General features: G+C 45.2%; 1 pseudogene; it reads left to right on the top strand.

Annotated features, from left to right (window-relative positions):
• The first annotated feature begins 24,250 nt into the window (after positions 1 to 24,250).
• Positions 24,251 to 61,418, top strand: LOC121005761 (annotated as a pseudogene).
• Positions 61,419 to 72,089: the final 10,671 nt, after the last annotated feature.

Genomic DNA, 72,089 nt, shown 5'->3' with positions numbered 1-72,089 from the left:
ACCTTAAACCTTTTGAGAAAGACGCCCTAAAGAAACTGCATATAGTGAATATAGAAATCCGCAGCGCGGATAAAGGAGGTGGAGTTGTCATCCAGGACAGGGGACTATATCAGAGGCCATGAGGATTTTATCCGATATAGAATATTATATATCATTGGAAAATGATCCCTTGCCACAGGACCGAGAAGAATTCACAACATTAAATCAAGACTGCCAATCATTGGCTGGATAAGAAGGAAAAGGAGTATACTCTAGTGTCACGAGTTGGAGGTCCCAGGAGAGACCACCGCGTCGTCAAGCAATAAACGGAAATCGGGTACAGACACACAAGAGTTTTTTGCACAAACAAAAACCAGGGAAGGCAGCACAGACAAAACATGAGCTCTATGTACCGTCAGCACAGTGGGAGAAAACCCCCACTGCGCCACTGTCTAGTAATACTCCAGAGGGGCATGACTAAGCAACTCCTGGTATTCACTAGGGCCCCAGATGGTAGGGTTAGGCTTTGCAGCAGGAAGTTGCCAGGGTCCACTCTGGAGCGTGAACTAGACAGTGACAGCAGGAACGAATGGACAACAGGTACCAGAAGGTACCGACGGCACATAGGAATACATAGCATAGACAGGCAAATACAAACAGGGCAACTAATAACACAAGCAGTAGAACATAGCAAGGAAACAGGAGTGACAATGAGCAGAGAAGGACTTGCTCCACCAGTAGTAAACTGCATGGCCTTGCGCATTGCACTCTGCTTCAAAGAAAGGTGCAGCAAGGGCTTGCTGAACAGAGACATATAACAAACATAACTGGCAGAACAGATAACAGAAACATAGGAAAGAGGACATCAAAGAGGATGGGAATGAACAAGTAGGAAACCCACAGAGCACAGACAGACAGACACGGATCCCATGGGTCAGCAGCATGGGAGAGTGAGTACAAACAGGAGCAGGACAAGACAACACACCCCAGGAGAGCTGACACAGAACTGAGGAAACCTCAGCCTTATATACAGGTTCCATGGGTGCAGCAGAGAAGCCACACCCATGGAGCAGACAGAGGATTAACTCCAAATAGGCACACAGGGGAGTTAACCCATAAAGAACCACAAATGACACACAGGAACGGAGCTGCAGCGAGAGCATAGACAGAAGGTCACAGCCAGAGGTAACGATTGTGACATCTAGTAAAAGATTTCACTCTATCCACATTCTACCACCTTCCGCAGATGCATAAAGATCTCAAAAATCCCCCAGGCAGACCCATCATCTCAGGGGTATCCTCTCTGACCCGTAATTTATCCCATATTCTTACAGAAATACGGAACCAACATAAGATCCTACTTGAAAGACTCCACAACTCTAATCAAACAACTGAAAGAAATCAGATGGGATGAAGGCTACCAGTGGCTCACCCTAGATGTGTCTGCCCTATATTCAAATATTTTGCATAAACTTGGGATGGAATGCACATAAAAATTTCTCACAGAGGACCCCACAATACCCGGAGAACAAAACAAATTCATTGTAAGAAGGATCAATTTCATACTCGCACACAAGGTGTTTCAGTTCGAGGACAAAATCTATAAGCAAATACAGGGGACAGCCATGGGGACTCGTTTTGCAAACCTTTTTATGGGTATTTTTGAGGAATCCTACATATACAAGTAACATTATTGGGAAGAAAACATTGAAGCAGAATATACCCTTCAGTCAATTTTAAAAGAATAAGAAGAAATTGAACACTGGAGTAAGACTTTAAACAACAAAGTAAAATACTATCGACAAGATTCCAGGAAAAGGGCTATCCGAAGAATATAATCACTGCGGCACAGGAGAAGGCAACTGGACTAACATAGTTGGAATGTCTAGAACCTAAACAAGAACAAACTAATGCTCTGGAGAACTCTGTGTAATTTTCTCACTACATACAACTAAAGATCTAAGTCACAACAATAGACAGTCTGCTTAAACTAATAACACACAAAGAATTAAATGTTACCATGTTTTTATTGAACACACCGTTTAAACATTCACAGTGCAGGTGGTAAAAGTATGTTAACCACTAGACTGACATCTCCAAGAGCTAATTGGAGTGAGGTGTCAGCCAACTGGAGTCCAATCAATGAGATGAGATTGGAGGTGTTGGTTACAGCTGCCCTGCCCTATAAAAAACACACACCAGTTCTGGGTTTGCTTTTCACAAGAAGCATTGCCTGATGTGAATGATGCCTAACACAAAAGAGCTCTCAGAAGACCTACGATTTAAAAATTGTTGACTTGCATAAAGCTGGAAAGGGTTATAAAAGGATCATCAAAAGCCTTATAGAAACATAGAATGTGTCGGCAGATAAGAACCATTTGGCCCATCTAGTCTGCCCAATATACTAAATACTATGGATAACCCCTGGCCCTATCTTATATGAAGGATGGCCTTATGCCTATCCCATGCATGCTTAAACTCCTTCACTGTATTTGCAGCTACCACTTCTGCATGAAGGCTATTCCATGCATCCACTACTCTCTCAGTAAAGTAATACTTCCTGATATTACTTTTAATCCTTTGCCCCTCTAATTTAAAACTATGTCCTCTTGTAGCAGTTTTTCTTCTTTTAAATATTCTCTCCTCTTTTACCTTGTTGATTCCCTTTTATGTATTTAAAAGTTTCTATCATATCCCCTCTGTCTCATCTTTCTTCCAAGCTATACATGTTAAGGTCCTTTGAATCTTTCCTGGTAAGTTTTATCTTGCAATCCATGTACCAGTTTAGTAGCTCTTCTCTGAACTCTCTCCAAAGTATCAATATCCTTCTGGAGATATGGTCTACAGTACTGAGCACAATACTCCAAATGAGGTCTCACAAGTGCTCTGTCAAGCGGCATGAGCACCTCCCTCTTTCTACTGGTAATTCCTCTTCCTATACACCCAAGCATTCTGCTAGCATTTCCTGCTGCTCTATGACATGGCCTTGCTGTCCATCAGTCCACGGTAAGACAAATTGTCTATATATGGAGAAAGTTCAGCACTGCTGCTATTCTCACTAGAAGTGGCTTTAATGTAAAGATATCTGCAAGAGCACAGTGCAAACTGCTCAATGAGGTGAAGAAGAATCCTAGAGTGTCAGCTAAAGACTTACAAAAGTCTCTGGCATATGCTAACATCCCTGTTAGCGAATCTACGATACGTAAAACACTAAACAAGAATGGATTTCATGGGCGGATACCACAGAGGAAGCCACTGCTGTCCAAAATAAAATATTGCTGCACGTTTACAGTTTGCACAAGAGCACCTGGATGTTCCACAGCAGTACTGTCAAAATATTCTGTGGACAGATGAAACCAAAATTGAGTTGTTTGGAAGAAACGCACAACACTATGTGTGGAGAAAAAGAGGCACAGCACACCAACATCAAAACCTCATCCCAACTGTGAAGTATGGTGGTGGGGGCATCATGGTTTGGGGCTGCTTTGCTGCATCAGGGCCTGGACGGATTGCTATCATCGAAGGAAAAATGAATTCCCAAGTTTATCAAGACATTTTGCAGGAGAACTTAAGGCCATCTGTCCACCAGCTGAAGCTCAACAGAAGATGGGTGTTGCAACAGGACAACAACCCAAAGCATAGAAGTAAATCAAAAACAGAATGGCTTAAAACAGAAGAAAATACGCCTTCTGGAGTCGCCCGGTCAGAGTCCTGACCTCAACCCGATTGAGATGCTGTGGCATGACCTCAAGAAAGCAATTCACACCAGACATCCCAAGAATATTGCTGAACTGAAACAGTTCTGTAAAGAGGAATGGTCAAGAATTACTCCTGACCGTTGTGCACGTCTGATCTGCAACTACAGGAAACGTTTGGTTGAAGTTATTGCTGCCAAAAGGAGGTTCAACCAGTCATTAAATCCAAGGGTTCACATACTTTTTCCACCTGCACTGTGAATCTTTACATGGTGTGTTCAATAAAAACATGGTAACATTTGTGTGTTATTAGTTTAAGCAGACTGTGATTTTCTATTGTTGTGACTTAGATGAAGATCAGATCACATTTTATGACCAATTTGTGCAGAAATCCATATCATTCCAAAGGGTTCACATATTTTTTCTTGCAACTGTACGTTGGGAGAAGAATACAAACGCTAAGAAATAGATTGAATAAACACTGATCCAATATCAAAAAACAATATTTGAAACGTCTCAAGCCACGCTGCAGATTTACGTGGAGGGAGCTCAATAGGTTTCAGAATCACCCCAATCGAGCAAATACCCATATGCCAGCGGGAAGATATCCAATGTATAAGAAAACGAGAAGTGAAAAGGATCTTTAAATTGAACAGTCTAAATCCACACGGACTTAATGAGGCGTTTGAAATAAAATCATCAATACCAGCATTCTCATCCTTCAGCTCTTTTTTTATTTTTATATTTACTAACCAATTTATGTATTTATATCCAGTTCTTATCCTTTTATAGTTATTTATACTTTTCTTTCCACCCACATTATACATATATAGGCTTCCAGCTTATACCCATGTCCCCCTCTCTCTACCACCTCTCTCTCTATATATACACATATGTATTTAATATTTATTCTTTCTAACAATAAATTAGGAAGCTCCTATGCACTCCCTTTCACCCTACAACACTTCATATAGGTTATGACACCAAATACTCATGCAAGTCTAGACAGTATCATTATACAATATTCAATAGTAATATATCGCATGTTTTTACCTTTTTTTAAAATTTTTTTTTATTTTTTACATATAAAAGTTATTATGTATTTTATCTTATGTATTATATATTTAATTGTACTGTTCACATTGCTCATTTTAGTCCCTCATTTTTTATGTATTTATATTGTATTACCTATACATTTATTCTTTTTTTTCTCTTATGTATCGTGCATTTAATTGGATTGTCTATATAACTTATTTATTTCAGTTCCCCATTTTTATGTATTTATTGTATTGCCTACACATTCTATTGGTCGCCCCTCTCCTAAGTTGTAGTATATCCGCACCCTTTTCCCCCTAAGTAATGTAAGTTACATTGACTGCGGTGCCTGAAGATAGGTTGAGCGTTGTTCTCTCCATGACAACTCATCACGTGACTCCAAGCACTTCGGGCACCACCCACAGCCTTTTCTACATACTGAATATTCTCCGTCTAAGTCCCAGAGTCACATGATCGGAACATACCATGTGACTTGCACATGTCTAATTTCTATTGGCCCGAGCAGCAGGTCCTTTGACTCCTTACCTTCTCCTCTCCGGTCACATGACCACCTTAAGACACGTGACCCCACGCGATAGGCCAGACTGCTTTCAAGCATTGCTGGTTACTATGGTGATGGCCATGTGACCCAACCCAGTATTACATCGTCCTTTACAGTTTAATCCAAACTAAACTAATATTAAATAATATGAAAACACTGCCATCATCTGTAGTATAATTATACTACCACCCTCCTCCTCCAGACGTGTGCTGTTTTTAATATATATAAACCATTAACTATATACCTGTCACATATGCTAATTAGACAGCACCTGTGGGAGGTCCCATGAGTTGGTAGCCACCCACTGGTGCAGTTTTTTTGGCGTTTTTTATGTGTGTATATATAGCCCACACTGTATCAGCTATTAATGTCCACCTGATAAAGGGGATCTGAACCCCCCCGAAACGCGTTTTTTACTTCTGCGCATTTTTTATGGAATAAAGAAACCTTTCTACATCCAAGACCGTCTGAATTGGGTTTGAAGCGCAGAAACAGGATTTCCTTTTCAACTATTTTTGGAGCAGTCCTCGGCTAGGACCATATGGTTCTACAACTGGTGAACAAGTGTCGAGTTGTGCCCAAATTGTCAGCTTTTCTAGGAGACTTCTCCCTGCCATAGCCTGCCCCGCCTAGGAATTTCACATAGCAGCATCCTTTCTCAGTGAATGGTGCAATTCTATGTGCACTCATGGTTCTTGTGGTTGATGCGACGCATCCTTTCATGGCTTACCTAACTACTTATGACTGTAAACATGCAGTGTGCATATCACACAACCGTGTATATTATGTATGGTCCCAAGACACCAGGTGGCAGCCAACTTAGTTCCAGTCCAGGTCCTTCATAGAACGTACAGTGTCTCCGAGGAGCCACTACGGCAAATGTAGTCTGGTACTTCTGATAATTATTCAAATGCTGTAGAGAGCAAGATTTTAAAGAAGAGAGATTATTGAGTATAACCCTTCTACAAGGATCGTTAAAGGGGTATTCCAGTTACAAAAAGATATTCCCTATCGACAGTGATCATGAGAATGGGGGCCTCTACCTCCACTATCTCTGGTGCTTTTATAGAAATGATCAACTAATATTAACCGGACAGAATGATATCAAAACATCGGACCCCCAAGGAGTCATAATAATCACCAAAAAAATTAAACTAACTTTTTTGTATGTATGAAAATCCAAAAAACTTTATTGTAAATATATATAAACAGTACATACATGTATTATAAAACAGGCAGTACAAGGCGGGACACACAGATGAGGAGCAGGACCCAAGGAGAGGCCGGGAGATAAGTGCAAAAAAATATAGGGAAAAAGAATACTAGCTGAAAGAGCATACCTCAGAGTCTCATAGCAGCAACGCCCCAAACACAATGCAACAGAGGCGATTGTGGAGACTGAGGTTTAAGATGGAAGTAACACAAAGGAACACAATTAAACATACCCTGAATGGTGCAAAGATCTCTCGGCCAACTCCTGACCCAACGCCGTTTCGCCAGTAGATCTGGCTTCTTCCGGGGATACGGAAACACATAAAAACATCTCGCCTATATAGTGCCCACACAGGTGTGTGGAAGATAATTAAGATTGCAGGACCTGAATGACGTCAGCACCAATGGAATTGGAGCCCCAGTACTTAAGAGCCAATTAATAGAACCAAAAGCACCTAATGGGGGCAGGACTAAGCTGACAGAGCGAGCATGTGAGCAAGCACATGACCGCAGTGTCAGAGGTGCATCATAAGACTGGCTTTCCTGGCATGGTCAGGGCGTGTCTTATGATGCACCTCTGACACTGCGGTCACTGTAAATAACTATCTTTTCCCCGACACCTCCACAACGGCACTTACAGGAGGGTTTCCCCGCCCCCAGGACAGGAAACAACGCAGAAGCACATGATTCAAAAGTCAGTCGTTGTTTCCTGTCCTCAGGTTCCTTTGTCTCTGATGTAGCGTTTGATCTAGATGAAGGGGAACTAATATCTGATCCTGATCCGGACTCTGACTCATCAGATGACGGCTCAGGAAAACCTTTTTCTCCCTGAGGAAACTGACGGTCTTCTAAAGACCATAAGGGCCACTATGAACATTGAGGAGGAAAAAGAAATGCACTCTGTTCAAGATCAAATGTTCCAGGGGCTGGGGGAGAGAAAGAGAAGTCTTCCCCATTCATAACATAAAATCCCTGATATCCAAACAATGGAGGGATCCTGAAAGAAGAAAAGCTGGGACAAATTCCTTTAAAAGGAAACATCCTTTTGCTGAGACGGAGTCAGATCTCTGGGACAAAACTGTGAAAATCAATGCCCTAGATGCCCGCATTTCAAAGAAGACCTCTTTGCCAATCAAGGACACAGGTTTCTTTTGAGATCCTATGGACAAGATATCTGAAAGTTTATTAAAAAAGGCCTGGGAAACAAATGCAGTCATGCTACGTCCCAGCATCTCTGTCCATCTGGTTAAATCAATTGGAACAGCACTTAGCAGCTGGTACCCCAAGGGAGGAGATACTTGCCTCCCTACCTATTTTAAAAAAGGCGTAAAAATTTTTGGCAGACGCACCTGCAGTAGTGTTGGATGAGCATGCTCGGCCGAACACTAGTTCGGATCGAGCATCGCGAAGCTCGGCACATCGTGGTGTTCGGCAGAATACCGCTTGTGCTCGAGCGTGATGCTCGAGTCTCCTCCCTGCACATCTGTTGGCTGCTAAACAGCCAATAAACGTGCAGGTAGGTACTGCAATTCACTGTAATGCCATGTTGGCTGCTGGCATTACAGTGATTAGCTGGCCGGAACACGTCATTGGGTGCTATATAGCACCCGATGACACGTGTTCGGCTCAGTATTAGTCAGGGAGAGCTGGAGAGCAGAAGGGAGAGATAGTGTAGGGATTGAAAGCAATATTTTAGCTTTTATTCTTGTTATAGACCCAAAAGTCCTTTTAAGGACTATTGTGTGTGGCACACATGAGCGATTTACATGCTGCAGTGTCTCCGCAACGACCGCCGAATTGGCCACATTCTAACTTGTGCTGATTGCTGGGTGGCCAGGCTGCTGGATCTCCGTTATAAGGACAACGTACCGTCCTTAATTCCGTCACTGGAGCGTGAACGTAAGATGCACAAGTGCACGCTGGTAGACGCGCTTCTGATGGCATTTCCACCTGACAGTGGGGGCACAGTGGAAGCACAAGGCGAAGGCAGAGGAGGAGGAAGAGGCCGCAAACGCAGCTGGGTCACCGCCAGCACCTCAGAAGGCAGGGTTGGCATGGCCAAAATGTGGAAAAGCTTTGTCAGCACGGCACAACAACCAACACCACCAGCTGATATGGAACATCTCAGCAGGAGGCAGCATTTCAGCAACATGGTGGAGCAGTATGTGTGCACACACCTACACGTACTGACTGATGATTCTGCCCCCTTCAACTTCTAGGTCTCCAAATTGGGCACATAGCCTGAGCTTGCCCTTTATGCCTTGGAGGTGCTGGTCTGCTATCACAGACACGCGCACCCATCTGTCCACAGCCAATGTGGACAAGCTCACGTTAATTAAAATGAACCAGGCATGGATCCCACAGGACTTGTCCGTAACTTGTGCAGAATAGACATGTAAACTGGCCTTACCCAGCCATTGTTATACTCTAGCGCACTTTCTCATTGTTTTATTTTTTTATATTTCCCAATGTTTTGGGGTGCACCCTAATTTAACCATAAAAAAAATATGTAAACCAAAAACCATTGTTGGCCACCTCCTACTCCTCCACCGCCGCTTCCACCTACACCGCTACGTCCACCGCCTCCTCAACCTCCTACTCCATATGGACCTCCACCTCCTAAATCAAGATTATGAATTTTTATTTTTACGCTTTTTATGTTATTTTAAGTCATTTCACTAATTTGTCTGATACATTGTTGGGTGACATATCCCAAATTTTTGGCTGTGATATACCCCTGCTCTACCTAGTGGACAGGAAAATACATTTAGGACAGTACGAATGGTGAGGCCAGAAGAAGTACAGGCGATAGTAGATTGGGTGGCTGACAGTGCCTCCAGTTCCTTCACATTGTCTACCACCCAGTCCCCTGCTGAAAGATAAGAGTTGGCACCTACAGTCCATGGCCATCTGTCTTTTAACTCACCCCATTGCAAATTAGGCAAACTGTCTGAGCCCCAAGTCACGCAGCAGTCTCTTATGCTTTTTGATGACTTTGCTGGCAGGGTTTCCGTGGGCCATCCACATGGCCTTGCATCAGAAGTGGAAGAGATTGAGTGCACTGATGCCCAGCCACTTATGTTTCAGGATGAGGGCATGGGAAGATCACCGCAGCACGTCTCTGATGATGACGAAACACAGGTGCCAACTGCTGAGGCTTTCTGCAGTCTGCAGACCGACAAGGAGGGCAGGGGTAAAGAGTGGGTGGAAGATGATGTGGAGGATGATGAGGTACTAGACCCCACATAGAATCAAGGTCATGCGAGTGACGTGTGCAGTTTGGAGGAAGAGGCGGTGGTCGCACAGATGCACCAGCACAGCAAAAGAGGGTGCAAAAGCATCTGTTACATTCTTGGGTGACATTTTACCATTTTTGCCGTGAATAAACCCCAGCTCTGCATAGGTGACAGGGACCTAATTTTTGTAAAATCGTCTGTTCAATTGGTCGTTGACATGAACCCATTTTTGCTGATGAAAACCCCTGCTCTGCATAGGTGACAGGGCCTTTCATTCGATCCTTCCGCTTTAACAACATTTCCGCTCGATCAAATTTCAGCCATTGAACTCCCTTGGATGTGGTATCCCTTTCTCATGCTCCCTCTCCGGCATGGAACCCTGATTCCCCGTTACCCGTGATCACCATGGTAGGCGCATAAAAACATCGAAAGTTGATATGGAAGATATCCAATTGGATCATGGACATCACAGGGACGTGCGACATGGTGGAGCAGTATGTGTGCACACGGCTAAACGTACTGACTGATGGGTCATCCCCCTTCATCTCCAAATTCAGCACATGGCCTGAGCTTGCCCTTTACGCCTTGGAGGTGCTGGCCTGCCTTGCAGCCAGTGTATTGTCTGAACGTTTGTTTAGCACGGCAGGAGGGGGTTATCAAAGAGAAGCGCAGACGCATGTCCACAGCCAATGTGGACAAGCTCAAGTTCATTCAAATAAACCAGGCAGGGATCCCACAGGACTTGTTAGTACCTTGTGCAGAATAGAGATGTAAACCGGCCTCACCCAGCCATTGTTGTACTCCAGCGCACTTTTTTCTTTGTTTTATTATTTGTATATTTCCAAATGTTTTGGGCGGTCTACCCAAATTTGAACAAAAATAAATAAAACAAAAACCAGAGTTGGCTACCTCCTCCTCTTCCACCTACACCGCTACATCCACTGCCTCCTCAACCTCCTACTCCATATGGCCTTCCTCTCCTAGATCAAGATAATTTTTTTATTTTTTATGTATTTTATGTTATTTCATGTTATTTTTATTGTCATTTCCCTATCCACCCTTGTTTGCAGAGCACTTGCCATGTTCTTAACCACATTTTGCTGCCATTTGCAGCCCTCTTGCCCTTTCTATGATTTTTTTTTTTTTTAGAGCCATTTTAGTGCTCCAAAGTTTGGGTCCCCATTGACTTCAATGGGGTTCGTGGTCAAGTTCGGGTCCCAAACTGTAACTTTTTTTTTTTGTGAAGTTCGGCCAAACCCGTCGGACCCGAACATCCAGGTGTCCGCTCAACTCTGAGTGACATTCAGTGTAATTTTTTATTAGCAGCTTGTGACAGTGACAATACTTGCGCTATACATCCTGTTTAACGTGTGCGCATCCTAAAAATATCTGACATTCTGTGTACTTTATTTTCGCATACACTTGCAAAACCTGCGCTACTGTACGTGTGACATACTTGCAAGCATATATACCATTTAATATGCGCAAGGAAAGCCGTAAGGGACTGGGAAGTGGATGTGCTGCTGATGGTGCACACAGAGGCCGTGGCCTTGGGCGCAGTGAAACTGTGCCTGCTGCCAGAGCACAAGAAACACCCTCATCTACGATACCTAGCTTCATGTCCCAGTTTGCAGGGCGGTGCAGGACACCACTCTCGAAGTCAGACCAGTGTGACCAGGTGGTCGGTTGAGTGAGGAAGTGGAAGAGGAGATGCTGGATGATGAAGTTACTGACCCAACCTGGGAAGGTGGCAAGCCGAGCAAGGACAGCAGTACAGAGGGGGAGGGATCCACAGCACCGGAACAGGCTGAAAGAGGCCGTGGGGTGGCAAAAATGAGAAGACGGGCCACACAAAACAGGTGCGCAACTGTTCCCCGGAGCACCCCCTTGCGGCAATCTCTCTTGCCAAGGGGTAGGTGTTCCGCAGTCTGGCGCTTTTTACAGGAAAGTGCGGATAATAAAATAATTGTCATTTGCAACCTGTGCTGTACAGAAATGAGCAGGGGCGTGAACACTAGCAACCTCACCACTACAAGCATGATCCGCCACATGGCATCAAAGCACCCTAATAGTTGGGCCGAACGCCTAGGTCCACAACCAGTGTCTGCGGGTCACACCACTGCCTCCTCTTCCCCTGTGTTACGTGTGGCCAATCCCCTGTCCAAGACGCAGGCCTGGATGCCTCCCGCCATGCACCTGGACCCTCGCAAGCACCAACAGCTAGCACATCCACTTCTGTGTCCCAGCACAGCGTACAGATGTCTATACCCCAGGCCTTTGAACGAAAGCACAAATACATAGCCACCCACCCAAATAGCTGGCCCTGGAAATGTTGCCATTTAGGCTTGTGGACACTGAGGCTTTCCGCAGCCTGATGGCAATGGCTGTCCCGCGGTACTCTGTCCCCAGCAGCCAATATTCTTCATGGTGTGCAGTCCCAGCGTATCCCCAGCATGTGTCTCGTAACATCACCCGTGCCCTGACCAACGCAGTTATTGGCAAGGTCCCCCGAACGACTGACACATGGGCAAGTTCTTTTGGCCAGGGACGCTACATTTCACTGACGGCACACTGGGCGAACGTTTTGGAGGACGAGAGCGAGTCATACCCTGGGATTGCACAGGTGATACGGACGCCAAGGATTGTGGGCCCTACTTCCATCAGGGTTTCTGCCACCACCTACGTTAGTGGCTGCAACCCCCCCCCCCCCTTTCTTCTCCTCTGCCATCTCCTCCACTTCCACCTCTGAATAATCATCTTGCAGCACCAGTCAGACATCAGTCAGTAGCTGCAAGCAGTGTAGCACTGCAGTGGGGAAGCGGCAACAGGCTGTGTTTAAACTGATCTGCTTAGGTGACAAACAGCACACCGCCGCAGAGCTGTGGCAAGGGATAATGGACCAGACTGAGCTGTGGCTCTCGCCACTCAATCGACTACCAGGTATGGTTGTGTCTGATGATGGCCGTAATTTGGTGGCGGCTTTGCAGTTCGGCAAGCTCACACACATACCATGCCTAGTGCACGTGTTCAACCTAGTGGTTCAGCGGTTTCTGAAAACCTACCCCAATTTGCCTGAGCTACTGGTGAAGGTGCGCCGCGTGTGTGCCTATTTCCACAAGTCATCGACGGCTTCCTCCAGTCTGGCAACGCTGCAGCAGCACTTGCAATTGCCAGCTCACCGACATGGAACTCGATGTTCCACATGTTGGCCAGGCTTTGTGAGCAGCAGAGGGCAGTAGTGGAATACTAGCTGAAACATGGTCGCCACCTTTCCAATCAGCTTCCACTCTTCACAAGTGACGAGTGGTTATTGATGTCTGACCTCTGTGAGGTTTTATGCAACTTTGAGTAATCAACACAGATGGTGAGCGGCAATAACGCTATTATCAGCGTAATCATCCCACTTCTATGTATACTGAAACGCTCGCTGCTCACAATTAAGGCAGACGCTTTGCATGTGGAAGAGGTGGAAATGGGGGAAGAAACACAGGGTGATAGCCAGATAGAATTGGATGAGGAGGAGGAGGAGCAGGAGACTGTTGCCTCCGCTGCAGAGGGTAGTACCCATGGAAGTTTAATTCAATCTGTTCATCGTGGATGGGTAGAAGAGGAGGAAGAGGATGAGGAAAGTCATCCTCCTGATGAGGACAGCGAAGTCTTGTCTGTTGGGACTCTGGCACACATGGCTGACTTTGTTAGGCTGCCATTCCCATGACCCTTGCGTTGTACGCATTTTGGCCAACACCGATTACTGGTTGTTCATCCTTCTCGACCCCCGCTACAAAGAGAACTTCTCATCTTTCATTCCTGTGGTGGAGAGGATGAGCAAAATGGTGCAATACCAGAAGGTCCTTGTGGAAAAATTTCCAGCTGACAACACTGGCTGCAGAGTACGTAGTTCCTTGGCCAACCGAGGAGCCGAGACGAGGGGAACACACAGCAGTTCTAACAGAGGCAGGGAAACACGCTCCAAGGCCTGGGGCAGTTTTATAACACCACGCCAGCACCCTTAACCTGATGAGCGGCCTAGTGTCACAAGGAGTGAAACATTTTGGAAGATGGTGACAGAGTAGTTCAATTTCAGGTACAGGTGATCAATATTAATTAAATCAATTATTCGACACACATAGACAATCGGGTTTGATGTGTCTGTTGAGATCTCTCTTGAGACCGCCCCAAACTCTTTATTATATACCCTTAACATATAGGAGTAACATGGGGGTTTCAGGGCGGTTACACTGCATATTATTGGACAATGTAGGTTACATAATGGCACGTGATACATATTGGCAATGTCTTATAGTCATATAATTAGGTAATAGATCCTTGAGACAAGACTCTAAACTAAAGGTCAGGTTCCCAGGAATAGAATCCAACTTTGTCACATATTGTGGACACCTGTGTCCTTCATTCGAATAACATTTCCTAGAATTTGTTGGACATAAGCACACATATCAACACCAAAGTAAATTTCTCAATATTCTTCTTTGTTGTATGAAATACTCCCTTTTCCTCATATTATGCTGACATGACACGCACTCACGAACAACTTTACTGAAAAACATCTCCAGTCAGGCCCAGTCACAAGATATGGGATTATGATAAAGTTCACCTTGAGTTTAACAAAAACATATTAGTAGTTATTATATGAAATATATGCATAACCAGTAAATGTTTAGACCATAACTCTCACAATGGTGAAGGAGTACGTAGTAGACCGTGTCAGCGTCCTCAGTGATCCCTGTGTGCCTTACAACTATTGGGTGTCCAAGCTAGACACGTGGCATCAACTGGCGCTCTACGATTTGGAGGTGCTGGCCTGCACCACCGCTATTGATGGACGAACGTCGGCCGGGACGACTCGCGTTCGCGCGAACGTGGTCAAATGTTCGCGAACTTCAAGTTTAATGGCAGGCGAACCTGAAAAGCCTTTAGGTCATATTTGCAGCCACCAAATACTTAGTAGAAGTGCACACATAGTCCCACAACATGAACAGTGACATACTTGAGGGGAATCAATGACAAACATTCCAACAAAAAATATGTATCTTAATCAGGGGACATTTTTATGCATCTTAAAGGGAAATTCTCTGAAATGTGCCCTGCTGGAACCTAGAACATTTTTATTTTAGGCCATGGGAGGACAGGCCTTAAAAATTAGGCATTCACCTGACAGACAAGAACAAGTAATTATGTGGCTGGAGGTAGATTTCACGATTATTAGATATCAATTTTTCTGCAGGCCAGTACAAATTCAGGTCAAATAAATATGTTTAAAAGAACTAAAAATATAAAATTGGATTAAAAACTTGGCTAACTAAATCCCCCACCCCCCTCTTGAAAAAACGCCTAATGATAATAGTTGAAATTCGATAACATGTGGTTGTCACAGGTGTTGTATTCCTCCTGGGCCAAAACATTAGGCATTCAACTGACAGAAAAGGCCTTTTTATGCTTCATTATAATTATTTACATAAGACGGGGACCATTCTTTGCTCTTGGTACTGTAGGATATGTGTGGGCTGGTATGAGGAAATTCAATTAAACGTGGTCGCCACAGGTGTTGAATTCCTCAGAGATCCATGCCTCATTCATTTTTAGAAATGTGAGGTAGTCCACACTGTCGTGAGCTAGGCGTATGCGCTTATCAGTCACGATCCCCCCCATCCCTGCTGCGCTGAACGTCCTTTCGGACAGGACACTTGATGAGGGGCAAGCCAAGAGTTCCATGGCAAATTGTGCTAGCTCTGGCCACAGGTCAAGCCTGCACACCCAGTATTCTAAGGGTTCCTCGCTTCTCAGAGCGTCCACGTCTGCTGTTAACCCGATGTAGTCAGACACCTGTCGGTCTAGGCGTTCCCTAAGGCTGGATCCAGAGGGCAGCTGTCGATGTGTTGGCTGAAAGAATGATGTCATATCCGAAGTGACCAACACCTCTTCAAACCACCCTCTTCTTGCATGCGCTGTTGGATTGGTAACCGCAACTGTTTCTCTGTGAGTGGAAATTCCTCTGCCAGTGCCTGCAAAAGCAAAATGCAGCATCTCTCGAAGAAACGCCTGGAAGTGCTGCGTTCTGACAGCCCTCTGTGATGCTGGTAACATGTTCCGCCATTTTGTGTTTGTACCGGGGGTCTAAGTACATTGCCACCCAGTACTGGTCCTTGCCCTTTATGCTTTTTATACGGGGTCCCTTTTTCAAATACTGTAGCTTGAAGGCCCCGATTTGCACTAAATTGGAAGCGGTGGAGTGGCCTGGCTCCTGCTCATCGTCCAGGAGAACTCCGTCCTCTGTCTCCTCCCCCCTGTGGATACGTAGAACTACAGGTAACAGCACTCTGCTAGTCAATTGCGCAAAGATATAAGCAAACACTAAAAGAATAAATGCTTGGGGGTCATACTTACTGCAAATGCAGCTAGAAGCTTTTTGCGAATATAATTGATCAAAAATATTTCGGGCCCATCTACCGGTCGTCAAGGTCGCTTCTAATCAGATGGGTCCTACTCTGACATGCCTCTCCTGGGCTTACAGCCTACAATCTGGGCAAAGTAGTACCAAGCTGCATCCTACACATGCCTCTCCCAGGTTGTGAGCCTGCAGTATGGGCTGGGTAGAATACAGCTGTACAAGCTATCTAATTAAAAGCACATGGTAAATGGGCTGGTGGTGCACGGTTCAATCTCACCACCAGGGGGAGCCACTCCCCTAGTGGCAGTGACAATGGGGAAAAAATAAACGAACCAGCACCTCCACAATAAGTGAATATAAGAACGCAGGTGCACGGTTCAATCTCACCACCAGGGGGAGCGTGCACCTGCGTTCTTATATTCACTTATTGTGGAGGTGCTGGTTCGTTTATTTTTTCCCCATTGTCACTGCCACTAGGGGAGTGGCTCCCCCTGGTGGTGAGATTGAACCGTGCACCACCAGCCCATTTACCATGTGCTTTTAATTAGATAGCTTGTACAGCTGTATTCTACCCAGCCCATACTGCAGGCTCACAACCTGGGAGAGGCATGTGTAGGATGCAGCTTGGTACTACTTTGCCCAGATTGTAGGCTGTAAGCCCAGGAGAGGCATGTCAGAGTAGGACCCATCTGATTAGAAGCGACCTTGACGACAGGTAGATGGGCCCGAAATATTTTTGATCAATTATATTCGCAAAAAGCTTCTAGCTGCATTTGCAGTAAGTATGACCCCCAAGCATTTATTCTTTTAGTGTTTGCTTATATCTTTGCGCAATTGACTAGCAGAGTGCTGTTACCTGTAGTTCTACGTATCCAAGTGTGTTTTAGCCAAGGTAGCGTGCACCTGCGTTCTTATATTCACTTATTGTGGAGGTGCTGGTTCGTTTATTTTTTCCCCATTGTCACTGCCACTAGGGGAGTGGCTCCCCCTGGTGGTGAGATTGAACCGTGCACCACCAGCCCATTTACCATGTGCTTTTAATTAGATAGCTTGTACAGCTGTATTCTACCCAGCCCATACTGCAGGCTCACAACCTGGGAGAGGCATGTGTAGGATGCAGCTTGGTACTACTTTGCCCAGATTGTAGGCTGTAAGCCCAGGAGAGGCATGTCAGAGTAGGACCCATCTGATTAGAAGCGACCTTGACGACCGGTAGATGGGCCCGAAATATTTTTGATCAATTATATTCGCAAAAAGCTTCTAGCTGCATTTGCAGTAAGTATGACCCCCAAGCATTTATTCTTTTAGTGTTTGCTTATATCTTTGCGCAATTGACTAGCAGAGTGCTGTTACCTGTAGTTCTACGTATCCAAGTGTGTTTTAGCCAAGGTAGCGTGCACCTGCGTTCTTATATTCACTTATTGTGGAGGTGCTGGTTCGTTTATTTTTTCCCCATTGTCACTGCCACTAGGGGAGTGGCTCCCCCTGGTGGTGAGATTGAACCGTGCACCACCAGCCCATTTACCATGTGCTTTTAATTAGATAGCTTGTACAGCTGTATTCTACCCAGCCCATACTGCAGGCTCACAACCTGGGAGAGGCATGTGTAGGATGCAGCTTGGTACTACTTTGCCCAGATTGTAGGCTGTAAGCCCAGGAGAGGCATGTCAGAGTAGGACCCATCTGATTAGAAGCGACCTTGACGACCGGTAGATGGGCCCGAAATATTTTTGATCAATTATATTCGCAAAAAGCTTCTAGCTGCATTTGCAGTAAGTATGACCCCCAAGCATTTATTCTTTTAGTGTTTGCTTATATCTTTGCGCAATTGACTAGCAGAGTGCTGTTACCTGTAGTTCTACGTATCCAAGTGTGTTTTAGCCAAGGTAGCGTGCACCTGCGTTCTTATATTCACTTATTGTGGAGGTGCTGGTTCGTTTATTTCCTCCCCCCTGTCACGGACACCAGGGATCCCAGAATAGTTTAAAGCATGCTCTTCTTGCTCCTTCTCCTCCTCCCCCTGGAACCATCCTCCTCTGACTCCTCTTCAGACTCCTGTTGACTTGTCTCAGATGGAGTAGCCCCCCTGGGAATTCATTCAGCATTGCAACTTCCTCATCGTCTTGCTCCTCGGCAGCTTGATCAATGACACGACGCAATCCACGCTCCAGGAAGAAGGAGTAAGGTACAATGTCACTGATGGCGGCCTGGCTGCAACTGACCAGTTTTGTGATATCATCAAATGGCCGCAGAAGTCTGCATGCGTCGCACATGAGCAGCCACTGGCGCAGTGAGAAAAAAAAAGCTCCCCAGAACCTGTCCTGCCGCAGAGTTCGTACAGTTAGTAGTTAACGTCACGTTTCTGCTGGAGCAGCCTATCCAACATATACAAGGTGGAGTTTCATCACGTCGGGCAGTCACAAATCAGACGTCTGACGAGCAGGTGGTGTCGGCGCTGAACATCAGCAAGACGAGCGATGGCCATATAAGATCTTCTAAAATTTTCCTGGCGTGCCGCAAGATGTCCTGGACCCCGAGGTATCTAGCAACGAATCACTGCACGACTAAGTTCAGGATGTGTGCCATGTACGGCACTTGTGTCATTTTGCCCTGTTTCGGCGTGCTCAGCAGATTGGCACCTTTGTCGCACACCACTGATCGGCCTGTGACCGCAGAGCTGAAAGTGCAGGACCGGTGCGGCTCTTGGCTTCCAGGCACAACAGCCGCAGCACAGCATGGCAACGTCTCACCTGGCGCGTCGAATAGGTTCTGGGGAGCTGGGGGGGAGGTGCAGCGGAAGAGGCGGTAGCAGTGAAAAAGGAGGAGTCAGCCGAGGAGGAGACAGAGGATGGAGGAGGATTAGAAGAGGCAGGCCTGCATGCATTCTGTGTTGGTAACCGCAAATCCACATGGGTGCTACAGGTTGCATGCTTGATAGCCATCAGAAGGTTCACCCAGTGGGCATTAAAGGCTATGTACCTTCCCTGCCAGTGTTTGCTAGACCACGTGTCTGTGGTTAGATGTATCTTGGCACCGACACTGTGTGCCAGAGATACATTTACTTGCCGCTGAACATGGCCATATAGCTATGGGATGCCCTTCTGGGAGAAATATTTCCTTCCAGGACCTTCCATTGCGGTGTGCCAATGGCCACATATTTTCTAAAGGCCTTTGAGTCCACCAGTTTATATGGCAGTAGTTGGCGGGCTAGCAGTTCCGACAAGCCGGTGGTCAGCTGTTGGGCAAGAGGGTTATCCGGCATCCTCAACTTTTTACGCTCGAACATTTGGGCCATGGAAGCCTTCCTTTTGCCAGATGAATGGGGCGACAGCATGGTGGAAGGTGGAGAGATGGACAAAGGAGCGGAAAAGGAGAAGAAGCAGGACGTGGAGCGCTGGGAGTGTGGCTTTGTGGGTTCTGACCATGTTGCTCCCACTGAGCTCTGTGATGGGAGGCCTGGTGCCTTCTTAAGGCGGTCATCCCTAGTGAGTGTTGGGCTTACCGTAACTTACAGATGTAGCAGGGGTAACACACACACTCTTAACTCAAATTTCTTAACTCCTCGTGTTATCTTGAAATAAAAGCCATTGAAAAGTAATTGCTTAACGCATTTAGTTGCATTTAGTTTAGATAACATGTCTCATAAAGCATGTGTGTTAACCCTGTTACATCCGTATGCGTTGACAGCACAGGCTGCAGATGCACTATTGTCAGCAGCTGACACGTTCAAAAAAAAAAAAAAAAAGCCCACCCTCCGGAGCCATGTGCAGGCGTCCTGGAAGCGCCAGCTGTGACCGTGCATGATGGATGGCTCGCTCCAGATACATTTGCAGTCTGCTTTTTGCCTCCTGTGCACTGCGATTTCTGCCTGCTTCTCCTCCCTATCTGCTGCTCCGTCTCTCCCTCTGAACTCCCCTCCTCCACACCCACGTGACGTCCATTGACACGTCATCATCGTTACCTTCACCACCACTGACATTAGAGATCTCTGAGTAGGCAGCAACAGCGGAGACCACACTCCTTGGGCTGATCTGGGTACTGTCGTCAGACCGCTGGGTGGCGGCCGTTGCTACCTCATCTTCCTCATCTGATGCCAAGAATGGCTGTGCATCGGTAAGGTCTGGGAATGGATGGGGAAATAATTCCTCTGACATGAGTGGAGGGTCTATGGTTTTGGTGGTGGTGTCTTTGGGGGTGCACACATCAGAGGATGAGGAGGGTGCAGAAGCGGAAGGCTGAGTGAGCCACTCAACCGACTATGGTGCGTCCTTTGACGTAATCGCATGCACCTTCTCCAACATCCCACTTAGGCTCCGGCCTGGTGCACCTGCCTGACCCCTACCACCCCTATAAAAAAATGGCCTGCCTCTTCCTCTGCCTGTCATTTTCAAAATTACCCTGTGACAATGTCCCTATAGAAGAGCAGTATTTGTAGAAGCAGGAATATAGAACCCCTTAATGAGTATTTGCTGGAAGCAGGGATATCAAACCCCTTAATCACTTTATGTTGGGGCAACAGATATATCACACCAGTTGCAATTAGTATTTCCAATAGCGTTTTGTCCCTCTGTATAGCTGCGGTAATGCAGCAGAAACTCACACAAATGCTGCACAATCCAAATGCACTATATAGATAGTGTTGGGAACCGTACTCACAAGACCAGTGTTCAAAGGCAGGGACACCAAATCATTCATCAAAAGTCCTCTTTATTTAGGCTTTTCATATCAATACAGGCAGTACATCTGGATTGCAGCTGGGTCCAGCAGTCATAGCACACTCTGACAGTGTTGCCTCACACTGTCTGCCTTTTTTCCAGACTGAGACACACCCAAGATCCAGTAGCAGGATTAAATAGGATCCCTGGACATGAGCCTGCCTCAAGTTCCGGACTAGAATCTGGGGAACAGGCACCCACCCAACACATTGCCTGTTCCCAGTAAAAGCCCGCCCTGAACTAGCTGAACCAGCTACACTATCTATATGGTGTCCCTTAAGTACTTTAGTGGACACCTGGACTAGGGCTTTTGCTCCACCAAGGCGGGACACCTTGGAGACACATTCCTGGTATAAGCAAGTCGCTTTAGAATACTTCCTGCAACATTCTGGGTGACACATAATCTCCCCTCATAAATGAATCCTGTCACCATCTTACAATAGTATATTATAGGTATATCAAAATCTTGCCTGAATCCGTTTTTTTGGGGGGCGACTGGTATATCACACCATTTGCAATTAGTTGTTCCAATAGCGTTTGTTCCTCTGTATAGCTGCGGTAACGCAGCAGAACAGCACACAACTGCTGCACAATACAAATGCACTATACTATACTTTCTACGTTAGAAAGTATATTATAAGTATTTCACACCCCTCAGTATGTCACACCTATACCAGTCCTTAAAATGAGTTTTGTGGCCCTATTAGCTAGCGTTTGGTGTCTCTAACAGTCTGTCCCTGCCCCACACAGCAACCTCTCCCTACACTGGCAAAAGACTGAATGTAAAATGGCAGCCAGATCAGGTTTATTTATAGGGTAGGGGGTGTGTCCTTGTGCTAAACTTCTCACTTGGCTGTCCTGTCCCACCTGATGGATGTGTCATGGGTCAAAGTTTGGCGCTATGCAAAAAAATATGGCGCTTGCGAATATCGCCATATGTTCACATGTTCAGCGAATTGCGAACAAGCAAAGTTTGCAGCGAAACGACAGCCGGGCGAACTGCAAGGTTATGTCAGAACGTGTATTTAGTGCTGCTGGGGGCATAATAACTGATAAGCGCATCCGCCTGTCAACTGAAAATGCTGACCGCTTGACTGAACAAGTCCTGGATTGCCGCTGTCTTCTCTATTCCACCAGAGGAAAGCGGCTGAACATAAAGGCACTCTAAATGTGGCTTTTATGGTGTATTGAATACACTGTATTCCCATGCACCTCTTCCACCACTAAAACGGGTGTATGGTTCAGTCTCCTTTTTCTCATCCTCCTCCTCCATCATATCAACATGCTTATTAGGCTGCCCTCTCTCCTAATGTTTTAGAGGGTCACCAGCAGGCCCTCACCCATAATGCTTTTGAGGGTCGCCAGCAGGCCCTCAACCATTTTTAGATGGTCAGCTCAGCAGCAGGCCCTCGCCCACAATTTTTTTTAGATGGTCAGCTTGGCAGCAGGCCCTCGCCCATAATGTTTTAGATGGTCAGCTCGGCAGCAGGCCCTCGCCCACACATTTTTTTTTAGATGGTCAGCTCAGCAGCAGGCCCTCGCCCCTATTGTTTTAGATCAGCAATCATAATTTTTCAAGGGTGTGTATGATGCCCTCCTTTATGCGTGTATTGGAGTGCCTCTTCCTTGTAATTTATCGCAGCACTTGCACTTTTATATGCAAGTAAATATACAGGAAAGAATGTTTCCTAACAATTTTTCTTCCAAAATCGATTTTATCTTCAGTTTGGTGTGTATTATTGTCAGTCTGTAAAAGTGGCCTACTTCTCTGACATCATTCCCAGCAGTGACCTGGGAGTAAAAAATGCATCCAGACATCCTCCCCATGCTGTTCCCGAACCATTTCAGTGGTGTTTCCATCAATTTCTGACCTTTTGCTATGAACCAGACACCCTCCCCTCTTCAGAGCAGGGGGTGCCTGGTTTAATGCTCGGGTTCTTCCATTGCCTTCATTGTGCTTGTCTAGAAATAGAGATCTCTTCTCTTATAAACAAAAAAGTGCTCCATCCAGTCCCAGTAGATCAATACGGAAAGGTTTATATTCTCCAGTATTTCTGGTACAAAAACCAAGCAGAGCCTTCCAGTTAATAATAAATTTTAAATCTCTGTACAGATTAATCATTTACAAAAAATTCAAGATGGAAACAATTAAATCCACCATCATATTACTCCCTCAGGATTGTTTAATGGTGACTTTGGACCTCCAGGACGCTTACTACCATGTTCCGATATGCCAAAGTCATCACAAATATTTAAGAATGGCTTTCTTTCTAGGGAATCTGTAACGCCATTTCCAGTTCGGAGCGCTCCCATTCGGACTCTCTTCGGCTCCAAGAATATTTTTAAAAGTCTTGTCAGAGGTCACAAAATACCTACACCTAAAGGAGATTCTGATTGTACCATATTTAGACAATTTCCTGATCGCTTCACCCTCAGAGAAAATTCTACAATCCCACCTCTCTCTATAGTGAAAACATGCTTTTCCACCCTGGGGTGGATTATAAACTTCAAGAAATCAGACCGATCTCCAGACCGAAGAAAGCTCTTCCTGGGAGTACTCTTAAATTCTCATCTTCTAATGTCCTTTTTACCCCTAGAAAAACGAAACCATCTACTTCAAAAAGTAACTCTGTTCTGCAGCCAAAGGACTTCGAACATCAGAAACATTATGACCATCCTAGGCCTTCTGACAGCTACAATCCCCTCGGTCAGATGGGCACAGAGTCACACAAGGATCCTTCAGGCCTTCCTCTTATCCTCTTGGGACATAACAAATTATGCTCTAGAAAAGCGCATTGTCATTCCAAATTCCGTAAAGAAGTCCTTAATGCGGTGGAGAGTAGACAAGAACTTGCGGACAGGAGTCTATTGGCGTCAGGAAAAACAGATGATCGTAACAACAGATGCCAGCGGTTCAGGATAGGGAGGTCATTCAGAAGGAAGAGTAGTTCAGGGCAGATGGGGAAAAGAAATGTTACATGCTTCCTCCAATCTGAAAGAACTTTCCGCCATCTACAGAGTCATCGTCTCCCTTCATACTTCTTCATCTCTGAAACATATAAAAGTGTTATCAGACAACACCACGACAGTTGCCTACCTGAACAAGCAGGGAGGGACCAGGAGTCGTTCCCTGGGGGCAGTGTCCCGGGACATTTTTCATTGAGCAGAAAATAATCTCTTTTCCTTAACAGCAGTCCATGTGAAAGGAGAGAACAGTCTAATTACCGACTTCCTCAGCCGCTGGACTTTGAAAGGCGAATGATCCCTGAATCCTCAAATTTTTCAGCAGATCTGTAAAAAAGAGGAGTCCCGGATCTAGATCTATTTGCCACAAGGGACAACAGGCATACCAAGAAATTTTGCTCCCTCTCTCGACAGGACCAGCCGTGGGTAGATGCTCTATCCCAGCCATGGCCGTAAGCTCTTCTTTATGCTTTTTCTCCCTTCAATTTGAATCCAAGAACTCTTATGAAGGTGGAGGAAGAAGCAGCTTAAGTAATATTCATCGCCCCTTTTTGGCCAAGGAGGTCTTGTTTCACCCTGTTGCTCAGGTTATTTGCAGGAATTATTCTGGACCTTTCCATCAACCCCAGACCTTCTTCACCAAGGACCAATATTTCATCCCAAGGTAAATCAACTCAACTTGATGTCCTGGCGGCTGAACGCCTCGCCTTAAAGAAAAAGGGGTTGACAGGTGCTGTAATTTCTACGATGTTGTTAGGCCGGATGCCTATATCGCCTAGAAATTATTTAAGAACCTGGAACACTTTTTTTTGTCCTTTTTCAAGTAATTGCCTTTCTCCAGACATTCCTCAGGTTGTAAGTTGTTTTTTTTTTTCCCCAGGAGGGATTGGGGATAAAGGTCTCCGACCTGCAACGCTTAAAGGATAACTGTCACACTTAGACCCTAATTTCAATTTTCATATATGTAGTTACTAATAACATGATATTCCAGAATCAGTTACTATTAGACTGACTTACCCCATATTTAATAAGATTGCAGCCCTTAGCAACCAGTCTGCATAAAACTGCAATTTCACTATTCAGTTAAGATGGCCGCCACTGCCCTCACCCTGAGGCTAATCCCACCTGCCCTCACTAGCCAGTAACAATAGCCCCCCAAATGTGCCAGTAACCAGAGCCCTCCTCCCTAAAGGGTTAATCTCCTGCAGCACAAAGGGGTCCTCTTACCACATGTTGCTTTCGTTTATACACTGAGCAGACGGCAGATCTCCCTTCCCTGGTCTGCGCTGCTACAACTCTGCATTCTCCAGCTCTGCTGAGTGAGGGAGCGTCTGCCAAGCGCAGGGACAGGGAGAAGTGCACACAGCCCAGGCACTGTTATCAGCTGCTGGGGAGGACCTGGCTTTAATCATTTCCTTACAGTCCCTGGCTGTCAGTAATCTGACCTTGCATGCAGCGTCCTCTGTCCTTCATAGAAGGACGGACCATGCCTAGCAACCCTATTTTAAGCACAGGTAAAAGTAGGCAGTACAGGGAACAAAAATGTGGAATTAAGGGGTAATTGAATACACAGTGAAAAGTTGAAATAGGGCCACCAAGGAGATATTAATCACCACAATCCAATACTCCAAAAAAATAAAATATGACAGTTATACTTTAAGGTACAAGTCTCAGCGTTCAGTGCCTTTCTGGATGAGAAACTGGCAGACTCTCCACTTATCAAGTATTTTTTAAAGGGGGCGACAAGAAGTTTGCCTACCTGTTTTTTCATCATTCCCCCATGGGACCTAAACTTGGTCCTCTCAGTCCTGACGGAACCTCAATTTGAACCAATTGATCAAATTTCTTTAAAGATGCTTACCTACAAAACAGTTTTTCTTGTAGCAATAACAACTGCTAGAAGGATCGGATAAATCCAGGTGTTCTCTCACAAGCCTCCATCTCCAACTACAGAAAAATATAAAAAATTCCACAACTTGGACTTGAAAAGGAGCGTGCTATTCTACCTGCACACCACCAGTAAAATTAGACAGTCCAATCATCTCTTCCTCCAATATCGGGGTCCAAATAAAGGACAAGCGGCCAGCAAATCATCCATAGCAAGGTGGATCAGAGATGTTATTGCCTTTGCTTATATGCAGAGAGATCTTCAGCCCCCTTCCGGAATAAAAGCCCATTCTACAAGAACAATGTTATCTTCATGGGCGGAATCTACGTCAGTATCTCTTGACAAGGGGTGGCCAACCTGCGGCTCTCCAGCTGTTGTAAAACTACAACTGCCACCATGCCCTGCTGTAGGCTGATAGCCATAGGCAGTGTGTGCATGCTGGGAGTTGTAGTTTTGCAACAGCTGGAGAGCCTCAGGTTGGCCATCCCTGCTCTAGACTAAATCTGCAGGGCAGCCACGTGGGCAAGCCCTATGACTTTTTTCAATCATTTATAAATTGGACATTCTCAGGAACCAGGACTTGTCCTTTTGGCCACAGAATCCTTTCTGCTGTGGTCCCTCCCTAATGTAAATTACTCTGTTAATCCTCCTGTAAGTGCCATTGTGGAGGCGCCGGGGAAAAGGGTTAATTACTCTTACCAGTAATTGGTTTTACCAATAGCATCCACAACGGCACTGGGATTTCCCTCCCTTTTTTTTTTTGCCATCTTCAAATGATGTAATTTGTTGATGTTAATACATATTTTTTCTTGCATCACTTCTGTGTCCTCTCTTATTGACTGAATAGGTAAGGGGAGGAGGCCTTTTAAATCATGAGATTCTGCGTTGTTTCCTGTCCTAGGGGCGGGGACACCCTCCTGTAAGTGCCGTTGTGGAGGCTATTGGAAAAAACAATTACCGGTAAGGGTAATTAACCCTTTCTGTCTCTAACATATAAAGATAGGAACTGTATTAACATTATTGGCAGGTCTAGCAGCGTAACATGTAAGTCAAATTGGCAACCTAGGACAGGTTTTAGCTGGCCAGCTACACTCTGTGCGAGTATCTCTTTTGTGGCAGTCTGTCTCTACAGTGGTGGAAGACAAAAGCTTTGCCATGTGCAAGATCTGCAGGATTAAAATAAGCCACGGGCATTCAAACATAGGCACCACGGCTCTATTGAACCATATGAAGCAGCATCAACTTTTACTGTGGGGAAACAGAAGTAGCAACAGCTACTAGTGTCCTCCTTCTCCTGGTCTCCTTTGCAGCAGCCAGGCAGCATCCATGTCCAGTACAATGTTCTCTCAACTGGTGGAGAATGTAGGCTGCTTATTGCTATTATCGCTGTGTGGCAGGGTGCACTCCATATTGGAAACCTGGAGCAGGGCCAGCTTTTTTTTTTTTGCGGTGAGGCAGCAGTGCAGCAAAAAGGTCTTATTGACACCTGCATGTTTGGGTTGGCCTGGTTCCCACACCAGGCACGTATCTGCCTCTTGCACCCTCTCCTCCTTGGACATCCTTCTATCCAAAAATGAAGCAAGGCAGAGAATCACTACCCCTTCCCCTACTTCCTATTATTTGTATAGGGAAGCATTGCCATGCTGTTTGGTTAAAGTGCCCACACAGCAAATCACTTTCAAAAGGGCATCAAGCAGTAAATATCCCACTGGCTCTTCCCCCCCCTTCCTTCCCCCCCAACTCCAACTGGGTTAGGTAATCAGAAATATTGTGACTGCTCTGCATTTGGGGGAAATAACACATGCTCCTACATGGTTGGCACGATAAATCTAGTTGTGCAATGTTTAAAAAAAAAACATGTTAGCCATTCTTATTTGGCAAGGACTTGCAGCGACAGAACAGTCTGCCGTGACACACCTTGGTACGTGATATTTCAACTCGCTCGAATTACACTTTGCAGATGCTAGAGCTTCTCTACAAGCAGTGTAAACCACTGAATGATTTTGCACCAGGTCACCTCAGCAGGGAGCACGTGTTGTTTCGAGGTCAGGCAGTGGCAGCTCATCGAAGACACACTAAAGTCCTTTGAAGAGGCCACAAAATTTGTCAACAGGGACAACTGCGGCAAAAACGGTGTCATCCCCCTGATATTTTTCTAAGAGCTGATGCTCATGCTGACACAACAAAGGATGATGGAAGAAGGGTTTTTATGATGACAGGCGGCTTTGTGACACCAAATCAGATGAATTTGTCCCCTGCCAGTGTAAAAAAAACATCACTTTTATCAAAATTAATAAGGCATGGGTCCGTGATGATTTTCACAGTCCTCCGACTGAGGCTGATGAATAGATTTGCCCTTTCCGACAGTGCACCAGCCACTGTCTGCCTGCCTACCATCATGTTCAGTAATGTATGGCTGCTGCTGCCATCGTACCACTGTCTGCCTACCTTCATGGTCTATATTGTATGGCTGCCTACCTTGTTCTTCCAGCAGCAGCTATTCTGTTATGCTAATCCCCTGTTGCCACTCCCATTATCCCTAGTACCACTCCCATTATCGCTACACAGCTGTTACTACCACTACTACCCCTAATCAACCGCTCACACATCTACAGCCTTGTCTGTTCCTTGCTGTTCTATTACTGCTGCCTCTATTACTGTGGCCACAAGTCATTATTACCCTACAGTTTTAAATTCACATTGTACAAATGCTGCTCCCAATGAAAATAAATACTTTTTCACTTGCACAGAACAAGCCACTTTTTCTTCTAAAACTAACATGTGTGTACAAACAGTGGCAGGTATCTTCCCCAGTTGAGGCATAATTTCTGGATGCTTGGTCCCAACAAGCCACTGTTTTTTGTTTTTTTTTGTTTGTTTGTTTGTTTCCTCCCCCCTCCATAACACTTGTGCATTTAAACACCATCTGCCCCAATAAGAAACAATTTGTGTTAGCTTTCTGATATAAAAAAGCATAACAAATGCGTTTTAAACACTTTGGAGGGGATTTCTTAAACTGATGAAAAGAAACTAGCTTTATTCAGATTCCTCCTTTCATTTTCCAAAGGAGCTCTGAAAAATGAAATGTGGAATCTGATTGCTTGCTATGGGCAACTAAGCTAGTTTTCCTTTACAGCAGTTTTGATGAATCTCCCCCTTTGTTTAATGCCATAAAACATGCATTTATTCATAGCTATATACACTCTGACATTATTTGCTATTGCTGTCATTGTGTTGAAGAGTTAAAACATGGGGTTAGGGAGAGAATAAAAATTTGTAAAAATTAAACAAAAACAATAAAATCTGGGTCCTAGGAGACTAGAGGGATATTATATACAAATTTTCAGGGCAGTTGAAACAACTTTGATTTGTGACTATTTAATTCAGGTCCGCACCAAACTTTTTGAAAAATGTGTGGATACTAAGTGAATTTCAAGAAGTTTGCTCATCTCTGCTTCAGAGTTATGAAACTCTCCTGAGTAACGCTAACGGTCCATACTATCTGGGTGTAGTGAATCTCCAGTGTAGTTCTATGAGATACAACCTCACACTGCTTTCCTCTCGCACCTTGTAAGAGCTTTCAGAAAGAAACCCATCACAAGCAGGAGACAGGGAATACAGGCTGAAGCTGTATCACATAGGAATATACTACTGCTGCAGTTGAGTTAGGAGATATCAATTCTAACATTAGCTGCCCTTAGGTAAGTGTAGTGTGATGTCATTCTGCACACTTTTGGGGGAAGCTTCATTAGATGCTAGGGAGGCTCGTCCCCATCGTGGCATGCTATTGGCTGCTCCTCCAATGTTTTGATCCACGCAACAGGGAGATGTGGCCATGCGGGTATCAGAAGTGACGCAAGTGCCGGGGAGCCGGGTAAGTATAATTTATATGAGGGGCCCAGGTATTGGGGTGCATGTTTTATAGTTTGGATAGCAACTCTAAGAATATCTGTCTTTGCTCTATTGAACTTTCCCTCACCCTGACCAGTTTCCATGTCCAAAACAGTTGAAAAAACACTCCCAAAGCATGATACTGCTGCTACCATGCTGTACTGTAGGGATGATATTGGGCAAGTTATAAGCAGTGCCTGGTTTCCTCCAGAAATGAAGCTTGGAATTGAGGCCAAAAAGTTCATTCTTGGTTTCATCAGATCAAAGAATCTTGTTTTTCACAGTCTGAGAGTCTTTTAGGTGCTTTTTTGGAAACTCCAGATGGGCATTCATGTGTCTTTTACTGAGGAGAGGCTTCTTTCTGGACACTGTTCCATAAAGCCCAGATTGGTGGAGTGCTGCTGCTGTGATGGCTGACCTTCTGGAATTTTCTCCCATCTGCACACAGAATATGTAGGCATCAGCTAAAGTGACCATTGCATTCTTGGTCACCTTTCTTACCAAGGTCTTTCTCTCCTGATTACTTTGTTTCGTGGGGTGGCCAGCTCTAAGAATCCTGGTTGTTCCAAACTTATTTTATTTAAGAATTGTGGAAGCCACTGTGGTCTTGGGAACTTTTAGTGTAGCAATTTTTTTGTCCATTTCTCTGGATCATAGGCATTTACACAATCCTGCCTCTGAGTTACCGTCTACAGGCAGGTCTTTCCTCCATAAGTTTTTGTTTTTTGCTCTGCTATACATTGTCAGCTGGGAGATATTATGTAGTTAGAGTTGTATGTTTTCAATTCATGTCTAGTCAACTGAATTTACCACAAATGGACTCCGGTCAAGATGTAGAAAGATCTTAAAGATAATCAAAAGAAATGGGAGGTCCCCAGAGCTAAATTTCAAGTGTCATAGCATCGGTCTGAATACTTATGTCAATGTGAGATTTAAGTTTTTCCTTTTTTAGTAAATTTTAGTGTCTACTAAATTTAGTGTCTAGTGGTCTAGTAAATCAGTTCTCACCTCTCCTGTGTTCTCTCCTGTCCTTAGCCTATAAACAGTGATAAGCAGGATGTTCTAGTGGTGACAGATAATCAATTCTCACCTTTCCTGTGTTTTCCCCTGTCCTTATACTATAAGCAGCGATTATCAGGGTGTTCTAGTGGTGATAGAGAATCAGTTCTTATCTCTCCTGTATTTTCCCCGTCTCTTATACTTAATATCCTCTTGCTACCCCAAGGTCCTTAGTTACAATGCCAGAATGGTGCTGCACATGCTCAGTAGTGACGACCTTAGGAGAAAGTTCACTACTGGTCATGGCTGCAGTCATCTCAGAACTGTAGACAGAACAAGAAGACAGCATTAAAGGAGTTGTTCGGGAATAAGTGACCTTTCACAGTGACCTCTGCTCTGGAAAGATTCATACTTACCTGCTATCCTCAGCTCTGGTTATGCGTGCTGGCTACTGTGTGTCCATCTTCCAGTAAATGTTGCTTACCTCCTTTACAGAATGGGCATGGTCACCTGCTTTACTGCAGCCAATGACTGGTTTCAGTGGTGATGTGTTTCTTGTGAACATGTTACCCCAGAATTCAGTAGCAGCTTGATTACTTATATAGCGGTGAGAAAAATCCCAATTTCACCATTTTACTACAGTATATTTTTTTTCTCACTAAATTATTGCACATGTTCGAAAGAGTCAGAACCTTGGCTTACCGGCTCCACAGCCCTGAGGTAGCCAGCACGGGCAACAGGTACATAAACGATTTAACTTTATATATAGTGTTGAACAAAGTGAAACATGAGACGTAGAATTCGATCCGAAGTTTAGAAAAACTTTGATTTGCAACAAAGCCGAATTTCCTCACGCTTTTATGGTAATTAAACAGGTTTTCATAAAATTGCGGCTGCACATGTTACAAAGCAAAAGTTAGAAGCCTGGGAACACGAGAATTATCAAAAACATTTTTTTATCATCAGCTTGCTTTAATATTCTCTTATATATCCTGGGCAGCGCGGATCATTTCTTTATATTGTACGTGTAATTTATTGCCCTGTACATAACTGCAGTGGAGTGAAATTTATCATAGTTAATGCATTCTGTTAGCGATACAGTTGTTATACACTATGGCCAACAGACAGCTGCCTGGGCCCTCCCAATGAACAGGCAGTGTCAAAATTGTTGCTGTAGCCAGCACAATTAACAGCAGAAGAAGGGGTGGTGGTAGCCAGTAGGGATCGACCGATTATCGGTTTGGCCGATATTATCGGCCGATATTGAGGATTTTGAACGTTATCGGTATCGGCATCTATTTTGCCGATATACCGATAACGTATTGGGAACACAGAACGCGCTGCTCTCAGCGCGTTCTGTGTTCCCTCCGCAGCACAGGGGAGAAGGAAGCAGTGTCTCCTCCCCCTGTGATGCTGCTGCCGCTGCCTCCAATGACAGGACGGAAGACAACAGGAGGGGAGGGGCTGTGGCCGCTGCGCCACCAATGAAGATGAGTCTTTCATTAATTCAAATACAGGAGGCGGGAGCTGGCTGCAGAATCACATAGCCGGCTCCCGACCTCTATGAACGGCAGCTGCGGTCCGCGGTAGTTAACCTCTTAGGTGCCGCGGATCGCAGCTACCGCTCATAGAGGTCGGGAGCCGGCTATGTGATTCTGCAGCCAGCTCCCGCCTCCTGTATGTGAAAGAGAGGTATCTTCATTGGTGGCGCAGTGCGCCCCCCCCCCCCCTCAAGCAGTGCGCCCCCGACCCCAATAGTAAAAACATTGGTGGCGCAGTGCGCCCCCCCCCCCTCAAGCCCCCTAGTATTAGTCATTGGTGGCGCAGTGCGCCCCCCACCCCCATCCCAATAGTAAAAACATTGGGGGCGCCCCCCCCCCCCCCAGTTCTAATCATTGGTGGCAGTGGCCACAGGATCCCCTCTCCCCTGCTCCTCCGATCCAGCAGTGTAAGCCTGGGGCTCCGATCGGTTACCATGGCAGCCAGGACGCTATTGAGGCCCTGGCTGCCATAGTCAGCTCCATGCTGCTGTGTGCACAGAGCACAGGGCAGCAGGGAGAGTGCGAGATCCTATTCACTCTGATAGAGATCTATCAGGGTGAATGGGACAAGGGTTCTAGTCCCTAAGGGGGCTAAAAGTTAGTAAAAAAAAAAAAAAACACAAAAATATTAAGTATAAATGAAAAAGATTTACAAAAAAAATAAAATAATAATACACGTTAACAATAAACATTAATTTTCAGCAGATTTGTGTAGGAAATTTTTTTTTTTCCTCAAAAATAAAAATACCCAGAATATCGGTATAAATTATCGGCCTGAAAGTTGACAAATTATCGGTATCGGTATCGGCCCTAAAAAATCAATATCGGTCGATCCCTAGTAGCCAGAGCTGCCACTGTCATCCAGCGGTCGTGTTTTGATCAACAATCCAGTTGTACTGGAATGGTTGACTCACTCTTCAACATCATCTCAAGTGACAACAGATACACATAGCCAGCAATCAGTGGGATCCTCTCACACATGCTTAGTTGTCATGGCCCAGGAATTGCCTCTGTGCCCTCACCTGTTCTTAACCTGCCTCTTGCTTTTATTGCTCTGTCTGTTAGCCAATTAATGTTTGCCGCCGACTCTGCTCCGATTTTCGGTGACTATGATCTTTGTGAAGACAGTCAGCAGTTACAGGCCAGCCCAGACTTGGAGGAGAGGCCACTGCGGACTGCTTCAGATGTGCAACTAACGACGATGACAGTTGGATGGGAGCACATGTTTCGAGAGGTCAGGGATGTGCGCAAGAGACAGGTGAGCCGTGAGCCAGCAGGGTGGAAGCGTGTCAGTCTACTACTCGGAAGAGTACCTGTCAGGAACACACTAGCAGTGCACAGGTTTATAAAACCAGCGGCAGACAGGCATTATACAGTGGTGCAGTGCTAGCCCACTGCTGTCTCAAAGTGGTCCTCAATCATATCACACATGCAAAGCTAGGCATTGTCACATAGTTCTGCACCTGTTCAGCCTTGGTGAACTGAGCCACACCAGGGAGTTACTTCTTAGCATCATAAATAAAGAAATCGAACACTGGCTGTCTCGTTGCCAACTGGAGATAGGAACCATGGTTACTGATAATGTGAAGAACATGTCTTGTCTGTGCTGTGTCATGGAGAGCTGACCCATGCTTCCTGCATGGTGCTCTTCTTCAATCTCGTAACTCGGTTCATCAAGTCTTCTGCTTAAATGCAAGGGCTGTTTAAAATGTCCTGGAATCTGTGCATGCACTTCAGCCACTCTTACATTGCAAAACACATCCTCCATGAGCTGCAAAGGCAAAATGTTCTTCCCCAACAATGCCTGATTTGGACCCACTCCTTTTTTTTGGTTGATCAAATACTGACGCACAGTACTGACCATGTAAAAGAGGCCATTAAAGTTCTTCATGCAGGACTTTTTTCCTTGTTTAAAAAAAGATTTTAGATTTTAATGTCCCCACTCTGGCATGGGGCCACTGTTGTCGCTGCTGCCACCCTTCCCACTCTGTCATGGGGCCACTACTATCACTGCCGCTACCCTCCCAATACTGTCATGGGACGACTACTTGAATCTTGGTGCACTGCACAGTTATGTACAGGGTGATATATTACATCTAATGGTAACAATGACTTGTAATACTGATGCATAGTAATTCGACAACTAACAGAAGGGATTAAAAAGCACCGCCACAACATGGATTAAAAGAACCTTTTTTTTTCACAACTATTTTATTGGCGCTGTCTACATTCCTTAATTTTGTTTGACTAAGAAGCCATTTGGACACAGCTCCTGCAGGGGCGCACATAGTTTTTTTTGCTTTACTGAAGGGTGCTGTATGCATTACTTTTTGTTTAACAGAAGGGATTAGCTATGAATCTTGGTGCACACTGTTACTGCCACTGCTGCTGACTACTTGAATCTTGATGCACTGCACAGTAAAGTCCACGGTGATAAATTAGATCTGACTTTAACATTGACCTGAAATACTGACGCACAGTACATCTACAGCTAACAGATGGGATTAACTAAGAATCTTGGTGCACTGCACACTGATGTACACGGTGATAGACTCTCTCTGTAGTTTAACTTCCAAGCCTCCACACTGGGATTGGGCCACCAAGTGAGAAGAATATGATTAGGCAGAGTGGCCTGGGTATATTGGATTTATAGTGATTCATGATGAATTAATTCACATGAAATCAAATTTCTTGGCAGACTTCAGCGAAGCAGCCAAATCAAATTTTTCCAAATTTCGCTTATCCCTAGTTGGATATATACACAATTTAATGTTACTGATGGAATATAAGGGCTGCTCCACCTGCCTTGTAAGCTTCTGGTTGGAATAATGAAGCAATCAGATTGGATTCATGCAGGAGACCTGCAGATATTTGGGTCAGATAAGTCCTGTTATCTGGTCACTTCTGTCATCATTCTTATTACTGATCTTTTCTGGTCATTTAAAACCTTCCACTCGACTTCTCCAACCATCTGACTTCTACAATTTTTATTTCACAGCTTGTAAATCCGGGTGAAGATCTGAACAATATTAATCCTACAGAGACATATGTGAGGGACGATGAGCAGAGCATAGAGGACATTCCTACAGATAACCGCCCAGGTGAGTAGTAACCAGTAAGTAAAGAGGTCTCACAGATTCTACACCTTCACTGGATACTACAGTTTTATGTTACATTTTTAGGTTCTCTTTTCTGTCAGTATTTTCAGCATTATAATCACTGATTAAGATGAAATTTAAATTAAATATGGATGTAAATGTGGTAGCATATAGGTGAGATATAGATTTAGTATATGTATTGTAACCATTTATGTAGACACTGTTTTCCACTCTAAGCTTGGGATGCAATGTCCAATTTCACTAGCAGTGCAGAAGAGATCTCTACTACCACTAGGACACACAATGTTGAACAGTGCTGACCTCTCTGCCTAGTTGTATAGCGATGTGCCGGAGTGATACAGTTCAATTCAAGTAGGGGCGATGCAAAAGGCTCATGGGCCTGGTGTAAGAGTTCAGTTTGGGCCCCCCTTTTTCAGTACTGTGTGGCCAGAGGGCAGGGAATCGCATAACCTTCGTGGTACGTGAGGCAAAAAATGAACCCTTCCCCCACCTAACCTCTTCCCTCCAGCCAGAGGTGTAACTTTACCAGTATGCACTTTCTATAATACCAATGTCTTGTGGCACAAGGATCTTTATCTCCCACTCGATCTGCAACAAGCCTGTTGATGAAGCTAAATTCCTTTCCTTGCTTCTTCCTATGTATTGCTAGTGGCTGCTGTATTTGATTCTCATCCTGACCACACTACTGCCTTGTCTTTTTGAATTGTATACCAGCAACCTATTGTCCTTCGGTCTTTTGATCATTGGCCACGTTTCAGAACATGCTCTTGTCCTTTTGGCATGTTGCATTTTGACCGAGCTCCTAGTGATGAGCCTTGGCTCCGTTGCTGACTATAATACAACTGCATCAACACTACTGTCATCAGTCTGTTCAGATTGAAACTTGAGGATCTTCCATCAGAAATGTCCTTACCCCAGACCCACACATCACAATTTGAGATGAATGACCTTTTAAAAATTTGATTGGGTGATACAAAGAACTTTGCAAAGAAATTCAATTTGTTCTGAATCTGTCATGAATTGCGGTAAATCTGGTATACCCAAGGCGCTCTGCCTAATCCTATTTATCTCACTTAGCGGCCCAATCTCAGTGTGAAGGGAGTGAGACTAAGAGTTATATACATTTTCATAATCAGTAATGTAATTTACTTTTAAGAATTTATCTGAACCCTTTTTAAAAATGTCCACTGTTCTTTCTGTGACCACGTCCAGAGGCGTTCTTACAGTAAAGAATCATTGACACTTCTGGAGACTGAACTTTTTTCTTCTCCAGCATGTGTGGCAAAAAAAAATGAGAAATGGCTCTCATAGCATAGTATGAAATTAAAAATATGTGGAAGGCCAAAACTGCCAATAATTGAGATCACCTTTTAGCGTTGTGCATATGTAGGCACAAAACTTGTAAGGGCAAAGGGTTGGTGCTGCCGGTATCTCTCAATCCTTCTGGGTGGAGTGTCCGGTTCTCCAGAGGAGTGATATAGAACACAATAGGTGGATGTGTACTGCGATAGTGCACAAAGTATGATACCTCTTGGAGCAAAAACCACGACCTCAAGGGAGGTATATAGATAATTATTTTATTAATTGGTGATAAGCGACAACGCGTTTCGGAGTCAATATACTTCTTTCTCAAGTCTGTATAATCCGTGCTTGTGCAGATGACGCGGCTTCTCACGTGTGTGAGAACGCGCGCCTACAAGAGCCAGAGGGAGAGAGGTGGGGCCTTAGATGGACAGTTAGTGGCTGTCAATCTAAGGCGATCTGCACAAGCACGGATTATACAGACTTGAGAAAGGAGTATATTGACTCTGAAACGCGTTGTCGCTTATCACCAATTAATAAAATAATTATCTATATACCTCCCTTGAGGTCTTTTGAGGGCATTTCACATGGAACAGTTTTTCACCAGATTATTTTTATTTTTTTTGTACAGCCCATTTTTATATTTGTATAGGTTAATCATGTCTCCCCTTAGACGTCTCTGCTCAAGACTAAATAAATGTAATTATTTTAATTATTTTTAATAACTACGACCCTCAATGCCCCTTATCAGTTTAGTCGCTCTCCTTTGTAGCTCCAGAGCATCCTTCCTATGGACTGGTGCCCAGAACTGATCTGCATATTCCAGATAAGGCCGAACCAGCACTTTGTAAAATGTTAATATTACATCCCTGTCCCACGAGTCCATGCCTAGTTTAATGCATGACAATATCCTGGTAGCCTTGGAAGCAGCTGATTGACATTGTATGCTGTTATTTAATCTACCATCTACAAGGACACCCAAATCCTTCTCTATAAGTGACTCTCCCAGTGTTACATCCCCTAGGACATATGATGCACGAAGATCATTACTACCAAAATGCAGAACTTTACATTTATCCACATTGAACCCCATTTGCTATGTTGATGCCCAATCACTCAGTGTTCAAGTCAGCTTGTAGTTTATGGACATCTTCCTTAGCCTGCACAGTACTACATAGCTTAGTGTTATCTGTAAAAATAGAAATGGTGCTATAAATCCCATGCTCAATATCATGAATGAATAAATTTAATAATAGAGGACCCAGCACTGAACCTTGGGGTACACCACTTATAACCTGGGACCATTCCGATTGACTCCGAAGATGATTTGTGTGAGAACAGTAAACTTTTCGACTGCCCGGAGTGGCATGGTTGTGCCCATGATCATAATTGTGCTTTAGATATCACCTGGGAGCAAAATTGGGTTGGTGAGGAAGAGATGTCATCAGAGGATAATGGTGGTGGTTGCGGCAACAACATTAAAATGGCCATACTACCAGAAAATGGATGGGAAAATTGTATTTCTTACCCGCCTTGTCAATGAAGGCATCAGGTTTTCCTGACCCAAGTGAATAACTCTGCATATTATCAATAGGAATTGTATCTCAAGAAGAAAACAAAACAAAACATGTTGAGGAGCTCCACAATGGTCAGTGATGGCTTACTGTGCTTCCTACCGTCCATTCTATTCTCATTCCTCCCTCGGAGTCCAGCTGCTGTGTCTGTCATCCATTATAGCCGAGGTCTCATTCCCCAGCCTGCATTCTCCCCATCAGCAGGTGTAATACAGAGATGTAATTGCACCTGCTGGACTGAGTGGGAGAACATACAGGCCAGAGATAATCCACCGGCCTGTGCGCTCTACTCAGCTCAGCAGTAGGGATGATGTCCTCACATCACGTCTGCTGCTGGAAAGATCATGATGTGCTCCATTCATCAGGAATGGGGGTAAATATTACTTTCATATATTATTCAAACTACATGGGCTTTATTACTTTAGGAGGACACAAAGGGGCTTTAATGCTATGTACACCTTTGGAGACTTTTTTTTTATTATTGCATTGTACTCCTTTTGAGCTAAAAATAATTTTCATTTGGTCTTTTTTATACATATGTACTCCTTTTTTCTGTACAGATCTGACATGCTGTAGTGGCAGCCTGTGGATTTTCTCTTTTCCGTCATTTAGGGAGCAGAAGGACTCCTTATCTCTGCTTTCTGCCCTTAAAAACAATCATTATAGCTCAGTTTTTATTTTGCTGATAAGAATGTGGCTTAGATAAATGTTTATGACCTCTCAGTAGTTTAGAGATTACAGTTAGCAGACGACTAGCACAAAGTACCAGTCAAAAAGTTAACCCTTTGTGATAGAACAGCTCAATGTTTTTAATAAAAGCCAAAAAATGATTTTTAGCCAAAAATGAATAACCTGCAATCATAAAAAAATTGCCTCCGAAAGTTTACATAGCCTTTAACTACTGTGTATGGCCACTAAGGGGCAGCATTATTGTAAGGTGGGCACTAAGCAGGCATAAATATTGTGTGGGGACACGAAGACAGCATAACTATTGTGTGAAGGTACTAAGGGTGCATTACTACTGTGGGGGCACTTGGAGAGCATCAGTATGTGAAGAGGGCACTAAGGGGGAATTCTACTGTGAAAGGGACACTGAGGGGAGATAACTATTGTCTGGAAACTAAGAGGACATTCAGCACCTCATGTCCAGCGCTAGAGATGTCGCAAACATAAAATTTTCCATTCGTGATCGGCGAACGCGAATTTTTGCAAATGTTCGCGAACCGCCATTGACTTCAATAGGCAGGCGAATTTTAAAACCCACAGGGACTCTTTCTAGCCACAGTAGTGATGGAAAAGTTGTTTCAAGGGGATTAACACCTGGACTGTGGCATGCAGGAGGGGGATCCATGGCAAAACTCCCATGGAAAATTATGTAGTTGACGCAGAGTTGGGTTTTTATCCATAAAGGGCATAAATCACCTAACAATCCCAAAAAATTTTGAACAATGTGGTTTAAAACATCCAGTGTGTGTATACGATCAGGTATGATGTTGTATTGGTCAGGTAGTGTAAGGGTTACGCCCGCTTCACAGACATTGACAGACCAAACTCCCCTTTTAATGCACCGCAAACAGTCCATTTGCCCAACCGCAAACTCTCCATTTGCACAAGGTTGGATACCAAGCTAGCCATGTCCCGTTGATGTCATTGAAGGTTTCTTCCTCCACCCAGCCACGTACAACACCAAGGGTCCCGGAAAGGTGAATTGAATTGATTTTTCGAACGGGGAGATGGTTAAAAAAACGCTGGCTCCCTCACCTTTGTTTTAATCCACGGTCACTGCGTCTGCGCCGTGCAATTTACTGTCACACCCGATATGAGTGGTATTTTCTGTAGTTCTCTTCTCATCAGTTTAATCCCTGTTACGTTCCCAATCTGGGGTCCATTTATTGAATTGATTTTTCGAACGGGGAGATGGTTAAAAAAACGCTGGCTCCCTCCCCTTTGTTTGTATCCACGGTCACTGCGTCTGCGCCGTGCAATTTACTGTCACACCCGATATGAGTGGCATTTTCTGTAGTACTATTCTCATCAGTTTAATCCCTGTTAAGTCCCATATCAGTGATTGCCTTTTGTGAAAAAAAAATTTGGCCGGGTACCTTCGACTGCCTTTACAGTGACAGACCAAACTCTGATACACCAAACTGAATTGATTTTAGGAACCGGAAGATGGAAAAAGCAGCTTGGTCGGTCCTCTTACTCCCAAGTTGGGGCACTGCCCGTGCACGGAGCAATGTGCTGTGACACCCTATATGAGTGGTGTCTTAACTAGTACTATTCCTATCAGTTTAATCCCTGTTACGTCCCCTATCCGGGGACGTGTGTCGAATTGATTAACCATTGTCGAATTAACGAACCATTACGACATCCTGAAATAATTTAGTTCTGAGCTTTGTACTTGCTTTGTATTGGAATTGATGGGGATTTTTTTAATTGTCTGCATTATTTCTAATAAACTATTAAGAGACTTTATTATGATTTTTTTTATTTTATGTATTAAAAACCCATACAACTTAAAAAAAAAAAAAAATTTATGTTTTTTCTATGAAAAATTATCCAGCCGATCGCTTTTGGTCTGATCATAATAAAGCAACGGCCTTATCATCTGGGGTGTGGCAACATTGCCAACACACTCATGGAGGTGATGATCGTTTCATTGTGATACACAAGCCCCTTCACCACAAGGTAACGATCACGAAAGGGAATTGACACTTGTAAGTGCCTTTTTTTTCTTTTTTTTGTTTTTGCAGCACCAGAGGCCAGAAAAATTAGGCATGTACACATGCCTGAAAAATAATGGTATTGTTGTAGCAGCGGCCGGAAAAATGTATGTTTTCCAGGCAGAAAGGTGACTAATACATTGCGGCTTGAACCATAGTTGGTGGCGGAGAATTCACGAAAGTCATCTGGTATGCAAACATTAAATACAGCATTGTGAGCGTGGGGACCATTTTGAGGCCAAGGCATGTCATCAGGCCTTTTGTTAGTCAAACGTATCCCCCACTGTCAGTCCCTTCGGGATCCATGCCTCATTCATCTTAATGAAGGTGAGGTAATCAACACTTTTTTGACCGAGGCGACTTCTTTTGTCAGTGATTCCTGCTGCACTGAAGGTCCTTTCTGACAATACACTTGAAGCGGGGCAGGCCAGAAGTTCTATCGCAAACTGGTCAAGCCTGCACACCCAGTAGTCAAGGGGTTCATCGCTCCTCAGAGTGTCTATATCTGCAGTTAAGGCGAGGTAGTCTGCTACCTGTCGGTCGAGTCGTTCTCTAAGGCTGGATCCCGAAGGGCTGTGGCGATGTGTAGGACTGAAAAAGCTTCGCATGTCCTCCATCAACAACACATCTGTAAAGCGTCCTGTCCTTGTGGTCGTGGTAGGAGGAGAATTACTTTCACCTCTTCCCCAGTTAGATTCCCGTTGTGCTGTGACATCCCCCTTATAAGCTTTGTAAAGCATATTTTTTAGTTTGGTTTTGAACTGCTGCATCCTTTCTGACTTTCGGTAATTTGGTAACATTTCCGCCATTTTCTGCTTATACCGGGGGTCTAGTAGCGTGGCCACCCAGTACAGGTCGTTCTCTTTCATCCTTTTTATACGAGGGTCCCTCAACAGACATGACAGCATGAAAGACCCCATTTGCACAAGGTTGGATGCCGAGCTACTCATTTCCCGTTCCTCATCCTCACTGATGTCATTGACGATCTGTTCTTCCCCCCAGCCACGTACAACACCACGGGTCCCAGATAGGTGACAACAACGAGCACCCTGGGATGCCTGCTGTGGTTGGTCTTCCTCAAAGCCACATTCCTCCTCTGACTCCTCTTCCTCATACTCCTCTTGCAGCATTGCCGCAGGTCCGGCAAGCGATGATGACAAGGCTGTTTCTGGTGGTGTTGGTGACCACAACTCTTCCTCTTCCTCTTCACGCTCATCGACAGCCTGATCCAGCACTCTTCGCAGGGCACTCTCCAGGAAGAAAACAAATGGGATGAGGTCGCTGATGGTGCCTTCGGTGCGACTGACTAGGTTTGGCACCTCCTCAAAAGGACGCTTGAGCGTCCAGTAACGTGGCAAAAAAATTCCCAGCTCCGCAGAAGCTGTCCTAGCACCCCGGTCATACAAATACTCGTTGACGGCTTTTTCTTGTTGGAGCAGGCGGTCGAACATTAGGAGTGTTGAATTCCAACGTGTCGGGGTGTCGCAAATCAAGCGCCTCACTGGCATGTTGTTTCGCCGCGGAATATCGGAAAAGTGCGCCATGGCCGTGTAGGAACGCCTGAAATGGCCACACACCTTCCTGGCCTGCTTGAGGACGTCCTGTAAGCCTGGGTACTTAGACACAAAACATTGTACGATGAGATTCAACACATGTCCCATGCACGGCACATGTGGCAACTTGCCCAAATTCAATGCCACCAACAAATTGCTTCCATTGTCACACACCACTTTGCCGATCTCCAGTTGGTGCGGGGTCAGCCACTGATCCACCTGTGCGTTCAGGGCGGACAGGAGTGCTGGTCCGGTGTGGCTCTCTGCTTTCAGGCAAGTCAACCCCAAGACAGCGTGACACTGTCGTATCCGGGATGTGGAATAGCCCCTGGGGAGCGGGGGGGATTCAGTTGATGTGCAGCCAGATCACACTGTGGTGTCCCAATAGCGACAAATTTTTTGAAGGCCTCAGACTCCACCAGCTGGTATGGTAAAAGCTGGCGGGCTAAGAATTCCGTAAAGCCAGCTGTCAGACGCCGGCAAGGGGGTGACTCTGTGACATTGGCTTCTTACGCTCAAACATTTCCTTGACAGACACCTGACTGTGGGCAGATAAGATGGAACTGCTGAAGGTGAGAGGCGGAGTGGCGGGTGGTTGAGAGAGGGCAAGGAGGACAGCAGTGGTTGACGTGGCTGAAGATGCTGGACCAGGAGGAGGATGGTGGCTTTGAGTTTGTGTGGTGCTTGTACTCATGTGTTGATCCCATAGGCGTTTGTGATGTGCGATCATGTGCCTTCGCAAAGCAGTTGTACCGAATTGGATGTGGGACTTCCCACGACTCAGTTTCTTTTGGCACAGGTTGCAAATGGCATTGCTGTTATCAGAGGCAGACACACACACAAAAAATGCCACACTGCTGAGCTTTGCAATGACGGCATTCTGGTGGTGGCAACAGCATGAGTTGATTGGCGTGCTGTCTGGCTGACCCCGGATGCCGATACATGCTGTCTGACTGTGCCACTAGCTCCTTGCGACGACCTCCCCCTGCTTCCAACTCGTCTCCTCCTTCTCTCTGTCTCCCCTTCTGAACTTTCCCCCTCTTCTTCTTCTGGCAACATTGGACATTAATTCACTGTACACATGTATTAATCATGAACAAGGTATACAAGCAGTGTCAAAAATCATAACTTAATTTTTTTTTTTTTTAATGGGAACAAATACAGTTTATTTTGGACATTATTAGATATGTTTTGACCCACATTATTATTATTTTTTTTTAATCCAATTATTATTTACAAATGACCGGGACCGATATGGGCACCAGATTCGCCTCCCAGCTATGCCAATTTATTTATGGCAGCCTGGGAACAAACAGAGAACACCTAAACTGGGGTCGAATCCCCTATTGTTAAATGAGTCTCTAAGTAAAGTAAGATCATCAGATAGGGAAACATTCTTTCAAATAAAAGATAGAATAGAAAAAGAAATAGAGGAGTCTTCTAAAATAATATTACCATTTAATATACAACACAAAAAAATATCTACCATTATTAGGAAACATTGGCATTTATTGTGGGAGGACAAGATACTGGCAGCGACTCTCCCAAAGAGACCACCCATAATATTCACAAGAGCCCCCAATTTAGAGTTACAAGTGGCCCCAACTATAAAATGACAGATCCATCAGTACACCGTGGGAAAATCTTAAAGGTTTCTATAGGTGTGGCCTATGTAGTAATTGTAAAGTCACGAAATTTGACAGAAAAACTACTACAGTAATATCAAATACTAATACTTAAAAATGGGAAATTAACGAGAGATTCACTTGTAATAGCACGGCAGTAATATATATTATAGAATGTCCGTACTGGGAGAACACTAAAAGCCAGAATATCAGAACACATAAATAACATTAGAAAAGGGTATGAAAAATATACACTATCACAACATTGTAAATTATATCATGCCAATAATCCATCAGGTCTGAAATATGCAGCAATTTAATCTAGAGTTGTTTCAATACCAAATTTTTGATTCGGTTTCGATACCATGCGATACTCGATACCATTCGATACTATGTGAAAAAAAGAAACCAAAAAAGCCACGTGGATTCAGCATTTTAAAAAATGGCGAATCGCGCAGTTTTCTATTTATTTTTTCTGTTCCGGCGTTCACCACATAGATTTTTTTTTTTTATATATATTTTAATATGTGAAATTAGGAAAAGCGGGTGATTTATACTTCATATTTTAGTGTTTTTAAAAAATATATATATATTTTTTTACACGTTTTATTTAATAACTATGTCCCCCCTTAGGGGCTAGAACCTGGGATCTTTCATCCCTTGTCCTATTCACCCTGATAGAGCTCTATCAGGGTGAATAGGACTTCACACTGTCCCTGCTGCTCTGTGCTTTGTGCACACAGCATCAGGGATGTTACCATGGCAGCCAGGGCTTCTGTAGCGTCCTGGCTGCTATGGTAACCGATCGGAGCCCCAGGATTACACAGCTTGGGCTCTGATCAGAAGCTGCCACTGCATCACCAATGAGGGGGAGGGGAGGGGTCCCTGTGGCCACTGCCACCAATGATTTTAATACTGATTTTAATGGGATGGGGGGTTGAGGGGGGGGCACACTGCACCACCAATGATAATTACCCCTTAATACAAAAGGCGGGTACTGGCAGATCAGCGGCAGTTAATGCCTCAGGTCCCGCACCTGAGGGGTTAACTGCCGCTGATCGCAGCTCCCTGTTAAGGGCAGGGTGCCGGCAATGCGATTCTGCTGCCGGCACCAGCCTCCTGTATTATGTGTTAAAGACTGACTGACTACTTTTCCTGGGTCCAGACTAAGTATCAGGCTACACAGAGCGGCGCCGCTCCGTTCGCCCGCTGTGCCCCATTACCGTCTCCTCTCCTGCTCCATACGCTGATTACTATCGGAGCGATGGAGAGGAGACATCAGCTTCACTAGTGGGCGTTCCTTCTCCCTGCACTGTGATTGGACAGCGCTACAGCCAGGGAGAAGGAACGCCCACTAGTGAAGCTGATGTCTCCTCCCCATCGCTCCGATAGTAATCAGCATGTGGAGCAGGAGAGGAGACAGTAATGGGGCACTGCGGGCGAACGGAGCGGCGCCCAGGAATAATGGTGAGTGCCGGGACATCGCTGGGCGCTGCTCTGTATAGGAATAGTCCTATCATTGGTGGCGCAGTGCGCCCGCCCCTCTCTTCTCATTGGTGGCAGCGGCAGCAGCACAGGGGGAGGGAGGACAGCTAGTTCCTTCTCCCCTGTGCTGCTGAGAGAACATGAGCGCGCCGATAGCAGCGCGCTCATGTTCAGAGATACTAGACTGCGCAGAAGCGCAGCCCAGTATCGAAAAAACGGAAATCCCGGTATCGTATCGATACCGGGACAAAAGTATTGATGGGGTATTGAAATTTCGATACCCGCAACAATCCTAATTTATTCAGTGAAGAATTGCAGGGGACTTTATATAAAAAATGTCAAGATATAAATCTTGAATGATTTATGAATTTGGATCACTGGCACCTTCGGGACACAATTCAGAAATGTAGATTTTTTGTTTTCTGTTTACATGACATGTCGATGCCAGGCTGTTTTACCAGTGCACTGACATGTCCTGCATCCGTCCACTGGCCCTATAACGTCAATATCCCATATTTTTTATTTACATTTTTTATTTTTTTTATATTCTTATTTTTTTTATATCAAAAGGAAGTGCAATAATGTTGTATATGCAGGAGTGTGGAGGATAATTAGGACATAGAGAGTTTTTTTGCAGGATATATAATTAACCCCTTAGTGACCACCGATACGTGTTTTTACGGTGGTCACTAAGGGTCTTAGACTGGACTGCCGCTTTTTTATGGCGACCCAGTCTAAGCTGTGCATGGGTTCCCCTGCGAGTGGGGACCCGGCTCTCACATAAGAGCTGCGGCCCTGCTTTTACTGCCCAGAATGGCCGGAGTGCCGATCCGGGCTGTTAAATACTTCACATGCCGCGGGACTCCCTCTGTCTCCCATCGGCACCCTGCAAATGTGATCGCGGGGAGCCGATGCGTGTGAAAGCTGGCTGGGGTCTATGAAGGCCCCAGACCAGCCTTCCGTAATTGCCAGCAGGTTGCGCATCTCTGGCGCAGCCTGCTGGTCAATGGTAAAATAGCATTGCTATTAAAATGCAATGCATTATAGGGATAATGCATTCCATTTTAAAAGCAATCAAAATACTGTCTGTTATAGTACCCTTGTGGGACTATTAAGTGTTAAAAAAAAGGAGAAAAAAAACAAATTCCATTAAAAAAAATTTACCCTTTTTTCCCATTCAAAATACTAATTTGTTCTTAGTTGCTACCAAAGTAATTATAAAGCACCATTTACTCCAAAATTATACCAATGAAAATACAAGTTGTCCTACAAAAAGCCCTCACGCAACTCCATAGAAAGAAAAATAAAAAAAGTTATGGGTCTTGGGAAGTGGCAATGTAAAAACATTTTTTTCATGTATTTGGTATCACTGTAATCGTACTGACCCAGAGAATAAAGATTGTTATTTATACCTAAAAATGAACGCCGTAAAATTTCACATGCTGTTGTGCAAATGGGATAGACAACAGGTGGAAATTATAGGGCAATTTGCAAGACACCCCCAATAAAGGAGTGGTTCTGCAGGTGGTGACCACAGAACACTTCTCAGTTCCTATGCTTCCTGGCTGATGTTTTGGTCACTTTTGAATGCTGGCGGTGCTTTCACTCTAGTGGTAGCATGAAACGGAGTCTACAACCCACACAAGTCGCTCAGGTAGTGCAGCTTATCCAGGATGGCACATCAATGCGAGCTGTGGCAAGAAGGTTTGCTGTGTCTGTCAGCGTAGTGTCCAGAGCATGGAGGCGCTACCAGGAGACAGGCCAGTACATCAGGAGACGTGGAGGAGGCTGTATGAGGGCAACAACCCAGCAGCAGGACCGCTACCTCCGCCTTTGTGCAGGAGGAGCACTGCCAGAGCCCTGCAAAATGACCTCCAGCAGGCCACAAATGTGCATGTGTCTGCTCAAACGGTCAGAAACAGACTCCATGAGGGTGATATGAGGGCCCGACGTCCACAGGTGGGGGTTGTGCTTACAGCCCAACACCGTGCAGGACGTTTGGCATTTGCCAGAGAACACCAAGATTGGCAAATTCGCCACTGGCGCCCTGTGCTCTTCACAGATGAAAGCAGGTTCACACTGAGAACATGTGACAGACGTGACAGAGTCTGGAGACGCCGTGGAGAACGTTCTGCTGCCTGCAACATCCTCCAGCATGACCGGTTTGGCATTGGGTCAGTAATGGTGTGGGGTGGCATTTCTTTGGAGGGCCGCACAGCCCTCCATGTGCTCGCCAGAGGTAGCCTGACTGCCATTAGGTACCGAGATGAGATCCTCAGACCACTTGTGATACCATATGCTGGTGCAGTTGGCCCTGGGTTCCTCCTAATGCAAGACAATGCTAGACCTCATGTGGCTGGAGTGTGTCAGCAGTTCCTGCAAGACGAAGGCATTGATGCTATGGACTGGCCCGCCCGTTCCCCAGACCTGAATCCAATTGAGCACATCTGGGACATCATGTCTCGCTCCATCCACCAACGTCACGTTTCACCACAGACTGTCCAGAAGTTGGCAGATGCTTTAGTCCAGGTCTGGGAGGAGATCCCTCAGGAGACTGTCCGCCACCTCATCAGGAGCATGAACAGGCGTTGTAGGGAGGTCATACAGGCACGTGGAGGCCACTCACACTACTGAGCCTCATTTTGACTTGTTTTAAGGACATTACATCAAAGTTGGATCAGCCTGTAGTGTGTTTTTCCACTTTAATTTTGAGTGTGACTCCAAATCCAGACCTCCATGGGTCGAAAAATTTGATTTCCATTTTTAATTTTTGTGTGATTTTGTTGTCAGCACATTCAACTATGTAAAGAACAAAGTATTTCAGAAGAATATTTAATTAACTCAGATCTAGGATGTTATTTTTGTTCCCTTTATTTTTTTAAACAGTGTATTTTGAATACATATATAGAGATGTCGCGAACATAAAATTTCTGCAAATGTTCGCGAACCGCCATAGACTTCAATAGGCAGGCAAATTTTAAAACCCACAGGGACTCTTTCTAGCCACAGTAGTGATGGAAAAGTTGTTTCAAGGGGACTAACACCTGGACTGTGGCATGCCGGAGGGGGATCCATGACAAAACTCCCATGGAAAATTACATAGTTGACGCAGAGTTGGATTTTAATCCATAAAGGGCATAAATCACCTAACAATTCAAAATTTTTTTGAACAACGTGGTTTAAAACATCCAGTGTGTGTATACGATCAGGTATGATGTTGTATCGATCAGGTAGTGTAAGGGTTACGCCCGCTTCACAGACATTGACAGACCAAACTCCCCTTTTAATGCACCGCAAACTTCCCATTTGCACAAGGTTGGATACCAAGCTAGCCATGTCCCGTTGATGTCATTGAAGGTTTCTTCCTCCACCCAGGCACGTACAACACCAAGGGTCCCCGAAAGGTGAATTGAATTGATTTTTCGAACGGGGAGATGGTTAAAAAAACGCTGGCTCCCTCCCCTTTGTTTGAATCCACGCCACGGTCACTGCGTCTGCGCCGTGCAATTTACTGTCACACCTGTGAGTGGTATTTTCTGTAGTACTATTCTTATCAGTTTAATCCCTGTATGGTCCCCAATCTGGGATCCATTTATAAAATAGATTTTTCGAACGGGGACATGGTTAAAAAAAACGCTGGCTCCCTCCCCTTTGTTTGAATCCACGCCACGGTCACTGCGTCTGCGCCGTGCAATTTACTGTCACACCTGATATGAGTGGTATTTTCTGTAGTACCATTCTCATCAGTTTAATCCCTGTTACATCCCATATCAGGGATTGCCTTTTGTGAAAAAAAATTTAGGCCGAGTACCTTCGACTGCCTTCACAGTGACAGACCAAACTCTGATACACCAAACTGAATTGATTTTAGGAACCAGGAGATGGAAAAAGCAGCTTGGTCGGTCCTCTTACTCCCAAGTTGGGGCACTGCGTGTGCACGGAGCAATGTGCTGTGACACCCTATATGAGTGGTGTCTTAACTAGTACTATTCCTATCAGTTTAATCCCTGTTACGTCCCCTATTCAGGGACGTGTGTCGAATTGATTAACCATTGTCGAATTAAAGAACCATTACGACATCCTGCAATAATTTAGTTATGAGCTTTGTACTTGCTTTGTATTGGAATTGATGGGGATTTTTTAAATTGTCTGCATTATTTCTAATAAACTATTAAGAGACTTTATTATGATTTTTTTATTTTATGTATTAAAAACCCACCCATACAACTTAAAAAATAAATAAAAAATTTGTTTTTTCTATGAAAAATTATCCAGCCGATCGCTTTTGGTCTGATCATAATGAAGCAACGGCCTTATCTGGGGTGTGGCAACATTGCTAACACATTCATAGAGGTGATGATCGCTTCATAGTGATACGCAAGCCTCTTCACCACAACAAGGTAACGATCACAAAGGGGAATTGACACTTGTATGTGCCTTATTTTTTGTTTTGTTTTTGCAGCCACAGTGCAGCACCAGAGGCCAGAAAAATTAGGCATGTACACATGCCTGAAAAATAATGTTATTGTTGCAGCCGCTGTTGTAGCAGCGGCCGGAAAAATTGATGTTTTCAAGGCAGAAAGGTGACTAAAACATTGCGGCTTGAACCCTAGTTGGTGGCGGAGAATTCACGAAAATCATCCGGTATGCAGACATTAAATACAGCAGCGTGGGGACCATTTTGAGGCCAAGGCATGTCATCAGGCCTTTTGTTAGTCAAACGTATCCCCCACTGTCAGTCCCTTCGGGATCCATGCCTCATTCATCTTAATGAAGGTGAGGTAATCAACACTTTTGTGACCGAGGCGACTTCTTTTGTCAGTGATTCCTGCTGCACTGAAGGTCCTTTCTGACAGGACACTTGAAGCGGGGCAGGCCAGAAGTTCTATCGCAAACTGGGATAGCTCAGGCCACAGGTCAAGCCTGCACACCCAGTAGTCAAGGGGTTCATCGCTCCTCAGAGTGTCGATATCTGCAGTTAAGGCGAGGTAGTCTGCTACCTGTCGGTCGAGTCGTTCTCTAAGGCTGGATCCCGAAGGGCTGTGGCGATGTGTAGGACTGAAAAAGCTCTGCATGTCCTCCATCAACAACACATCTGTAAAGCGTCCTGTCCTTGCTGCTGTGGTCGTGGTAGGAGAAGGATTGCTTTCACCTCTTCCCCTGTTAGATTCCCGTTGTGCTGTGACATCCCCCTTATAAGCTGTGTAAAGCATATTTTTTAGTTTGGTTTTGAACTGCTGCATTCTTTCTGACTTTCAGTAATTTGGTAACATTTACACCACTTTCTGCTTATACCGGGGGTCTAGTAGCGTGGACACCCAGTACAGGTCGTTCTCCTTTATCCTTTTTATACGAGGGTCCCTCAACAGACATGACAGCATGAATGACCCCATTTGCACAAGGTTGGATGCCGAGCTACTGATTTCCCGTTCCTCGTCCTCACTGATGTCATTGACGGTCTGTTCTTCACCCCAGTCACGTACGACACCATGGGTCCCAGATAGGCGACAACAACGAGCACCCTGGGATGCCTGCTGTGGTTGGTCTTCCTCCTCCTCAAAGCCACATTCCTCCTCTGACTCCTCTTCCTCATACTCCTCTTGCAGCGTTGCCGCAGGTCCGGCAAGCGATGATGACAAGGCTGTTTCTGGTGGTGATGGTGACCACAACTCTTCCTCTTCCTCTTCACGCTCATCTACAGCCTGATCCAGCACTCTTCGCAGGGCACGCTCGAGGAAGAAAACAAATGGGATGAGGTCGCTGATGGTGCCTTTGGTGCGACTGACTAGGTTTGTCACCTCCTCAAAAGGACGCATGAGCCTACAGGCATTGCACATGAGCGTCCAGTAACGTGGCAAAAAAATTCCAAGCTCTGCAGAGGCTGTCCTAGCACCCCAGTCATACAAATACTCATTGACGGCTTTTTCTTGTTGGAGCAGGCGGTCGAACATTAGGAGTGTTGAATTCCAACGTGTCAGGCTGTCGCAAATCAAGCGCCTCACTGGCATGTTGTTTCGGCGCTGAATGTCTGAAAAGTCCGCCATGGCCGTGTAGGAACGCCTGAAATGGCCACACACCTTCCTGGCCTGCTTGAAGACGTCCTGTAAGCCTGGGTACTTAGACACAAAGCGTTGTACGATGAGATTCAACACATGTCCCATGCACGGCACATGTGACAACTTGCCCAAATTCGATGCCGCCAACAAATTGCTTCCATTGTCACACACCACTTTGCCGATCTCCAGTTGGTGGAATAGCCCCTGGGGAGATGTGGGGATTCAGTTGATGTGCAGCCAGACGCCGCAGCAGAAGAGGACTCAGCCGAGGAGGTTATCGAAGAGGAAGGAGTAGGAGTAGAGGAGGTGGCAGTAGACCTGCCTGCAAGTCGTGGCGGTGTCACCAACTCCACTGCAGAGCCACGTGTAACGGATCACCTGGCACCCCGACTGAGTACCTCCGTTTGATGGATGCTCCTAGCGTTTCCTGAGGTTTCCAAGCACTCTGGCAGACACCACAATCACCGAACCGAAGAAGCATATAAATCCTCTCTAGCATATGAATGCTGTAGACAGTTGAATAGGAAACCATACAAATAGGTTTACACTCCTAGCAGTCAAACTGGAACAGCATACCATAAATCCTCCCCCAAGAATGAGACGACACTTCACTTTGAGCGTTAAAACAGGAACTCCCTTTATTTAGACATAGCACACCTACTTTAAACCCCCCAACAGCCTCATTTACATACAATAGGGCACATAGATGACTATGGTACAAGCAAGGGTGGGGCCAGACAATAGCAAGGGCTGATGGGAGATGGAGGAGGGACAGTGCAGCTAGATTACTGGTCTCCCAGTGTCCCTGAGACAACACCTTGCTGGGGAAACAATAGGACAGGAAAAAGGGGGAGGAGAAGAGGCACAGAAAAGCAATGCCTTTAACATAGTAAACATTACAGTTTACAATACATAGCAATACAATTTAACCGAACCAATAATAACATACTTAATATTAAAGATAGCCTGAATGCAATCTGCTACACAGTCTTAAAGGGGCATTGTTCCTAAAAGTCATAATATGTCCACGGATGGTCATTAAAGGGCCAGTAGCAGCAATATAAAATGCTCAAAATTGCATTCAAACGTACAAATTTACCAGGGGCCATAGTTAGCAGGTAGGAGGCGGGCAGCCAGGCCTCTCCAAGGCCCAGTGGCGAGGCGGGTTCCGCCACATTACTCCCCTTTCCCATTGAGACTATCCAGACTCCAGACCTCCAGTCGGTCTGGGGCTCTGATAGTCAGCCGGCCTTTCTCAAAGGGTGTAGTTGTTCCTATGGCCCCCTGCCGCTTGTGCCTAGTTGTAGATCCATGGCTTGGGGGGAAGGTAACCAGGGTGCCCTCTCCCCTGGTTGAACAAAGCTGTTGCTGGGGGGAAGGGGTAACAGGCTCCTCTCTCTGCGACACCCTCCCTTGTTGTAGGGGAAAACAGACCGCCTCTCCTTCCAATACATTGTCCTGTTGTTGTGGACCAGGACAGACTGTCCATATCTCCAGTGGTGCAGGTACAGAGACTACGGTCCCATCTGCACTGTTGTGGGGCTTACGGTCTACCCTTGGTGTGCTAGGCAAACCGCTGGGGCTACTTGGGGAACAGCGGCCAGCGGTGTTCTGCACTGATGCCAGCACTTCTGCTGGGGCGAGGGGGGTACAAGCCAGTCCTGTAACAAGGGGTCGGTGGAGCAGAGGCTAGCGGCGCTCTGCCCGGATGCCAGCTCTTCCGCTGGGAAGGGATCAGTGGGTATCGCAGGCTCATCCCCTGCCCCCAGAACTCGGTTGGGAAGGAGAGGGCTCGCTTACCTCCTCCTCCTGGTATCCCTGCGGAGATGGATGGAGATCTGGACCGACCGACCGTCCAGCATCCCTGTAGGACTGGCACCGAGCCCGCGGTCTCATCTGCGCCCGTGCAGAGGGGCTTGTGTTCCCCTTTTCCCGGTATCTCTGGCTGCTGGTGGAAGGTGAGGCCGGTTGCCTCTCCTCTACAGGACTCTGGTTGCTGTAGGGCAGAGGGACCCAGCCTCTCCTCCCCCTGGAACTCAGGTTGCCGCTGGGGAGAGAGACCGGTTGTCTCCTCTCCCTGTGATATGCACTGCCGTTGGAGATCTGGGCAGGTGGCCCAGCATCCCTGTAGGGCCGGTAGAGAGACCTCGGTCCCATCTCCACCTGCCATCTGTGGGTCCTCCCAGGACCAGTCTGTGAGGTCCCTCAACATTTGCGAGTAAGGACCACCTGCGTCCACACCTGGCAACTTCGGCTGCTGCTGAGGGTCTGGGCCAGCTGCCCAGCATCCCGGTGGAGAGCCCTCGGTCCCGTCTCCACCTGCCTGTTGTGGTTTCTCACAGGACCAGTCTATGAGGACCCCTACTTCGGGTCCCTTTGGCCGCCTCAGGGGGAGACTGCTAACCTCCTCGGATGCAGCCTCTGCTCGGCTGCTGTAACACTCCTTCCGCTGGGCAATTTCTCTCTCTTTCGCCAGTCGGAATTCTCGTTCCATTCTTGCGTGTCGCTTGGCTGTGACCTGGTTCCAGATGGCCTGGCATATATCCATGGACACATTATGTCCATACTGGGACACTCGCTGCCTCACCTCGGCCAGCCAGTCATCTTCAGAGCCTTCCATACTTGTCTGCTCCAAGTCGCTGGATACCTCTGCTCCCAGGGGCGCTGCACGAGTGCTAGCGTTGCTCTCAATTTGTAACTCCACACGTTACCGGTGTCTCTGAGCTGCTTCTCCTCGCACTAGGACGCCATCCCGTGGCTTGCCACCAATGTAACGGATCACCTGGCACCCCGACTGATGGATGCTCCTAGCGTTTCCTGAGGTTTCCAAGCACTCTGGCAGACACCACAATCACCGAACCGAAGAAGCATATAAATCCACTCTAGCATATGAATGCTGTAGACAGTTGAATAGGAAACCATACGAATAGGTTTACAATCCTAGCAGTCAAACTGGAACAGCATACCATAAATCCTCCCCCAAGAATGAGACAACACTTCACTTTGAGGGTTAAAACAGGAACTCCCTTTATTTAGACATAGCACACCTACTTTAAACCCCCCAACAGCCTCATTTACATACAATAGGGCACATAGATGACTATGGTACAAGGAAGGGTGGGGCCAGACAATAGCAAGGGCTGATGGGAGATGGAGGAGGGACAGAGCAGCTAGATTACTGGTCTCCCAGTGTCCCTGAGACAACACCTTGCTGGGGAAACAATGGGACAGGAAAAAGTGGGAGGAGAAGAGGCACAGAAAAGCAATGCCTTTAACATAGTAAACATTACAGTTTACAATACATAGCAATACAATTTAACCGAACCAATAATAACATACATAATATTAAAGACAGCCTGAATGCAATCTGCTACACAGTCTTAAAGGGGCATTGTTCCTAAAAGTCATAATATGTCCACGGATGGCCATTAAAGGGCCAGTAGCAGCAATATAAAATGCTCAAAATTGCATTCAAACGTACAAATTTACCAGGGGCCATAGTCAGCAGGTAGGAGGCGAGAAGCCAGGCCTCTCCAAGGCCCAGTGGCGAGGCGGCTTCTGCCACACCACGCATTCCATGCTTGGCAGCCGTCAGCAGGTTGACCCAATGCGCAGTGTAGGTGATATTCCTGCCCTGACCGTGCTTTGCAGACCAGTTATCAGTGGTCAGATGGACCCTTGCCCCAACACTGTATGCCAGAGATGCCATGACTTCCTTTTCAATCACTGAGTAGAGGTTTGGGATTGCCTTTTTTGAAAAAAAAAATTGTCCGGGTACCTTCCACTGTGGTGTCCCAATAGCGACAAATATTTTGAAGGCCTCAGACTCCACCAGCTGGTATGGTAAAAGCTGGCGGGCTAAGAGTTCCGTCAAGCCAGCTGTCAGACGCCGGGCAAGGGGGTGACTCTGTGACATTGGCTTCCTACGCTCAAACATTTCCTTTACAGACACCTGACTGTGGGCAGATGAGATGGAACTGCTGAAGGTGAGAGGCGGAGTGGCGGGTGGTTGAGAGAGGGCAAGGAGGACAGCAGTGGTTGACGTGGCTGAAGATGCTGGACCAGGAGGAGGATGGTGGCTTTGAGCTTGTGTGCTGCTTCTACTCGTCATCATGTGTTGATCCCATAGGCGTTTGTGATGTGCAATCATGTGCCTTCGCAAAGCAGTTGTACCTAGGTGGGTGTTGGATTTCCCACGACTCAGTTTCTTTTGGCACAGGTTGCAAATGGCATCGCTGTTGTCAGAGGCAGACACACAAAAAAAATGCCACACTGCTGAGCTTTGCAATGACGGCATTCTGGTGGTGGCAACAGCATGTGTTGATTGGCGTGCTGTCTGGCTGACCCCGGGTGCCGATACATGCTGTCTGACTGTGCCACTAGCTCCTTGCGACGACCTCCCCCTGCTTCCAACTCGTCTCCTCCTTCTCTCTGTCTCCTCTTCTGAACTTTCCCTCTCTTCTTCTTCTCTTCGAGCAGGCACCGACGTGGCATCCACGGACACATCGTCATCATCAACCACTTCACTTGTATCTGACACCTCAGCAAAGGAAGCAGCAGCGGGTACAACATCATCATCACATTGTACGTCCATGTGTGTAATGCTGCCTGACTGAGACATATCCCTGTTATCTCCATCCTCTGGCAATAATGGTTGCGCATCACTAATTCCATCCAACTAATGTGTAAATAACTCCTCTGAGGGATCAAGTGAAGCGGCTGTGGTGGCGGTGGCGGCGGGCGGGAGAGTGGTAACTTGAGAGCAGGTGACCAAAGCTGAGCTGGAGGAGGATGGTGCGCCAAGGTTCTTAGCGGAAGCTGTTGAAGATTGGGTGTCCTGTGTAAGCCAGTCAACTATTTTATCCAAATTTTTTGGGTTCAGGGTACGTGGCCTCTGAACACTGGGCATTATTCCAGGGCCAGTGGCAATCACAGCACCACGACCACGACGGCCCCTGCGTGGTGGCCTGCCTCTGCCTGTCATTTTTTATTAGATAAGTGTTACTATGCATGCAAGGTACTGTGCCACCCTATATATAAGTGGTGGGCAGTGGGCACAGTACAGTCTGTGTGGGCCTGACACACACTGGCTTGCAACTGTGATTATATCACAGAAAAAGATTAAATATATATTTTTTTATCTGCAAGGTATTTGTGAGTGAGTGACACCCTGTAACGGTATGAGTGGAGGCCAAGCCACTATCCAGTGGCCACAATACACTGCCTGCAGAATTTTTAGGCAAATGAGTATTTTGACCACATCATCCTCTTTATGCATGTTGTCTTACTCCAAGCTGTATAGGCTCGAAAGCCTACTACCAATTAAGCATATTAGGTGATGTACATCTCTGTAATGAGAAGGGGTGTGGTCTAATGACATCAACACCCTATATTAGGTGTGCATAATTATTAGGCAACTTCCTTTCCTTTGGCAAAATGGGTCAAAAGAAGGACTTGACAGGCTCAGAAAAGTCAAAAATAGTGAGATATCTTGCAGAGGGATGCAGCACTCTTAAAATTGCAAAGCTTCTGAAGCGTGATCATCGAACAATCAAGCGTTTCATTCAAAATAGTCAACAGGGTCGCAAGAAGCGTGTGGAAAAACCAAGGCGCAAAATAACTGCCCATGAACTGAGAAAAGTCAAGCGTGCAGCTGCCAAGATGCCACTTGCCACCAGTTTGGCCATATTTCAGAGCTGCAACATCACTGGAGTGCCCAAAAGCACAAGGTGTGCAATACTCAGAGACATGGCCAAGGTAAGAAAGGCTGAAAGACGACCACCACTGAACAAGACACACAAGCTGAAACGTCAAGACTGGGCCAAGAAATATCTCAATACTGATTTTTCTAAGGTTTTATGGACTGATGAAATGAGAGTGAGTCTTGATGGGCCAGATGGATGGGCCCGTGGCTGGATTGGTAAAGGGCAGAGAGCTCCAGTCCGACTCAGACGCCAGCAAGGTGGAGGTGGAGTACTGGTTTGGGCTGGTATCATCAAAGATGAGCTTGTGGGGCCTTTTCGGGTTGAGGACGGAGTCAAGCTCAACTCCCAGTCCTACTGCCAGTTTCTGGAAGACACCTTCTTCAAGCAGTGGTACAGGAAGAAGTCTGCATCCTTCAAGAAAAACATGATTTTCATGCAGGACAATGCTCCATCACACGCGTCCAAGTACTCCACAGCGTGGCTGGCAAGAAAGGGTATAAAAGAAGAAAATCTAATGACATGGCCTCCTTGTTCACCTGATCTGAACCCCATTGAGAACCTGTGGTCCATCATCAAATGTGAGATTTACAAGGAGGGAAAACAGTACACCTCTCTGAACAGTGTCTGGGAGGCTGTGGTTGCTGCTGCACGCAATGTTGATGGTGAACAGATCAAAACACTGACAGAATCCATGGATGGCAGGCTTTTGAGTGTCCTTGCAAAGAAAGGTGGCTATATTGGTCACTGATTTGTTTTTGTTTTGTTTTTGAATGTCAGAAATGTATATTTGTGAATGTTGAGATGTTATATTGGTTTCACTGGTAAAAATAAATAATTGAAATGGGTATATATTTGTTTTTTGTTAAGTTGCCTAATAATTGTGCACAGTAATAGTCACCTGCACACACAGATATCCCCCTAAAATAGCTAAAACTAAAAACAAACTAAAAACTACTTCCAAAAATATTCAGCTTTGATATTAATGAGTTTTTTGGGTTCATTGAGAACATGGTTGTTGTTCAATAATAAAATTAATCCTCAAAAATACAACTTGCCTAATAATTCTGCACTCCCTGTACAGTCTGTGGGCCTGACACACATGGGCTTGCAAAAGTGATTATATCACAGAAAAAGATTTAAATAGAATTTTTTTTATCTGCAAGGTATTTGAGTGAGTGACACCCTGTAATGTTATGAGCGGAGTCCTAGCCAGTGGCCACAATACAGTCTGTGTGGGCCTGACACACACTGGCTTGCAACTGTGATTATATCACAGAAAAAGAAAAAAAAATTATATTTAATATCTGCGAGGTATTTTCTGTCACACCCTGTATGAATGGTGTGCACACAGTACTGTCTGTGACTGTGACTGAGCCTGCAGCCTCTCACACACACGGGCAGGCAACTGCTATATATATATATATAAAGCAGACTGATGTACCAGCCCTGAAAGGGGCTTTTTGGGGTGCTGTCAGGACGCTCTCCTTACAGCAGATGAGTCTGTGGACACAGAACACTGCCCTAGCTAACACTTTCCCTATTGAATCAGCAGCAGCAGCACTGTCCCTCCTCTCACTGAGAATGCAGCTTCCAAATAAATCTAAAATGGATGCTGTCCAGGAGGTCGGAGGGTCTGGGAGGGAGGGTCTGCTGCTGATTGGCTGGAATGTGTCTGCTGACTGTGAGGTACAGGGTCAAAGTTTACTCAATGATGATGTATAGGGGGCGGACCGAACATCGCATATGTTCGCCCGCCGTGGCGAACGCGAACAAGCTATGTTCGCCGGCGAACTATTCGGGACATCTCTATACATATACTGCATTGTCTGACAGTACATGAAAGATGGTTGTGAATGCACAGTCGGGTCCAGGTTTTATATAAGTATATTAGCCCGATCTAATCAGATACAGGTTTTCTATAGATAAAGGCAACACAATATAAGGATTTACTTTGTCTCGTGTTTTTCATATGACTGTTTGACCACTGAGTAAGAAACTAGTAAGGTTTAGAAAGGTGTCTGGTGAACACAACGATAGAAAGAATTTGCATAGCCACAAAACACAAGCGACGCCTCAAATCTTTTAATTAAGTCAACGTCTTGGAATTCTCAACCCGCATTCGCAGTCAACTAAGTGGCAACACTAGCGCGCAGGATAACTGTGGGACTTAGCAGCACAAGAGAATCGCAGCTGTATAAGGAAACAAACACGTACGTATCTTGCTACCAGCCGTATTAATCCGAACGTCGGGAGTCTGGTAAGCATCATACTACATCTAACCTAAATGCTGTTGCACTGAATGAATATAGTGTGCATTGAACTATCCTGCGAAGAGATGAATATATTAACAAAGTGGCATCAATAAGACTACCGCTAGACATTTAGCTTATTACAAGAAAATAACAGGATATCTTGTAAATATTTATAGTATTGCTGTGGAATACAACATCGTCCCAAATAGTGTGTGAGCTCCACACAAGAAACTTAGAGAGGGACCATGATTGTACATTTTTTTTAATTCAAGTACTATATGAGTAATTTATTTTATTGGCCAAATTTATTTTGTGTGTGAAGGTTTAAGGTTTTGTGTGAAATAAAGGATTAACTGTGACATATTTTAGACAATAATAGAGATAAATAGCATAACTTTTTTTATATACTGTATATGTTGTCCTTTTTTGGTATAAAGCCAGCCAATAATTGAATATTTTCATTATTTCAGCTAGGTGGTATAGCAGGCTGAGCTATATTCCGGTGACCTCCCTCAATTGCACTGTTTTTATTCTTGGCAGATGACTGTACGAGGAACTTAGAGAAACATCTTATATCTTCAGATTTTGAAGTATCTGATCATGGTATCACACGTGATACATATGAAGAACATACCAATATCCAAGACATACCTTCATCCATTCACAGCAAAAATGTACCACTTGATCCTTTCAAACAGGTCCAATCTTCTGATTCATCACAGACTGGAACACAAAATAAAAGTCACAGAAGAGGTGTTAAACATCAAACCGGTCATATAAAAAAGAATTTTTCATGTTTAGAATGTGGGAAATGTTTTAAGCATAAATCAGCTCTTCTTAGACATGAGAGAATTCACACAGGAGAGAAGCCATTTTCATGTTCAGAATGTGGGAAATGTTTTAAGCATAAATCAGCTCTTCTTAGACATGAGAGAATTCACACAGGAGAGAAGCCATTTTCATGTTCAGAATGCGGGAAATGTTTTAACCAGAAATCGGTTTTTGTTACACATCAGAGAGTTCACACCGGGGACAAGCCATTTTCATGTTCAGAATGTGGGAAATGTTATATCCAGAGATCAGATCTTATTGTACATCAGAGAATTCACACAGGGGAGAAGCCATTTTCATGTTTAGAATGCGGGAAATGTTTTAACTATAAATCGGCCTTTGTTACACATCAGAGAATTCACACCGGGGAAAAGCCATTTTCATGTTTAGAATGTAAGAAATCTTTTTATCAGATATCACAGCTTGTTATGCATCAGAGAATTCACACTGGAGAGAAGCCATTTTCCTGCTCAGACTGTGGGAAATGTTTTATCCAGAAATCAGTTCTTATTGTACATCAGAGAACTCACACAGGGGAGAAGCCATTTTCATGTTTAGAATGCGGGAAATGTTTTAACAATAAATCGGCTTTTGTTACACATCAGAGAATTCACACCGGGGTCAAGCCATTTTCATGTTTAGAATGTAAGAAATGTTTTTATCAGATATCGCATCTTGTTATGCATCAGAGAATTCACACTGGTGAGAAGCCATTTTCCTGCTCAGACTGTGGGAAATGTTTTATCCAGAAATCAGATCTTATTGTACACCAGAGAACTCACACAGGGGAGAAGCCATTTCCATGTTTAGAATGCGGGAAATGTTTTAATAATAAATCGGCTTTTGTTACACATCAGAGAATTCACACTGGGGAAATGCCATATGTATGTTCAGAATGTGGGAAATGTTTTAAGACGAAATCAGCTCTGGTTGTACATCAGAGAATTCACACAGGGGAGAAGCCATTTTTATGTTCAGAATGTGGAAAATGTTTTAGGAAGACATCAGCCCTGGTTAAACATAAAAAAACTCACAAATAAGAGAAGACATCTTCATGCTTAGCTTGTTAGTGACCGCCATTACGTGTTTTAATGGAGGTCACTAACTGGCTTTATTCCAAAACATACTCATTTTTACAGGGAGGTAAAATGTCACCTACCAGGGCTAGCTAAGGGTTTGGAGCAATGATCAGGGCCACTGTAAAGGTCCCCAAACACACATGGTCTACTGTATTGAATGAATACCGATCAACTGACAGATCCATTTAAAAGTGAAAGTAAGTTTTCTTAGATACATACATACATACATTTTCTCTAAAGAAAAATGTTTGGTGAGAAGAAATAAAAAAATAAAATAAAGTTTCTTAAAGGCACCATCCTGCCTGTGATTTGTATGGGGGGCCCCTCCATTCCTATAAAACTGCAAATACAAGGGCCTTTGGGAAAGTCCAAATAAAAAGAGCTGGATTCCCACAAGAGCTGGTGTCCAGACATCACACTTGTAAATAGCCAGTTACTTGCAGTCAAGTGGAATGACAGAAAGGATGTCTGCAGGCTAAACTCTGAGCATGAGGAAAGCACAGGCGTAGTAATAGAGAGAGGTGCCACCACTGGTAACAGTAAGCCTGTCTGAGTGACACATCGTAAATCTATGGGAGTAGTGTATCTTTCAACCATACCTGGTGAAGTACAAAACCAGGGCCTGATATAGATATATATATATAGATATATATATTAGACGTATGTTTGCGCTCACTCAAAAACACAACCATCAATTTCAACAAAACTTGGTATAGACATACCTTGCTACCTGGAAAAAAAATCTTGTGGGGATCTCAGCTCTCTTAGACGTACCGTTTCTAAGATATTCCCAAAAAATTACCTGCATTAGACAATACAAGCCTGCAAGTCTTTCTCTTCATATCCCAACTGCCATACACACGGTCACATGTCGCTTATCGGCCAATAGAAGCTCGGAGGCCCTTACTCTACACACACACAGCTTTACTCCAGGTTTCCATAACAATCCAGCAACCCAAGTTGCACGACACATAGGGCACAACTACACTGCTATATGCATCCATCTTGGATGTATATTTTTGCGACTGTCGTGTCACAGTCGCAACATGTTGCATGTCACAGTGTGACACCATACCCTATCATTATACAAATTGTTGAGACAAAATGTCGCACCACACATGTCGTTGTGTAGCCCTAGCCTTCAAGGGGCAGGGCACTGTGGAGGTCACTGTTAAGGGGTAGTGCCCCTGAGAAGGTCAATGTCAAGGGAGTGAGATGCTGTGAAGCTCAAAGTTTAAGGGGACGGGCTTATGTAGAAGTCCCATTGTAAGGAGGCAGGGCACTGTGGGGGGGGGGGGGTCAGTGTTAAGGAGTGAGGGGCAGTGGAGAAACACCAAAACATTAAATTAAATAGATTAAATATCCCCATGCTAAGCCAGGTTCTTCTGTTAGTAAAAGGATAACAATCTACCTATTCCAGCCCCAGTCTGTGCTACCCCTATAAGTATACATTGTTTGGAAACCGTCAGCTCTGGTCTTACTGGGCACATTTCATTGGTAATGTGCAAGTCTCCCAAAAAGTGACCCAGGCTAGGATTGCCTAATTACATATAAAGGAATATCATCTAAATCTGTACACCCTGACCAAAATGTATCTGTAGATTAAATCCAGCAAGTGTTGAAGTCATGTGGTTCACTCAACTCAAATGAATTTACCAGTGGGTGATTCCTTGATTATTTTTTATTGTATGCCCACCAGCTCTGGATTGTTTAGTTTTATTTGGTTTTTAATTTGATGTCTTACACCTGACAATACTTCTAGAAGTAATGACAATACATTTTTGAAGGGCTGGGGGGGGGGGGGATAGTCCTCTTCTGTTCCCTTAGATTGTTTTGGACCCTGCTCCTTAATATATTCTGTAGGTGATTGCTTATTTTGTGCACATAGTCGTCTACCATGCCAGGCAGGGACCCGCTATTGTGGGGTAACTACTCAGAGGTAGATATAAGAGTATTTAAATTTGGTGACTACAAATTTTATTTGGCCCCTACATATCTTAGTTTCGGAGCCAATGGCTCCTACGTTTAGTTTTTAGTTTTAAAACCGAAGCACGTTTTGTACAAAATAAAAACTGTCTTTAAAACGTTTGTGAGATAATTTTAAATGTTTTCATCTGCTTTGCATTTAAGGGGAACCTGTCATCACCTTTATGCTGACCTCACTGAGGGCAGTATAAATTAGTAAAAGAAATGCTGATTTCAGCGGTGTGTCACTAATGAGCTAAAATTAAGTGGTTGTCGAGATCCAGAATCATAATCATTGCAGCACAGGTCTTGAAAAGAGTCAAATCTATCTGAGAAGCGTCATGGTTATTCATAATCTCCTGCACTCTCACCCATCTGCTGATGATTGGCAGTTCTCTCTTAGAGAGAAAGGGAGAAAACTAGGTAGAAGACTGTCAATCATCAGCAGGTGGGCAGGGAGAGCAGGAATTCATGAATAACCATGACTCTTCTCAGGTGGCTGTGACTCTTTTCCAGGCCCAGTCTGCAATGATTGTGACGTTAGTTCTCTGCAACCACTTACTTTTAAATGACAGACCGCTGAAATCAACTCACCTGACTCTACTTTATTCTGCCGTTAGTATGGACAGCATAAAGTTGATGACAGGTTCCCTTTAAATAGGTTCTCCAGGATTTTCATATTGATGACTTATCCTCAGGATGGGTCATCAATGTGAGATCAGCGGGGATCCATTTTTCAGCCCCCCTGCCAACCTGCTGTTTTAGGAAACCACAATGCTCACTAGAGTTCTGGTGAGCACCACACCCTCCACACAAGACCTTAGTGCTTACAGAGCACTATGGTCTCCTCATACAGCTGACTGTGGGGGTGCTGGAATTTGGAACGCCAATGATCTCATACTGATGACTTACCCTTAGGATAGGCCATTATTAACAAAATCCCAGAGAACCTCTTTAATTCCTTAAAACATGGGATCAAAATACTCATGACACCCTCTAATAAATACGAGGGTGTGGTTTGGAAAAAATCTTTGGTATTATTCTGATATATAAGACTCTGCAAACCTTTTTATTAATGTTAAAATTGTAAGTCTCCTAAATTGCCCAAAAATGTAAACTTTTGTTGTGGCTAAAATAAATTAAGCACATGAAAATATATCTTATTTTTCACCTTATAAAACTAACTCTTTTTCCCAACCAAAGTGGGGAGAAAATGTCAGTGAATCTTATGGGGCTAATACTAATGAGCACTTCCATTATGAAGATCACCCTTCTATGTGATGTCAGCCTACGTCAATCCTGTCATCCTTGGTCTTCCCTGACTACGACAGCATACTCCAGTCTTGGACTGGCACTCGGGTCAATTCCTACGTTGGGGATCCTCTTGTCAGTCCACCTGCTTATCGTAAGTCTCAACAGCTTTCTTGTCTCCAGTACCTGAAGATCTGTCTGGGCTTCCCCTGCAATATGCCAGCTTTGCGGACGTCTTTAGCAAGACGGAGGCTGAGACTCCTCAATGATCCCATGCTTGTCCAATACACCTCCTGCCCGGTGTTACTCCTCCTTGAGGTCGAGTCTATCCATTTTCACTCCCTGATACCCAAGCAATGTCTGATTATATCAATGAGAATCTCAGAAGGGGGTTTATCTGGAAATCTACGTCACCAGCTGGTGTTGGGTTCTTCTTTGTACAGAAGAAATGTCATGTGCTGGGGATTGCGCGAAGGAACTCTGAGACATCAGGCGAGCAGGAACACCAGAAAAGGAAATGGATAATGGAACTTTATTAAAGAGACTAAGCTCATGACAGGAAGAGAGGCCCTCAAAGTACACACAAGGAACAACGGGTGTGAACCCACTGCGCCACTGACTGGCGAGATTAGGAAAGGGGCGTATGTAAGCAATACCCGGACTTCACTAGAGCCTCGGATAGTGAGGGTAGTCTTGAACAGATGGTAGTTGCCAGGGGCTACTCCAGAACAATGTAGTCAGTGGCATCTGGTCCAGCAGAACCAGGAGATACCTACAAAAGGTACCAATAGTACTAGAGTCCCCAGACAGACAGGCAGAGAAATACCAGCAACAAGTATAGCAGAGACGGAAGCAGTTACCTGTGCCGCAAGCAATGGGAGCTAAGCGGCCCTAGGCAGAGCTGCACACGGAAGGCATACACAGACACGGGAATTCCCCCTCCGGGGAAACTAGGAACCCCCTTCTGGAGGCACTGCCAATCCGACATGAACAAAATATCCTAAACGAGATAGAAGAGGCGTCAAACCAAAATGAGGTGGTTATTATGGGGGACTTCAACTACCCAGATACAGACTTGGAAACTGAAACTTTTATATCTCATAAAGGAAACCAAAGACAATTACCTTTCCCAATTGGTTCAGGACCCGACTAGAGGGATGGCCATACTGGATTTGGTATTAACCAATAGAGCTGACAGAACAACAGATTTGCAGGTTGAGGGTTGCGGGACACCTGGGAAATAGTGACCATAAAGTAATAACCTTCCAATTATCATTCAAAAGAGTGTTTCCTGGAGGGATACACCAAATGGAAAAGGATTTAGGAAAACTAGAAGAATGGTCAAAAATCTGGCAACTAAAATTTTATGTTGAGAAGTGCAAGATAATGCACCTGGGGCGTAAAAACCCCAAGAGCAGAATATAAAATCAGTGATACAGTCCTAACCTCAGTATCTGAGGAAAGGGATTTAGGGGTCATTATTTCAGTAGACTTAAAGGTATGCAGACAATGTCATAGAGCAGCAGGAAATGCTAGAATGCTGAATGCTTGGGTGTATAGGGAGAGGCATTACCAGTTGAAATAGGGAGGTGCTCATGCCGCTACAGAGCACTAGTGAGACCTCATTTGGAGTATTGTGCGCAGTACTGTAGACCATATCTCCAGAAGGATATTCATACTTTGGAGAGAGTTCAGAGAAGAGCTTCTAAACTAGTACATGGATTGCAGGACAAAACTTACCAGGAAAGATTAAAGGACCTTAACATGTATAGCTTGGAAGAAAGACTAGACAGAGGGGATATGATCGAAACTTTTAAATACATAAAGGGAATCAACAAGGTAAGTGAGGAGAGAGTATTTAAAAGAAGAAATATTGCTACAAGAGGACAGTTTTAAATTAGAGGGGCAAAGGTTTAAAAGTAATATCGGGAAGTATTACTTTACTGAGAGAGTAGTGGATGTATGCAGGGCCGGTGCAAGGATTTTTGCCAACACAAGTGAAACTACATTTTGGTGCCCCCCTCCTCCATGGCACAGACTCCAACATTGCCCCTCATCATGTCAGTGACATGATGGGGGACAATGTTGGAGTCTGTGCCATGGAGGGGTGGTGACATGATGATGGACAATGTTGGAGTCTGTGCCATGGGGGAGTGACATGATGAGGGACAATGTTGGAGTCTGTGCCATGGAGAGGGGGTGACATGATGTCACCACCCCATGGCACAGACTCCAACATTGTCCCTTTATCATGTCACCCTCCCCCCCATGGCACAGACTCCAACATTGTCCGTCATCATGTCACCACCCCTCCATGGCACAGACTCCAACATTGTCCCTTATCATGTCACCCCCCCTTCTTTTCATCCCTCTAGGCTCCATGGCACAGACATTTTGTCCTCCATTATTTCTCCCCCTCTGGTAAAGCCCCCCCCCCCCCCAATCATCATTTATTAATGCAGGCAGAGGCTGATCATTCTCCTACCTACCATAGGGGCCTCAGCTCTGCAGTCAGTTGCTGTCGCCACTCCAGTCGGCCCAACTCCTCAGCTCAGTCTGTACTCGGCCGGCAAGGTGAAGCAGCTTTTACAGGCCAGCTCACACAGCAGCTCCGCCTCCAGACAGTTCCTTGCTGCTGCTGCCGTCGGCCGCGGCGCCACTGGACAGTCACGCCTCCCTGCCCTGACCATGTGACCGTGCTGCTCAGGGCCGCAGGCACCGCGCGGCACACACACAGGCGGCTGTGGGCGGCGGGCGCCCAGCAGCACTGCAGCCGCTCGAAAAACAATAGGTGATCATGATAATTTTTAATTAAGGCAACAAAAAACAAAGGGGGTTAATTTTTGGCGCGGCGGTGCCCACTCCTGCTGCTGCGCCGAGTGCGCCCTAAGGCAGACGCTTGGTCTACCTTATGATAGCGCCGGCCCTGGATGCATGGAATAGCCTTCCTGCAGAAGTGGTAGCTGCAAATACAGTGAAGGAGTTTAAGCATGCATGGGATAGACATAAGGCTATCCTTCATATAAAATAGGGCCAGGGTCTAGTCATAGTATTCAGTATATTGGGCAGACTATATAGGCCATATAGGCAGACATGGTTCTTATCTGCCGACACATTCTAGGTTTCCTCAGGAAGGAGCAAAAATACCAAACTTCAAAAAAGCTCAATTTAGCCAACTAAGAGAGGCTATAGGCCTAATTAACTGGGACAAAGTCCTCAAAAATAAAAATACAGCCACAAAATGGGATATTTTTAAAAGCATCCTAAAATCGAAGTGTGAGAGGTACATACCTTATGGGAATAAAAGGTTAAGGAACAAGAAAAAAACAATGTGGATAAATAGAACAGTAAAGAAAACAATAAATGAAAAAAAGAAAGCATTTAAATTACTAAAACAGGAGGGTAGCAGGGAAGCACTGAAAAACTATAAGGAGAAAAATAGAATATGTAAAAAAACAAATAAAAGCAGCCAACTAGAGACCGAGAGATTAATTGCCAAAGAGAGCAAAACTAACCCTTAAATGTTTTTCAATTAAATGGTAAAAAGCATAAATCTGTGTCACTATGTGCTCTGTGCGTGGTCCAGCGCACCCGGCGTCGCCCATTCCTGTGGGAACCACACACTCTGCGCTCGGCTGTATGGCCTGCATTGGAACTCAGGAGTCATGTGATGCTTGCCACGTCACATGACTCCACTAGTGCACTATTTAAACAGGCAATTTGCTGGCCACATATTGCCTGTTATTGAGGTCCTTCCTGCATGATACTCACCTGGTTTGTGTGTTCCTGCTTGGCTTCCGATTTTCCGTCCATCTCATCCTCTGGTGTTGGCGTGCTCTCCTGGTTTGATTTTGGCTTGATCTGACGATTCTCTGCTTGCTCCTCCGGTACCTTTTCTGCTCTCTTGGTTTTGAGGCAGAGTGTTTGACCTTTCTGTTTATGTGTTGTTTGTCTTTCCTGCACTATCCTAGCTAAGGGTTTGTCGACCAGTTGTCCCTTGTCGCTAGGACTTGCGAGGCAAGTTGGCAGGGACAGGGGTGAGGGTGGAGTTCAGTAGTCACTACCCCACCCCCTGTGTGTGTGACAATCTGAAGGTGTTGGCCCTCTACAGAGTAATGAGGGGGGAGTTGCAGAGAGCAATGAGGAGAAAGCAAAGCTATTAAATATTTTTTTCTCCAATGTATTCTCTAAGGAAAATAAACTGTCAGATAAAATGCAGAATGTAAAAGTACATTTCCAATTAAAAGTGCCCTGTCTGACCCAGAAAGAAGTACAGCGGCATCTTAAAAATATTAAAATAGACAAATCGCCAGGACCAGATGGCATACACACCCGTATCCTAAGAGAATTAAGTAATGTCATAGCCAGACCCTTATTTCTGATATTTATGGACTCAGGGAGTGTTCCACAGGATTGGCGCATAGCAAATATAGTGCCAATATTCAAAAAGGGTCCAAAAACAAAGCCCGGAAACTATAGGCCAGTAAGTTTAATATCTGTAGTGTTTTTGTTTACCACATGTGGACTGAGTATATATAAAATATAACTTTTACTATAATTTCACTAAAAGCATTGGTGGTTGCAGTGGGACAAAGGACAAAATGACATACATACATATAAACACATATATTGCCACCATCTAGAGCCGCGGTAAGATAATAGTGAGTGGGTCTTACCCTGTCCTGTAGACAGACGACCAATGGATGGTGGGTGGCGTCAGTGCTCCAGTGTGATAACAGGCACTGGTGCCCAAAAAGCTTCTGTTGGTATGGCAATCTGGACACTCCTATAATGCCCTGGTCAGGGGCTATCCTCATAGACCTGCCTCAACGACACGGAGCACCCGCCCCGACAGGGGCGACCCCATACGGAACCTGTCCCTAAATGGGGCCTATTCCCTGTAAATCCCTTACTGTATGGCCCTACATGCCATGTTTCGTTCCATTAAAAATGGAGCTCGTCAGGGGCTTATTGAAGTCAGAAGGTTTTATTTTAGCAGAGAGTTTCTCTTTGTAGATACAAAGCAGTATGGACGGTCAGTGGTACGCGTCCCTGCCGGGGTATGGGGAAGTGTCCCCAACGATACCCTCGCCTCACCTCACTGCAAGATGCCGGCAGTGTGGGGACCATGCAGTGAGGTGAGGCGAGGGTATCGTTGGGGACACTTCCCCATACCCCAGCAGGGACATGTACCACTGACCGTCCATACTGCTTTGTATCTACAAAGAGAAACTCTCTGCTAAAATAAAACCTTCTGACTTCAATAAGCCCCTGACGAGCTCCATTTTTAATGGAACGAAACATGGCATGTAGGGCCATACGGTTTTTGGAAGGCAGGTTTTGCTTGACTTTTTTTTTTTTTTACACCATGTCCCATTTGAAGCCCCCCTGATGCACCCCTAGAGTAGAAACTCCCAAAAAGTGACCCCATTTTAGAAACTACGGGATAGGGTGGCAGTATTGCTGGTACTAGTTTAGGGTGATACGTATAAAGTAAGTGAAGCAAGGCGGCACTGCCTTCACTGATGTAGCCTTGAATAATAGGAAACCGCTATTGTGGTTAAATGTACTCCGCAACGTGGTGCTCAGCAAAGTAGAGGTTAGATGAATGGTTCATGATGTGGAGAGAAACTGATAAAGAAGATCGCGGCACTCACCGTAGTCGAAATAATGTTGCTGCTTTATTCGGATACTTCTAAGAAGATAGTGCATGGAGGGTCCAGGGGCGGACACACTGTAGCAAGCGGCGACGGCCGTTTTGTGCGCGGGATCGCGCTGCTTCTGGCCGCTATGCACGTCATCGCGTAGACCTGCGCTTTATTGGGGCGGACTCAGAGCGGCCGGCACCATCAGCTACAGCTGTGCGCCTGTAGATCTATGACGTGGGTTAAAAACATGTGACTATCGTGGATAGGTACAGATACAAAAGCTGGGAGGCACATAAGGAGGTGTTAATAAAATCCACATTATTTAGCAGTGCCCATTAAATATAGGCACGTGGTTGCAAACTCATGCACATATGACAAGAGAAATTAGATATAGCAGTGTAAATTCAAGTGCAAATATGCATACTAAGATCTATGTATAGGTTGCGTTAGAGCTAAATTCATGCAGAGTGCAAGTGTAGGAGGCCAAATACGGCTGCTCACCCCCCTGAAATGAACACATCCCATTTACAAAAACACTGACATGTCATTTTTATCATTCAACCCTGCCGCTCCCATTGCTCCAGTTTGCATAATCCACCTTGCCTCCCTCTGCAGGAGCAGGCGATGCCGATCACCCCCCTGGGGATGGGTCGGACATGCTCTACCCCCGCAAAGGAGAGACAGCGCGGGTAAGCATCGTGGGCGGTGCGGATATGGTCAATGAGACGTAGGCTACCTCTGCCCGACCGTATAGAACCAACATGTTCGCGGATGCGTTCAAATAGGGGGCGGATCGTTTTACCTATGTAAAAACGTTTACAGGGGCAAAAGACTACATATACCACATAAGGTGTACGGCAATTAATAAATTCACGTACAACGTGTTTAATTCCCCCTATCTGCAAGTCCTTACTACAGGTGTTGAGTGTACAAAAAGAGCAATGACCACATCTGTGGTTCCCTCTGGGTTTCTTAAGCCAGGTCTTTTCTGGGGGCATATTCAATATGCTCCTGACCAGCTTATCCTTGATTGTGGGGCACCTTCTGACTTTAACTAAAGGTCGTTCGTTCGCAAGACTGCTAAGAGAGGGGTCCCCCTTCAATAAATCCCAATTCTGATTAATAGTCTGCCTAATTACATCAGCGGCAGGGCTATATTGAAAAGAAAAAGCGAAGCGCAAGGATGTGGCATCTATTTTCCTCTCCATGAGCAGAGTATTGCGGTCCAGCTTAGCGGAGTTCACTGGCCTGCCTGTGGAAGCCAGCATCGGTATCATTTATCCTACGTAAACGGACAAATTGTCCGTACGGGACTGCCCGCTTTACCGATGGCGGATGGAAACTGGTCTGGTGGAGGAGCGAGTTAGTCGCCGTGGGCTTACGATAGCCACTAGTGTGTACAACACCCTCTTTTATAGTGACATGCACGTCTAGAAAATCAAGAGACTCACCACCAAAATTGATGGTGAATTTCATATTCATCCGGTTACGTGCATTGAGGTAGTCAACAAACGCATTGCAGGACTCCTCGCTCCACGACCAGACCAGAAAAACATCATTTTGGCACAAAGTACCATATAGGGACTTTTGGGAAGGCAGGGATAAGTCGGTCTTTCATACCTTTGGATAAAAATCCAATCGATATATACTGGTTTATAAGTGTGAAAAGCTTGGACGAGATCCCTGGTACGGGGACCGCCCTGAGCTTTAAATACACTGTACTGTCTCCTAATCGCCTATGCGCTTCTTCTAGATAGTATGGGCATCAGGACCACATTCCCTCCCTTGTCGGCCGGCT

This window comes from Bufo bufo, chromosome 6, assembly GCF_905171765.1.
Source record: "Bufo bufo chromosome 6, aBufBuf1.1, whole genome shotgun sequence".
Classification (NCBI taxonomy): domain Eukaryota; kingdom Metazoa; phylum Chordata; class Amphibia; order Anura; family Bufonidae; genus Bufo; species Bufo bufo.
This window is presented reverse-complemented; position numbering and strand designations above follow the sequence as displayed.